The sequence below is a fragment of the Arvicanthis niloticus genome, chromosome 8, assembly GCF_011762505.2.
Source record: "Arvicanthis niloticus isolate mArvNil1 chromosome 8, mArvNil1.pat.X, whole genome shotgun sequence".
Taxonomy (NCBI): domain Eukaryota; kingdom Metazoa; phylum Chordata; class Mammalia; order Rodentia; family Muridae; genus Arvicanthis; species Arvicanthis niloticus.
Genome location: NC_047665.1, coordinates 10,243,762 through 10,315,850, shown reverse-complemented (window position 1 = coordinate 10,315,850; position 72,089 = coordinate 10,243,762). Strand labels below are relative to the sequence as shown.

At 45.4% G+C, this 72,089-nt stretch overlaps 1 long non-coding RNA gene across 1 annotated transcript; it reads left to right on the top strand.

Annotated features, from left to right (window-relative positions):
* Nucleotides 1–52,287: 52,287 nt before the first annotated feature.
* Nucleotides 52,288–62,501, top strand: LOC143443169 (uncharacterized). The gene is made up of 3 exons (XR_013111935.1): nucleotides 52,288–52,570; nucleotides 55,525–55,602; nucleotides 60,688–62,501. It is a non-coding gene; the product is annotated as an uncharacterized LOC143443169 (long non-coding RNA).
* The last annotated feature ends 9,588 nt before the right edge of the window (nucleotides 62,502–72,089 follow it).

Below are 72,089 nucleotides of genomic sequence, written 5' to 3'. Positions count from 1 at the left end.
GGATGTCTTCACAAACATTTTGAGGTTGAATTCTTCAATGTAACAGTGTTGGAGGTACAGCCTATTGAGAGTACCTGGTGATGGGGGAAGAGCCCTCATGGGCCAATGACATTCGGGATGGAGTGAGAGTGAGTTGTATCAAGTTGTATCTCTTTCACCTACCCACATGCTCTTCCACTTCGACCTGAGGTGAGGCTGTACCAGAACCTCAGAAGTGGCTCTGTCTCTGACACCATGATCCTTGACACCATTTTTTTTTTTTACCAGCATCAAGAGCTATCAGCCAAAACCGACTTCTTTCATTCATAAATTATTTAATCTCAGTTATTCTGCTTAAAGCAACAGAAAATGGACTATCAGTAGGGCTTAGCCAAGCAGGTACTCAACCCAAGCTGGCCAGTGCCACGGCCGGACATTATCAGGAAGAGGGGCTTTTAAATAATCCTGTCTTTCATTTGTGGTTGTTGAAACCAAGGCCCAGAAAACTTGAGTTTCTAAAACATGCAGTAAATCTCTCAAGTGTTGCCTAGCATCTTGGCACTTCTAGAAGTCCTTACCTATTCTTTTCCCAGAGGGGTGGTGTGGACTAGCTCACTAGCTCATCCTAGACGACCCTACAATCTGTTATTTATTGTTCTTCCTATTGCTATTTTGGTGGCGACACATGCTTTTGTCTGGAATTGCTGTGGTCCATATTCCATATTTTGAGAAGCCAGCTCCATGCATAATGGATCACCCGACACACTTTATTAAAAGCTATTACAACCTCCAGCATTTGTCATATTAAAATATCTTCTAACAAATACCAGCTTGTTAGAGACTGGCTGTTAGCGGTGTAGGTTGCTCTTGTTTAGCTCTGAGCCCGTCAGCTCTGACTCTCGCACTCAATCAAACTCTGGCAGTGCAAACCCCATATGGGTTTCCTAATGGATACGAACCAGGTGGGGACAGGCTGCCGTGGTGCCCAGACAACGGGAAATACATCAGCTTTCACCCCTGCAGCACAAAACTTGCTTCTCCACCGAGAAAGTGGGACAAGAAGCAGAACTAAATGAACCGTTCCTTTTTGTGCAAGTCATTACTAAGTTAAATGACTTTCAAGACTAAAATAAAACCCAGAGCAGCCTGTGTTGAACTCACATACTAATGCAAAGCAGCATGGTTGTAGTGTTCGCGGTTACTCACGGCCCAGCGCAGAAATCTTGATCAAAGCCTCCTGGCATCTGAAGTCATCAGTAACTCGACAGCCTATTTGGGCGAAAAGAGCTCATTGCTGTCTGTCCCACATCAAGCCCACCCTGGAGACAGGCGTGATTCAAGCAAACAAGGCTGCTGGCAAATCAAGACACCTCCGCTGAAGATGTGATGTGAGGTGCAGGTTTGTCGTGACAGCAAGACAAGAGATCGGGTTTCCTGGACCTGCGGTGTGTACGCTCCTCACGCTGTTTGCGTGAATGCGGTCTGTTGCGACAAGACTGATGGCAGAGATACGGAACGGTGGCCTTTGACCTCTAGAAGATGGTGGCTGCCAGTCCAAAAGAGGAGTGTGGGAGCTGAGCAAGTAGAACAGTGGGCTGCTGAGGACAGGGAGGGATGTCATTGTTTGCTTTCTGATGTTTTCTGGCACACAGATTTCCTGCACTCTGGAGATATATTAAGGCTCCGTGTGTCTTAGCCTAAATGCTTGGGGCTGGTATTCCTGATCTGGGATATTTTTTTTTTTCTGTTTTTCAAATATTTCTCAGTTGCATAATAAAATATCTCTGGGATAGGAGGACCCAAGTCTACATCTGAAACTCAGTTCTGCTTCCAGTGGATCTTACATGTATAACTTAACTAGTTTTATATACTGTTTTTAGGGAGTCTGCATTGTGACTGCAAAGTGACCTCTGAAGACAAATGTGGAATTTTCTACTTGTAGAATTATCTTGCTGCTACTCAAACTTTTTTTTTTTTTAATTTGGGAGCATTTTGGATTTTGGGATCTTTGGCTTGGGGATGCCTAGCTACTAGTATTTGCGGCCCTTGCGCTTTCTGAGCTCATGGTACAGTCAAAGGGATGAATTATGAAAATATAGTTTCAGTTCAGCATGGTGTTTTCTGCAGAAGCTGAGCAGGGGCCCATGCTGGCTAACTGGGAAGACACATGTCCTCAGAGGAGTTAATAATCTCCACTTGGAACAGCTTGGAGGCAAGGAGTCTCCTTTTGTTGTTTTTATTGGCAAGATCAATGACTATGATTAGAGAATACTAGGAAAGTTGGATCATATATGTGATTGACATGTCATGGTCAGCCCATGACAGGCAAATCAATGGTGGCAGAAGGGTCAGATATCTCTTTATGTTTACCTTTTCACTAATAAGTGGTACCTTCCTCCACTCTTCAGGCCCAGCCTCATGGACACACCCTCTGGCACCACACCTTTGTTTCCTCAAGGAAGACATCAGCTGATGAAGAGGGTGAGGAAACAGGAAGTATGGCAAGAGAGGCTGGCCAGGCCGAGGGAAGGATGTGTTGGGAAGAGGAAGAAGATACACAGCAAACTCTGTGTATCTTCTTCTTCTGAGGACACAGACTTGGGTGCAATGAAGACAGGTTAAGAGAATGTGTATGCAATGCTTGCGACTATGACTGCGAAAAATACTTGAGAGTTCAGTTGCAACCTGGCATCTGAGAGGGGTCATCTAATGTGAGGTGGATCTTGTCAGTGAGCAACTCATAACAGTTCCTGAGGGAAAGGTGACAGTCTCCATGTTGGGCCTTCTGAATACATCAATTCAACCCTCCTCTAGGTTTGGAGAGGAACACCGTTGGGTTGCTCTTATGTGGAGATGATCTCTGTGCACCCCCTATAGACAAGACAATGACAAACAAAAGTAAAGGATTTCGAGTAAATATAGCTTGCTCAGAGAATGAATTTATTGGTGTCACAGGGACATGAGTTGGGGGGATGGGTTTGCTCTAGGAGCATGTGTGACTAGAATGGCTCCATCACCGACAAGTCTCATCCAAGAACGGGTGACGATTCAGAGCATCTATGTCACTGGAGTCCCCTGGGCACCCTGTAGGCAGCTCCACCATCGAAGGCTCTCCTTGTTTACTGCTTCTGTCATCGCTGGGCAGGAGGTGTCTGCAGTCTTGTGAGTTTCTCCCACTCTACGCTTTCTCCAAGAGGGAATCTCTCAATCTAAAGGAAAGCACTGTGTGCAGTCACGGCTCATCATCACACCTTGGCAGAGCGGCTAATTCTGACGGAAGGAGAGGCAAGGCTAACTGCAACACTATAGGTTCCTGCAGATGCCTATGTCCTGTACTTACAGCTATTCGCAATGCCTCAAGCCATCTTTCCTTCCTGAGCTTCAGTTTCTGGTCTTTGAGATGGACATTATCTTACTGAATCTCAAAGTCAGCGTGTGTGACAGAAGAGTCGAACAACAGACTATAGATTCAGAGCAAGTGTAGCTTTTGGGATCCTTTAGTTACTACAATAAGCACAGGAAATGTCTCACACAGAGACTTTTTTTATTGTTTGTTTTTTCCTTAAGTTTTGCTTAGGTTGTTTCTTTTTCTCCAAATGTAAGAGTTTAGAGGGAAGTAAGTGAAATGGAGCAGCCCTGAACCCAAGGAAACGGCTCCAATTCAGGTCACAGTTCTGATCTTCCAGACAGCATGAGATGTCATGCCTGGGAGACATCTACCAGGCTCAATCTCAGTTAAATGTGACAAAGGGACTGGCTACAGAAAATGCAGGGACTTGCCAGCTTTTCAGGGGCAAATTCTAAAGTGAACCTTGGAAAAGAACAGCAGGAGGGAAATATGCAAACGTAAGGGTCCTCAGAGTTCCACTCTGTTTATTCCCTGTAACACCTCACTCCTAACTGACCCCTGTTATGAAGAAAAGCAAGCATCCGAGGGGCCTGTTGTCAGCACTGTCTGGGAAGCTTTGTGTGTGTTGCATACTGTGTTGTTGGATCCGCCCGAGAAGCCGTGTGAATGCCCACGAGACCTCTCCACTGTGAATTCTATTTGTGGAACTTTGCTACAGTTCAGCTGTGCCTCAACTACACTGTGCACAGCAGGGAAGAACTAGGCATACAGAATGGAGTAAATTTTGTTTGTTTGTTTTCCATTGAAGAAATTTGGAGCCCAAGGGGCTAAAGCTTATTTATAGATGTGTGCAAGGGACCACAATGCACACAGAACTCAGCAGTGTCAAGACACCAGGAGTTCTGGTGACTCATTAGTAACATCTACAACCTGTTTTTCTGGGGAGATGCGGCCTGAAGAACAATGCAGTATGAAGCTTTAAAGACCAAGATTAGCACAAGATTGAAAATTGTGAGAAACACACACACACACATTCATACCCCAATATGATTATATGATTATTTTGGGGACACGGTGTTCATTTGGAAGGGCTATCTCTCAAAGGAAAAGATCTGAAGTTTCCTGGGAGCATCCCAAAGAGAGTAAAGCTGAGCCAGTTAGTGCAGTGTGTAGCGACTCTCCAGGGGAGGCGGTCTGAGAGTGTGAGTGAGTGGGTGTGATTCCTCCGAAGAAGCTTCCAGAAAGTTCCACAGAGACACAAGGACACCATGATAGGCAGTTGGCTAGACATGTCTAAGGTGAGTGGCCCCAGGGAGGACAGTGCTATGAGGGAGATAGGACCAGGAGCTAGAAGGAGAGCATCAACTCCTGGAAGTTAGAGAGCTTTGAGAAGTTTGATGATAAAACGCCATTTGGCTCCTTGAGCTGGGACAGGCATGGCTGGGCCGAGCCTAATATCAGTTCCTACAGTGTTGCTCTTAGACAAAAGGGCTTGAGACTCGTCCCCACAAATGCTTGTTGTTCTCATCTTCATCGGGGTACAGTTGACTTGTAGACCATGTGCCCCTTGTGCTTGTCCTGAAACCTCCACCTTTGAGTGTCCCAGAGGCAAAGTTCTGATGAAGTCCTTGTTTTTTAAAGTCAGCATACGTTGAAATGTAGCTGTACCAGGCTTTGGGGATTAGTTTAAACAACAGAAATCCTCAAAGCACAGCCATGTGGCTGTTCTTCACCACGCCGTTTGCAAGGAAAAAAAAAAAAAAAAAAAAAAAAACTGAAACGATTAAAATGACCAACAGTGGAAAAATGGTTAAACAAGTCATGACACCCATGCAAAGTGAAATACGGTGTGATCATTAGAAATTGTAATATAGGACTGTATTTATTGAACTGGGCAAACGCCCACAAGATAAGATTACAGGAAAAATAACTGTTGAAAACTACAAAGTTGTTTCCATTTGGACAAAAAGTACACTGTATATATATTATCCTCTGTAGACAAAGCTGCAAAAGACACAGAGCAGAAGGTAAACACTAATCACTTCCGGGTGGAGGACTGGGTTGTTCTTTTAACTTTATATTCTTCATCATTCCTTGTAGACTGTATATGGATGTTACATTGTATATCTTAAAAATATTGTTTTTGTAAGCTCATGAGCATTTTGCATGCCTGTGTACCACATGTGTGTCAGGTGCCTGTGGAGTTTAGAAGAGGGCCTGGAGTCCCTTGGAACTGGAGTTACAGATGGCTGGGAACCACCATGGGGGTGTTGGGAATTGAACCTGGGTCTTCTGGAAGAGCAGCCAGTACTCTTAACCACTGAACCATTTCTCCAGGTCCTGTAATATCTATCTTAAGCAACAAAGCTTCATAGATTAATTCTTGTTTTTTTAACCCAAACCAAAACTGAAGCTTATATTGAACATACCTAACCTGAACATGTAAAGCCTAAAATTCTTTTAAAAATCTCAAGTTTGGGAGTTACTTGAGGCAGCACTCTAAGTGAAAAAAGAAAAAAAAAATCCGTTAATTTTTGTATACAAAATTATCAAAATATTTTATGAAGAATGACTTTGGAGCTGTGTGAGGGTGTATATAAAGCATAGAGTTTGTGTTTCAATCTAAACACATCCCCACAATAACATCATTCATATACAAAGACTCCAAACATAGACACTTTCAAAGTGTGAAAACTCCCAACTGTGACACACTTCTGGTCCCAAGCACACTAGATAAGGAATACCCAACCTGTCCCTTTAAGTTCTGCTAGATACTTAAAGGCACACATAGTAGAAAAATATTTGGGATAATACTCACTAAGAGTTAGATGCTATTATTGCTGAGTGGGTGGGATTATGGACGGTTTACAATTCATTATTTTGGCTTACCTCTGTTTTTAAAACGTTCTACAATGGAAAGGTTTTGCTGAAATCATGGGTGAGTGGGAGGAGGAGGGAGCTGCCAGCTGAGTGTCTTTTCTTCTTTTTATGCAAGTGGGTGGCCCATTAGATTCCTCACTACAAAATCCTTGGGCTAGTGGAATGGCAAAGCCCTTGGCCAGGGCCAGCCATCATATCCAAATTCACTGTGAGGTAGGAGGAAGGAAGTGGACGTTTTGAACCACAGGGCCTGGATTTGTACTGGTTAGCACCCAAAGAACAGGGTCCTCAATAATAGTGATAGTAATACTACTACTGATAATAATGAAACATATAAAATGGACTATATCAACAACATGCCATCATTCAGTGACAGCTTCAATCCAACATGGTGATTAAATATTAAGATAATAAGGGAACTTTGACTTAAGAATAAACCCAAAGAAGGCAGAATCAGTGAGCCAGAGAGACCAGTGAGTCCTGTTGTTACAAACAATATGGAGCATCAACCCCATTCTACATGGAAAAGCATGTTTTGAAGTATTGCATGGCTTGCAGCAATGGAAACTAGTCCATCGTCATGGGCAAAAGGCTATTATTTAAAGACTGAATAGCTCTTGGTGGCCTATTGCCTTCTGATTTGGGTTCAAGGTTAGAAATGAGTGTCAGTAGCTCAGAGAAAGCCCATGTGATGGTTGTCTTTTTCTTGGTTGTCAAGTTAACTGGGTTTGGGACCAAAGAAGGATACACATCTTGGCGCATCTGTGAAGGGGGAACCTCCCTCCCCCAAAGTGGGCAAAACTTTCCAGTTACAAATACAGAGAATTCTGAGAAAAAAAAAAAAACAAAACACGGCTGTTCTTGCCTTTACCCTCTACCCTGCTACCACCAGCCAATACAGCCGCTCTTCTTCACTGACTCCAGAACCCAGATTCCTTGCCTGTCCAAAGACACGGATTCTCCAGGAATCCCCAAGAGTTATATCACCACCCTTGAGCTGTGGAGACTGTGGTCCTGTGTGTTGAGCAGCTACTAGGCTCTCAAGCTCTCTAAGACATAGACTGCCACTGTTGGACTATCCAGCCCATATCTTGTAAAACAATCTGATAAATCCGTTGTAACGTATACACATGTTATCTGCTTTGTTTCTCTAGACTCCTGCTTCTTCTGACTGGTCCACCCCGAGAGCAAGGACATTTCTGTGTGAAGAATGACTCTGTGTTGGAGTTAAGATGGCTGCTTTCCAGTCCTGTAAATCAGGGCAAATGATCCATCCTCTCCACAACTGGTTTATGCATCTGGAAAATGGGCACGTTAGTTATTTCCACCTCAGAGCTCTGGGAGCCTCTGGGAAGATTCCAATACACCTTCTATATCCCACTGTGTGACAGAGGAGGCTGGAAGAGCTCAGGAAGTTCACCCACCTGCCCAAGGATGGCGGGCAAGCAGAGCTGGATACCCAAGGACATGAGGTCCAATAATCTCCTAGCTTAGAGATGAATATTTTGGATGAATCCTATTTTTCTATTGGGAAAAACAGATTCGACAGAGGCAAGCTGAAAATTATGGGGGACCTGCTTCCTAGTAACATGTGGTGCACAGAACACACTTGGTCCTTGTGCACACGTGTCTCTTAGACTCTGGTTCCCGTCATTGTCTCTTGGCTCTGTTTATGACATCCTGAGATGAGATTACATCATTCAGTGTCTGGAACCAAGTATGATCATCAGTTACAGTGAAAAGGAGCTGAGCTGGCAGCTGGCGTGAGGAGCCAGGCCTTCTCAAGCCATTAGGTGGTGAGGAGATGGATGCAGGACTAATATCTCCCTCAGTGAGCGTGACTGTCTTTCTCCTCAGCTTCACCTGGACAGTGGGCAGTTCTTCACTCATCCCTAGAACTGAGCTGCTCCTCCCAGGGAGGATGTCAAGAGGGCGGAGAAAGGATGGTCCATATTTCTACTTTACTTTTCCAGACAGAAGTCTAGAGATGAGAAAGAATGATTTCCAGTGGACTCGGCTGATGTTCGGTGCTGGCATTGAATCCTAACACTGTGTCTCCGTGTTCTACCTGTGGAGGGGACAGACTTAGGAGCTAAGTGCAGTGGAGTGGTAGTTGTGGTAGGGGCTGATGGGAAGAACCCAATTCCTGGAAGAAAATCTCAACTGGTTTCAATCCTTCTGAGGCTCTGTGTCCCGTCCCATGGTGGTTAGGGATAACAGCTTGGATCCTACTGTGATTCAGTCAGAGCTCTAGTTAGACATCTGGCTGAGCCCCAGAGTCCTCTTCATCAGTAAGACAAGGGAGAAATGAGTGGCTGTTACTCACGCTGTGGCTGCAAGGCAGATTGGTTTGATGCCTGTAAATCACACTCAAATTATAATCATTGTTATTATTCACTTAATTTCTCTGTGCCCCATTTGCCTTATCTCTAAAATGGCTCTAATAACATTGGCCTCATGGAGCTCCCTCAGAGGTTCAGTGAAGTCAACAGAGCCGGGCTTGCTTTGGAAACAAAGTTTCTCTTGTCTCCAGATTCCCCACAGGGCAGTGCATAGCAGCCTTTTTTTTTTTTTTTTTTTTTTTTTTTTTTTTTGGAAAGCTCCCTACACATAGTAGGTATTTAACTGAAAAGGCACCAGAAATTCTTAGCCAGATCTTCCTAGGCCAGATAAAAGGCAGAGCTCTGACTGCCTCTCTGTAAACAGGCAAGCCAGGCATTTCATGTAAGAGCAAACTAGTATCCAGTCCTGGCTACATCTCAGCAGCAGCGTTCCAAATCCGATGTTCTCCTGGGAGTCACAGTGTGTTTCCATCGCTCCCAGCTTATAACTCTGGCAAATCCAAGTCCTCCAGATAGGGAGAGACATGGCTACTCCAGGGGCAAACCTTTGGGCAACTGTGATGGGTGTCCACAACATCAGTAGTGCGGCAGAAACACTGGGGCACCTGTGCAATTTACAGGCACTTAACTGTGGAGCCATGAGCTTCCCCAAACTCTACTCCAGGTCTGGATGTAGCAAAAGTGGTTCTTTCTCCAGGCCATCTTTCCAGTTCTAGTCAGGAGCCCTCTGAGCTGCCTGCAGAGGGCACAGGCTTTCATGAGGCAGCTGAGTCTGGAGACCAACTCTTCATAGGGGTGAGATGCCTCGTGCATAAAGCAGCCCTGTGATTTAAGCTTTATTTGATCCATTCTAAGCAACAGGAACCTGAGGTGTTAAATGACACAGCAGCTGCCAGCACAGTCAGACAGACAATAGGGCAGAGCTGAGATTTGAACCCACAGTGTTAGACCTCGCCTCCTTGTGCTCCATTCCCTCTGGACTGCACTCTTGGCTCCAGGATGGCATTTTTTTTTTTTTTTTTTTGAGAAACCCTTCGTGACCTCTCCGGCTGGGTGATGTGCCAGAGCCTGCCCTTACCTGTCTGTGAGAGTCAATTCTTAAATTGTCAGGGTTTTGCAAGCTTGTTGCTAAATACGGCAATTATTAAAGATTGAATTATAAAAACTTATAATTAAATAAATTATATAAAAAACAAAGGCCGTAAAGACTGAAAACTCATCATTTTCTAATTATTTTATTACGTTTTACTGCTCTCTAATGCTCTTAAGAGTACTTACATCCACGGAGCGTGTAGGGTGGGAAGTCTGTGGCGTGCTGCTGTGATAGTACACCAGTAGCCCTGAAGATGGCTGTAGCCAGAACACTCACATCTGTCACCGCCCAATGCGACAAATTAGGGCTCACTTCCCTGCTGTGCTGGTTACTTAGACTGAAGTTGGGGTTAGACGGAACAAGAAAACAATGGCCGTGTGTCTCAAATGTGCATGTCTCTTGCCTGTAAATGATGTTACGATTTCTACAAAATGGAAGCCTCGGGCTTTTGGTGTTTGAGAACCTTGATGCAGTCTAGTAGAAAGAGTCACCGGGAGCTAGTGTGGCTCCCTCATCGTCTCAGAGCTGGACTCAGACTTGCAGCTCAGTGGAAGGGCTTCTGCTTGGCATATGCAAGCAACCATGAGCAAGATCCCTGGGCAGTTTCTCTCTCAGCTACCACAGCCCAGTGCTGTGCTCTTGCTCCAGAGTTCTGGCGCTTCCCAGCCTGTCTACACCTTCTGGTCTCTTCCTGAGATCAGTGGTTGACTAACCTCGTCCTTCTCCTCCTCCTCCTCCTCCTCCTCCTCCTCCTCCTCCTCCTCCTCCTCCTCCTCTTCCTCCTCTTCCTCCTCTTCTTCCTCCTCCACCACCACCTCCTCCTCCTCCTGTCTAGTTCTTAGATCAGGCGATAATTACTGAATGCCTACACGGTATTGGTGACTAGATGGAGAACTGTTGGTGCACACATGAGTGACTAAATATATGGAGAATTAATCTATTCTTTATTTGTACATAAGATTTATAAAAACAGAAGTCTCAGACTTTGATCTTGAGAGGGAACCAGAATACGCAGGTTTGGGTGTCAGCATGTTAATAACTTTCGTGGCTTGGACACATCATAAGGATACCTTTATAAGAAGAGTAAATGCATTCTAGAGTCAATAGGCCTTTCTGTCTCAGGTTCAAAACCGAGCCCTGATTGATACATTACTTAATTAAATGTAAGGCTATTAGCCTCCCAACCCCTCACCCCTGCCACTGCCTGGAGTTGAACTTGTGTCCTGGACTTTAGAATCTGAGCAAGAGAAGCACGGGCTGTGTTTTAATTACCCACAAATTTTCCTAGTACAGCTGTGCCTCAGAAGGATGAGGAGGCGGGGGTTCACCTGCACGTGAAGATGTGGTTTCTGGTGACTAAACCACCATTTCATACATGTGGGTGTTACCTGTATCTGCTGAGAGAGAAGGGGGAGGGGGGAAAAGAGAGATAGAGAGAAAGAAGGAAGAAGAAGAGGAGGGGGAGGAGAAGAGGAGGAGGAGGAAGAGGAGGAAGAGGAGGAAGAGGAGGAGGGAGATGAGGAGGAAGAGGAAGAAAGACTTATTCAAAATAACTTAAAACTGGGTTTTCAGGCTGTGGAAACAGCTTAGTTTATAAAGTGTTTGTCTTGCTAACATGAGGGCCTGAGTTTGATCTCCAGAACCCATGTTTAACACACAGACACACACACAGACACAAACACAGACACACACACACAGACATACTACACACACAGAGACACACACATACACACACATATATGCATACATACACACACAAATGTACATACACAAACACACGTATACACACATAGACACAGACACACAGACACAGACACACACAGACAATACACACACAGACACACACACAGATACACAGATACCCACAAAGAGCTCTGCCTGCCCTAAGGTGAAGAAGGTTCTCCATGGGCCTCCTTCACACACACACACACACACACACACACACACACACAGAGACACACAGACATACACATACACACAGACACATACACACAGACATACACACAGAGACACACAGACATACACATACACACAGACACATATACAGACACACACACACAGACACACACACACAGACATACACACAGACATACACAGATACAGACACCCACACAGACACCCACACAGAGCTCTGCCTGCCTTAAGGTGAAGAAGGTCCTCCATGGGCCTCCTTCACACACACACACACACACACACACACACACACACACACACCACACAAGAAACAAAAATAAAACCAGGAAAAAAAATAAGCTTGCAAGGACTTCGAGGGGCCAGAGATAGTCACTGAGTCAGAGGTCTTCAGCACACCTTCCTTGGTCTAGCTCCCTGCCATTTATCAATCAATATCAAAAGCGTCTCTGCAGATGGATCATAGGACACACTTCTCATGGCAACCTTCATACAATGGCAGGTGGTCCTAAATTTACTAAGCAAACAATAGTAAGAAATGGCTGGGGCGTTTCGGGGCGGGGGTGGGGGCACAACAAGAGCCATCAGCGTGTGAAGTCACTTGTCCAAGATGCCTGTGTTTCTATTCTGGGGAGCGGACACTTTTCTTTGGCCAAGCTGGTCTGCCATTGGCTGCAGCAGCCTTGGGCCCTCCCCCAACTGAGGCCAAGCTGGCTTGCCATTGGCTGCAGCCACCTTGAGCCCTCCCCCAACATAGGCTTCTGTCTCTTAAAAAGAAGTGGGAGGGTGGAGGGCTTAGCTGCTTCAACTTGAAAGCAAAAGCTAGGGGAGGGGTTAGCAGACTTTCTTGTGGCTCGGCACCCCCGATCTCCACAATTAAGGTCCAAGGTGTGGTGTTCTCTGCTCAGCATGCTCTGACACATGAAAGAAAATGATTCAGGCAAGGAAAATAATTACACGTTAATTTGTGTTTGGCAACTGTGTTTTTATTCCCTTGGCCCACAAAGAGGAGATAAAACGTGATACCGTCGAAAGTGTTTTATCTGCCCTCAGCGGGAGTTGCCATGGATTGCTCGAAGAGATGAGTATTAGTCTGGCATTGTGTGGCTGTCTTCGAAGCTCCAGCCTGCCAGGAGGAGCTGAAGAGGCTGCATTCCTAGCTGCTTACTGCTCTGACCCCTTTGTGTTTCACGGGTTTGGAAAAGGAGAGAGGAAGATTGGTTTTCTCTAGGGTAAAACCTCCAGGCCTTTTGGGGAAAGGGGAGTCAGTCGTTCCTATGGTGTGAACCCGCATTTCCCTCCAAGTAGACGTGGTCTCCTGCGAATCTTGAAAGAAGCTTCCTGTGGAGGAAGGCAAGCCAAAACCTGAGGAAGCAGGCTGGGACCAGGAGGCCTCCAGTGGCCCAATCTCCTGATGCCGTGCATAGAACTCTAAGAAAGATTTTTGAGGAGTGAGACTTCTCAGGCTTTCAGGGTTAGCAGGACCTGAACGTTCCAAAGCCAGTCCGACCTACGCCAAGGTCAGAAGGACCGGTTCTGATCTCAGTTCCAGCCCTTACCAGCCCAGTGGCTTTGAACACGTTATTTAATCTCGCTAAGCCTGGGTTTCCTGTTTGTAAAGGAGAGACAAGAAGAGTGATCCCTCCCCCTAAGAGTTATTACGAGGATTACATGAAATAATGCTGCCAGTTATTTGCACAGTCCCTCACGAAAGAGTAGAGCTGAATAAAGACCAGCGACTGTTCATGATCGAAGCCCTGGAAGAAGAAAAAAAAATTGACCTCCACTTTTTGTCAAATTATGATCTGGGATGTTACAGCTACCATACTGACTGTGAGCTAATCACTGGATGAATTAATGAATGAATGAAGATGCCAGTACATCCCAGCATGAACCACAAATGCCCTACTTTCTCTTTCCAGAGGGCTTCCTTGCTGAAGTGGTGTCAGCTTCTTAGCCTCCTTTGTTCTCCAAACCTTCATCTGTAAAATGGACTCAAACGCTCAGAAAGAGGCATTGCTGTATCCAGCAGGGATCTTAGCCAAGGGAAAGGGCTGCCATTGGAGAGCCCTCCCTTCCGGGTCTGAGAGGGGCTTCTTGCCGCTAGGATTGGCCACACTGGAGGAAGGGTCCTTTGTTGTTCTTCCCCCAGGCCTGCCCTCTTTTCTTTCCTCCACTCTGCCTCCTGCTCCAGGAGGCTCATGAGGAAAAGGGGCTCTCGAGTGGCATCCTCTGGCTGCCGGCCTGATCTGATCAGTGGGGAGCCCAGCTGGAGAGACAGGGTGGGAGAGAGGGGAAAGCAGGGAGGCAGAGAGGAGGGTGGGGAGGAAAGAGAAGTTAGAGGAGATGGTGTTTCTTCTCCAGCTTCCTGCTCTTCCTTACTGCTAGGGTCCCCTGTGGGTCGCCACTCTTCTTCTCTGGACTGCTCTTTGTAACTTCACCAACCTTGGCAGCTTCAGGTCTCTCTCTCTCTCTCTCTCTCTCTCTCTCTCTCTCTCTCTCTCTCTCTCTCTCTCTCTCCTCTCTCTCTCTCCAGGTCTCCGGGTAGCTGCTAACCCAACCTTGGGTACCTCTTTGGTTTTTCTTCACTGTGTCCACGCCTTTGTTTCTTCTGGATCCTCGAGGTTCAGGGCCTCAGGAAGGTGCCAGCTGTTCACTGCAGGAACCTAAAACTAACACTTGCTGCTGGTACATTGCAGCAGAGGCTGGTTTTAGACTTCCTGTATGGCTATGGCTGGATTTGAACACCTGATCCTTCTTCCTTCACCTTCCAAGTGCTGGAGAAAAACACACTACTTAATAGAAACCTCCCAGTCTATTGAAAGAGAATTCGAGCTCAGGGATCAGACAGCCTGGAGCTCAAATCCTGTGATCCCAGCTGCTGCTGGGACTCAGGCAAGTCCTGTCATGACTCTTGGGTGGCTTCTAAGTCTGAAGATGGGCCTGGCACATACAACTGAAGTGCTGAGATCATAGCAGGGTTCCACACTCCCTAGGTGGCTTTTCCTGCTCATTTCCCCTTTCAGCTTTCTGTCTTTCTCTTTTTGATTTTGTCTGTATTTTATTATTTTTATGCTGTGGGAGTGTTTTATCTGCATGTCTATGCACCTCATGATGCAGTACCTCCAGATGCCAGATGAGGGTGCTATATCACTTGAAACTGGAATAAAAAAAAAATGTGTTGTCGTGTGGGTGCTGAGAATAGAACCCAGATTCTCTGCAAGAGCAACAACTGCTCCCTGCCCTTTCTTTTTCTTTTTAGAGATAAGATTTTTTTTAAGTCAGTGATTTTGTTAGACTATGTCCAATAAAAATTGCTTCCACTGATGAACTGTCTTCCAAGTGTCCTGGACCCAGTGATTCAGTAGGGTGCCCCTTCCTACCTGGTAGCCACTGGTGTTAGTACATATGTTTGGTTGCACACTTGTTCCTCATTCTTTCCTATAGAATGTGTATGTATGTCACAGTACATCAAGAAGCATATGTGTAAAATACAATGTAAAGAAAATGAAAAAGCACGTGCTGCTGGCTTCATCAATTCCGAAAGCACCTGAAGTCCCGCCCACCGAGTGTGCAGTTGAAGACAGATTCTGAGAGTATCAGCAGCCTAAGGAGTCAAAGATCACTTCATCCGACCCTGGTCTGCTTTATTTCCCTGAAGCCCCGCGGTCGGTGCTTACTCCATTTGGAATAAACCGGTGGTGGAGCACACTCAGAGCTAGACTTGCCATGGTAACCTAAAGCTATAGGGGAACAGCTGTGGATACCCGGCCTGCTGCCTTCGTCCCTCTGATGGTCAGACTAAGGTCCCTGCTCAGTGTGTTCCCTGCTCCAACACTGCCTGATGCCTTAGGGGAGGCAGGCAGCCCAGCTCAGGGGCCTCCAAAGCTTGGCAAGCCACATTAGTTTTTTTTTTTGTTGTTTTTTTTTTTTTTCTTGGTTGTTGGCCACTGATGAATGGTGATAATTGTTGGGAGATTAATTTAGGATTCTCCGATGAAAGATCCTGTACAAGAGGCAGAGGGGGCGGGGAAGAGAGAGAGGGAGAGAGAGCCTGGCTGAGCAGGCATTCTCTTGGTTTCCAACACTGACTCAGATTCTGACCTTGGGCGAGTCACTTAACCTCTTTCCGTCAACTCTCCTCATCAGTAAACCCAGCCTAACGATGGCTGCTCCTTCCAACCACTTTGATTCACAGATGAAAGCATTCACAAAGTGCACAGGATTGCTATTAATTGGGCCATTATTATTTTTATTATTGGGTAGATTAAGCCCACTAAACTTTAACTATGTTTTGCCTACCACCTGCCAGCAAGAAGAGCAGTCAACTCTCAGGTGATGGGGCCTCTCTGACATCACCCCGTGTGGGGAAAGCCAGGCAGACAGGCACTTCCTCCGCAAAGGCCGTGGCCTCCTGGGCAGACGTGGCCTGTTCTGGGCATGTCCTGTGACTTCTGCTCCCAGCTTTTAAACCTGAGTTCATCTGACCAACTCTGAGCGATGTTCTCAGTGATCAGGAAGCACGGTGGGGTGGGGAGGCCTGGTTCTTGGCCATGGCTCTGAAACTCTGCAGGTAGACAGGGCAAACTACAAAATGGCTTCTGGAACTGAGTAATGGGGACCGACTATGCCAGCCCTCTTCAAGTGAAGCTTAGAGAACAAAGCCCTGAGCCCTGCAGCGGCAGCCATGGCACAGCAGGTCAGGAGTGGCCGATGCCAAGGCTCTCCCTCACCAGATCTGAGCCAGGACCAAGGGACGGCAGAGCCATCATCAGGCTCAGTCGTCTTATGCTGCTGTTGGCAGGGACGAGGGTCTTAAAACCCATCTTAAAGGCTTGTGAGAATTAACGATGGGATCAGTCTTTAAGCCTGTGTCTGCCACAAAGTAGATGTTCAGAAAATTGTTCATTATCACGACCAGAAAGCAACCCATGGTGTATAGAAAGAAATTTTCTTCTTGCTTTATGGGAAATGGGTCACCTTTCTGAAGTACACTACGATTCCCTTTTCATAGTAATCAAAACTCACACAGATAATACACATTTGGTACAAAACTACAGGCTCCAAGGAAAGGCCTAGATGCTGCAGCCATATTCTAGATCTACAGCCCAGCTTCCCCCAGGGTGCCTTCTGGGAGCCTCTGGGGTAAACCTGCTCCATCGACCCTCCTCAACTGCAAAAGTCCGTGTCACTAACGCTAAGGTCAGCGTAGCAGTAAGCAGCCCTGTGTGAGTGAGAGGAGACACTTGGGTGACATTTCCTGCTCTGTCCTGGCTTCTCCTTCAGAATATGAAGACATTTCATGCTGGAGTGTATGTATGAGGAATAACCTGAATTATAATGCCCATTCCTGTCAGTAAGAACTATGCTACGTGAATGAAATCAAAGTCACGAGTTCAAGAGCATGTAGGAAAAAGCACACATTTACTTTTAAACCCGAGCCAACTGAATGCTAGCTGTAAAGAATGAGCCCCGCAGGGCTCAGACGGGAGAACCTTTGGGCCACACAGCGGTGGCAGGCCCATGCTTGGAGGAAGACTGAGTGCAGGCCCATCCCTGTCATTCCCACTAAGTAGCTGTTGAGAGCCTGCTGCTTGCCAGTCATCTTGTCAACTCACCCGTGACTTGCGTCTTTTAATCCTATGACAATCCTGTTAAATTTACCCTGCAGCTTTGTCAATGGCCTTTGGCTAGTCCTTGAGCTGTAGGGACCTGTGCTTTTTATCTGCAGTAAAATGGAGACATGGAAATCTGCCCTGTGTGTCTCATGCTGTTAGTGACAGAACGGAAGGTGGCTGCCATTTAAAGGGTCTGCAGACCTGGAGCTGTGAACAAAGAGAAAGGAACGAACACTGGAGGATTCTCATTTTCTACTTCTTGGATGAAACTCACTCCGCCCCGATCCCCCCCCCCCCCCGTGAGGTGATCATGAGGGTAGCAGAAGCCCTCTCTGTTGTCACAGGTTGACTTACTCCAGTGCACTAGCCGTGGCTTACAGCCCCTCTATGATCAACTGGCAAGGATTGCTTCGTTTGTGATCATTCGGTGGGTGTGGAGGTCGAGACTGTGCTAGACCCCAGCTATACCTCTACAAAGGTGGAGTAGGCTAGCCTTGAGTCTCTGGGCTTAGGTTTCCTTAGCCAGAAACTGGAAGGGACCAGGGCTTGCTGTGTGTGATCTGCTGGGAGGACCTGATGTTGAAATGACAAAGTCCAGGAACACAGTCTCAGCTCACAGCATGCGATGATGATCCAGCATGGCTACCCGCATCACAAACTCTCTGTGGTTATAACTACATCCATTTCTGACGTGAAGAAACCAAGGACCAGGAGGTGAAGCTAAGAGGTGAAGCTGGCTGGAGGGCAGCAGAGTGGGGGGTCTGGATGGAGTTTTGACTCAGTTCATCGCTCCTTTTCCGTTGACCACGATGCCTCTTCCTGGGAAAGGAGGAGACGTGAGAGGGAGCGGAGGGGGTGCTCTGGGTCTGGACCACATGTGGCCTTTGCAGGGGTTTTTGTTTGCAGGAGAGTTTCTGAGTGTTACCTCAAAACGTGGTTGATGTGGCCACCGCCAAGCCTAGAATGTACTTTTGGGTTCTTTACCTAGCATCTTCTGTTCAGCTTTAAATGCTGTTAGTTTTACAGTTTCCTGAAAATCAGGATGTTTCACAGAGCCCGCTCATACCCACCAGCGCAGGACAGGTGTCAACGGATATTTGAAATTGGATTATCCCCCTCAAACTTGTTTGGTTTCTACACAGAAATATTTCACCTCTTCTGTTGTTAATCACATCTGCTCTCCACAGCTCACTTGCTGCTGGATGGGCAGGGCAGGCAGCTCCTGTCATGCTTATGAAGGCTAAGAGAAGGGGCCTCTGCTGCCTGCAGACAGACCTGTGTTTCCCTTGCACAAAACTTCTCCCCAGATGATTTGTTCCTCAGCCTATGTGAACCTTATTTGTAAATCAATCCTCTCTCTCTCTCTCTCTCTCTCTCTCTCTCTCTCTCTCTCTCTCTCTCTCTCTCTCTCTCTCTCTGTCATCCATGAATATGGAAGTCTGACTCCGAACAATAATTACTGATGTTTTGCTACAAACAAGAAGATTTAGACTCCTTTGATGACACCTAACCTAAAATCGAGTAAAATGTCATGCCTGTGAGTATTGTGGACACCCAGATTTCCCCAACTAATACTTGGAATGGCCCCAAATCGGATGGCAACCCAGATCACTGCAGGATGTTTCTGAGCGGTCACTAGCACTTTTTTCCCCCCTTATTTCTAAGGTCATTTTTAAAGCAACGTTTGAGCTTTAGTGAAATCAAAATAGGTTTGGAAATCCACAAGGACGGTAAGCAGCGAACCTTTATTTTCTACCTTAGGCAAAGCTTTTGAAAAGTACTGCAGAGATTCAGAGTGAGCATGGTACAAAGTCCCCAGGCAGCGTGGAAAGTCAAGGACTTCCAACCCTGAGTCTGTGGTTCTCAGGGATTCAAGTCTGTGGAACCTTTGGTGCTAAGAGCCCTAGGGAATGAGCCGGTGCCGCAGCGCCCTCTGGTGTCCACGTACCGGGTGTCGCGATACTCGGGGCAATATGGCTGCTTGAAGGCAGAAAGCCTAAACCCAAAGCCTAGCTTCCTCTTACCACAACAGAGGAAAGTTGCTGGTAACACGGCAGGCAACCTTCGTAGCCGCTTCACATCAGCAGTGAGGGAGATTAGCTAGCTGTGACTAGATGCTTCAGCAGATAGCATACTTGTCCAGGCTCCGGTATTTATACTCAGAACAGACCTAGGACTGTCCCAGCTTTCTTCTAGCCGTTCCTTTGCGACTGTGTGAGCCAGAGGGGCTCTGGTTTGGGTCTGCCCGAGGCTTGGAAGGAAGGTTCCTACAGTATAGGATGACAGGCTGAGAGAAGAGGCTACAGGACTAGCACACAGTTCCAAGCCCTTACCCCATCTCTGAGCCCACACCTGCCTTTGATTTCTCAGCGTGTCAGACGAGGTGGCTCCATCCATTTGACTCTGAGCATGACCCCATCCTGTGGCTCTGCTTTCACTCTTAAGCCAGGATTCCTGTCTGCGACAGGAGCCCGAGTCTCATTTCTCAATTTTCGAGAGTCAGTCAGCCACCTCATAGACTAGATTGAGGACCAAGTTATCAGGAGGAAAGTGCAAAGGGACTGGCTACCAGCCCCAGTCACTCGAGGGGAACATCAGACCATGCCCGAGCCAACTTTTCACCGAGATCATAAGAGAGAGCAAGTTAGCCTCAGGGTACCTTGGCAAAGCCCATCCCAAACCTGAACTTGATCTCAGGGCCTTGTTCACCTGAAGGCAGAGATTCTCAGAGCATGGCCCCTGGACCCATCACCGTATCCGCTTGAAGATGTAGACATTCTGACCACTGAAATGTGGCCTGCTGGCTGGTTTAATTGACAACTTGATACACTTTGTAGATTTGTGTCTTCTTGACCAAAATGGATTACATGCATTTATCTCTTTTCTCCCAACTATCTCTCCTCCCCCTCCTGTGTGTGTGTGTGTGTGTGTGTGTGTGTGTGTGTTCCATGAATATAGAGGCTGACTCTCAATAATAATTATTACTTATGTTTTATCTAGAGTCTCAGGGAAGAGGGAGCCTCCATTGGGAAAATGCCTCCAATCAGAGTGGCCTGCAATTCTGTGAGGGCATTTTCTTGATTTCTGACTGATGTGGGAGGTGGCATCCCTTTAGCCAGTGGTCTTGGGTTGGATAAGAAAGCAAACTGAGCAAGCCATGAGGAGCAAACGGCCTTCTTCTGTGTGGTCCCTGACTGCCGAGTTCTGCCCTGATTTCCCTCCATGACAGGCTGTGATGGGGATGTGTAAGTCAAACGAATCTTCTTCTCTCCAGGTTGTCTTTGGTTGTGGCGTTTATCACAGCAGCAGAAAGCAAACTCGGAAATTCAAGAACACCGCATTCGCAGCCCAGCACCGTGTGTTATAGCAAACCTTCCGTCCATGTCTGATATACAGGGTGTCTGAGAACTGTTATGTCAAAGGAAAATGGATGGAGAGGGGCTGAGCACTGCCCAGAGCCATGGGGAGTTTGCAGTGGTCCAAGGCAGTGCTGCTTTAGCAGAGGAAGATTTATTGAATGGCTTTCTACCATTCTCCAATGAAATACCCCTATGCTTTAAAAAACAAATCTATACATAACTTACACGTGACATTTCTGTGTAATATATACATGCTATTTAAACACAATTACATATTACCAAGTAAAATTTGAAGGCTGATCTTACCCATATCATCTTGAAACTATGCTCTGCAGGCTCTTCCCAGAGGAGCTGAAACTACGTCCACACAAAAACGTATGCGGGGATGGTGATGGTAGATTTATCTATTGTTGCCCAAACTTGGAAACAACCAAGGTGCCTTTCAGCAAGAAAACTCAGTGTAATACAGTCAGACAGCAGAATATCACACAGTCCTAAAAGAGTTATAGAGTTATAGAGTCAAGAAGAAGAAGGGGAATGAAGAGGAGGAGAAAGAGGAGGAGGAAAAAAAGGAGAAGGAAGAGGAGGAAGAAGAGGAGGAGGAGAAGGAGGAGGAGGGGAGGAGGAGGAGGGAAGGAGGAGAGGAAGAGGAGAGAAGAAGAAGAAGGAGAAGAAGGAGAAGAAGAAGAAGGAGGAGGACAGAGGAGAAGGAGAAAGGAGGAAGAGGAGGAGGACAGAGGAGGAGGGGGAGGAGGAGAGGAAGCCGCTGCCGCCATGACCAATGTGGCAGGCAGCTATGCATTTATGGGCATCAAGTACATTCTAACAATCAAAGCAATGGAGACAAAAAGGTTAACAGCTGCCAGGGACTCAAGGAAGGGAAGGTTGACTAGAGATAAGCAACTAATCAGGGTGCTGCTCAGACTGAGGGCGCCTGCCAGCTCTCTCTTCCCTGCCCTGCCTCTTTCTTCCATTTTGCTGGAGCTGATGCCCTGATATACAAGCTCCTCCATTGCAAAGAAAGGTCCATCCCAGAGACCATTTCCTTCTTGACATCCTCCTAACTTCCACAAGGGAATGGAAATCTCCCTTCCTACTCAACACACAAAGCTGTGTGCACAGACACCTCAGTAAGCTTCCCACTGGAGTAAGGCTATCTATCTATCTATCTATCTATCTATCTATCTATCTATCTATCTATCTATCTATCTATCTTCCCTCCCACCAGGGTCTTCAATGGCAGGTCCTTTGGGCTGTTCCCTTGATCATCATTTGTTGCCTGACTGCTCAATGAAAATGCTCTAAATGAGTGAAGGGAGGGAGATGACGCCCATGGTGAAAGAAGGGGCGGGGTTATCTGTTGCAGCCTGCTTGTACCACAAAGTCAAGTTCTTATCAGAAGTCCTGGCCGAAGGGGCTTCTCTAGAGTGTACTCCATCTAGGCATGATGCAGCCTTCAGAGAGTCCTTCATCCTCCTGTAGAAAACCAGTGTGCGTCACGGAAACGGTACTGATGGGGCCAGCCTGGGCTGCAGAGGAAAACAGCAGAATTCTGTTGCTTTTGGTGCTCTCCCCCACCCCCTCTTTTTTTAAGAGAAAAAAAATGATAAGCTATGCACTTGCTCATGACAAGATTTTATCCCAGCTGTGCAAGCTTCCTTCAGGCACGGAGCACGTGATCATTGGAGGACCCGCCCCCAGGAGGAAGCTTCCACTCCTCCAGATTAGAGGACACGCCTCCAGGAGGAAGGCTCCACCCCATTAGATTAGAGGATGCGCCTTGGTTTTAGCGCTTTGAAGTTTGCTGACCCTCCTTCCTCTGGTGACCTGACTCCTGCTCTTGCTAGCCCCGTCCGAAGTTCCTCCTCACAAGATGGTTTTTACTTCTGTGGATTTAATAAAAACTTCAGTGAGTTAGCCGCTCATGCCTCAGCTGTTTGGGGACTGTTCCTGAGGATTTACGCTCTGCCTGTGTGGCTTTAAGGCAAGATACGTATTTTCTTCTTCTACTCTATTTGCAAAGTAGTTGGCAACTTACCCGGGAGATGGACTTGGTTTATTAATCAAGTTGCACCTGTAGTCTGGATTCTTATAAATTAAAATTTGCATATATGAAAATTCTGGAGTAGAACCATCAGCAGACTGTAGTGGTTCGAGCATCAGACACAGTTTATATGTTTTCCAAGAGCGATGGAAGTCCGGAGGACTCAGGGACACCCTGAGTTAGTGAAGCCCTGGATTTCACACTAACTTAATAACAGGAACCTTCCAAAATGGTTCTCCAGCAGCCCTGTGGCCTAGGTATTTTTGTCTTCACTCTATGGATAAGAAAACCAGAGCCCAGAGAGGCGAGGTAACTTCCTTAAGGTCACACAGCTACTAATCTGTGAACCTGGGTTTGCATTTGAATTTGCTGGCAATGCACCTTGCTTTAGTCATTGTGAACTTGGAAACATGTGGCTTCAGTAAATGGAGTCACAATGTAAATTGAAAAGTGACCCAGCATCTCTCAGTCACCGTTAACCCAGCCAGTTCATCAAAATACAAAAGCAAAACCAACCAACCAACCAAGCAAACAAACAACACAAAAATGCCTACAAAATCTGGATCATGAAACCGTATGTATGTATGTATGTATGTATGTATGTATGTATGTATGTATGTATGTATAGGACTGTTTCACCATGCAGCCTAAGCTGCCCTTGAACTGGACGTTCTCCTACTCAGCTTCTTGTGAGCTGGTGTGCAGGCAGGCACACTCCACCACTGATCGGCTGGGGCCCTTGGCCTTCATGCAAAGACACTAAGCCACTGGCGTTTCATTGATGCAGCTAAAGGGTCCAGGCAGAGGTCTGGTCCTGTGATGTCAGCTTTGAGCTCTGCTGTGGCAATCTCAGTCCGTTCTCTGGTGCCATACAGCATCCCCTGCCTCCCATGGAATGAATGAGAGCATTTCAGTCTCTTGCTGTCCCTTCTTATCTGGATTCATTTCTCTGGGAAATTGATTTGTTATAGAAAAAAATGGAAGAATCTTAGTATAGAAAATTTTTGCCCTAAAGACCAAACTATCTCAATCTCTAAGTCTCTGGGTTGAATGTCACTGGACTAAAGTCACTTTAGTGCACCTGATTCTGTTCTTGTCCTCACGGATAACCAGCCAAGTGGAAGACAGGGAGAGATCAGTGCACTGCATTCAGGACCAGGAGCTAGCTAGCTCTCTCTCTCTCTCTCTCTCTCTCTCTCTCTCTCTCTCTCTCTCTCTCTCTCTCTCTCTCTGTCTGTCTGTCTGTCTGTCTGTCTGTCTGTCTGTCTCTCTTTCTCTGTGTGTGTGTAGTATTAATATTTTAATGAAACCAAACACAGCAGCAATCCAACAGTTGAGTAAAAGAGAAAGAGGCAGGGGTTTTAGGTTTCCTGGGCTTGGGATTGTGAGGAGGAAGGAGAGGCCATGCCTGAGAAGATACAGGACAGGGAGGCAGAGCTGCCATGCAAAAGGGCCAGGAGAGCGTGGCCCAGAGGGCTGCTCAATTGGGTCAGGAGCGGCCAAGATAGAACATAGAAATTAGTAAGTGGTAACTCAAGATTATTGGCGGGAGGTAGATTCTAGCAACATGGCGGCTAGGCAGTTGCCCAGCTACTGAGCTAGTTAAGGAATAATAAAATATAAAGGCTGTGTGTGTGTGTGTGTGTGCCTTTCATATGGCAACACAAACCACTGAGGCAGGACACAACCTTACAATGGGTTTTATTAAAATATTAATACTACATGTGTGTGCATGTATGTGTGTGCATGAATGTGTCTATGTGTGTACATGTGTGCATCATATGTGTGTGTCTCTGTGTGTGCGCACATATGTATTGTGTGTATGTGTATGATGCATGCTTGTATGTATGCATGTGTACATGTGTATACACTATATATGTTTGTATGTATGAGGGTTATGAGTTTATGTGTGTACAACCTAAGCATGTATACGAATATCAATTAACTTCTCTACTTTGAAAACAGTTAAATGTACTGGGAAGATTCTCAAGTCACCCATGATCTGTGATTTTGTCAGGTTCCATGGTATAAATACCCCTGACCTGGCTGATAGCAAGCCACCTGTGTGAGGTCACTGAATGTGAGTTTGGGGGGGGGGGGTCGGTCATATAGTCAGCTCCATGGAGCATGAGAAGCCTTCTAGCTCATGCTGGCTGTGATAGCAGTGACTGAAGCCCTTGCCTGTGTGATGTGACTGGATCCAGCTGGAATTGTGCGCAGCTTCTACATAGTGAGTGAGTTACTGTGGACTCCCCAGGAAGGGATGAGCCCTGGGACAGACTGCCTGTTTGAGGACACACAGGTTCTGCAAGCCCCTGCCTTGAGTGGGTGGGTGGAGGGGTTGAAAGACCAGTGTTGCCACATTCCAGATGCGCTCACATCTATGGATCCTCTCTCTGATCCTGTCTGCTCCTTTGCCCTTTTCCCTCCTAATAACCCAGTCTGGATGATGTGAGTCCCAATGCCCAAGGGCCACAGATAAAAAACTACGTTGGCTCTGCATGGTGTTACTGCCTTACAGAAGGATGTCATTGCTTCTGGAAAGCCAATGGGATGGTGGGGGGGAGAACATTTGCCCGGTGGGAGCTGGGCTTTTGTGGGGCTGGCTTCAGGCTTTGTGGAGCCGGCCGATTTCTGCTCTGTCTTCCTCTCAGAACATGTAACTCCTCAGGGATTCCAGCTAGAGATGCCGGGTATTCACAGAGTCCTTCTTTAGTGGCTCTTTAATTACATTTTAAGAAGCTCTCGTGTCCACAAGACTCGGGAGCTCTAGTTTCTAAATCCTTTGGCCCTCGCTGCTTGCAAATTGGCAATACTGAGTGTCAGGCTCACTTCGCTCTATTTCTCTTGGCTCCTGAAATCCTGCCTGCCCGGGTCACCCTGTGTGTTGCCTTTTGACTCTCCAGCCTGGGAGACTCTTTAAAGTTCCACGGGCTTCAGCTCTTGAGTTACAGTGTGAGCAGTACCTAAGGCAGCCAAGGACCTGGCCAACCCTGAGGGTAGGCCCCTCAGGCTGCACCTCCTTTAGCAGCTTGCCACAGCCTGATTGTGGTGAGGCCTCTGGGACAAACTCAAGAGGGCTCTGCCTTTATCAGTGATTCAGAGACCCACAAAAGGATGCAGAGGAGTGAAGTTCCCTCCTTTCTGCTCCCACAGCATTGGAGAACATACAGTTCTGTGTCCCTTTGGCTTTCCAAGCCTTCTCTTCCATGAGGATATCCAGACAATCCTATCTGTAATAAACCGGCCTTGTCTGGACACTGTACTGGCTAGAGCCTTGTTTGGTATTTATAGCTTTAGAAATAAGGGGACAAATTTCTCTTCTTTGTAAGTTTCCCAGTCTGTGGTATTTTGTTACAGTAGCACAAAAGGACCAAGACACAGTTGTTCAATGCACTAAACATATGCTTTTAAAGTCCAGTGTATATGTGTGTGTGTGTGTGTATTCTTCTTTCTTTCTTAAAAGGATAGACTGAAGAGTTGGTCTTCAATAACATCTAGAAGAATATCTAAACCACAGCTTCTCAGTGTTGGCAAATAATTTAACTCTTACAATACACTTCCTGATGCAGCACCACAGAGCCAAACATTGCTACACATCTTTATCTCTGCTCTGCATCTCAGGCTCCTCTTTTGCAGCTCCTGAAATATAAGGGAGGGGACATCCTGCATGAAAAAGGGGGGCCAGGCCTCTGCTGTTTGAGCTCTGCCTAGCTTTGAAAACTGGAGGGAAGATTAGCAAACTGGACTCTCTTTGGGCAGCTACTGGATCACAAGCATCAATCCAGCTTTTACACAGCACCCCCAAAACTTCTCTCCAGCTCCTATAAACCTCAAAGAAAAAGCTGGGAAAGGAAGATGTGGTTGTACCAGGTCCATGAAAAACAAATACCAGGACTTGAGTTCAAATCCTGCCCCTGCCAGTTATTAACAATGGGATTTTGCCAAGATCCAATTGGTTCTGCTCTTGGTCTGTTTCCTGGGCTGTTGTTTGTATGCTACATCTTGGACTCCAACTGCCAGGCCCAGGTGAGACACTGAGGAGACTGTACTGTGTGCATATTGAATAGCACCGTTTTTAGGCAGGTCCCCATTCTCCCTGAATCTGCTTTCCCATTTGCCACTCCTCTTTGCCCCCTGTCCAGACCTCTATGTCCTTTAATCTGCTCTGTTTGTAACCCAATGTCCTTTGGTCTTTCCAAAAGGAGCCAGAAAGGCTCTGCTGTCTACTGCCCACACTTAGTCACGACAATCCATCTCCCATGAGAGTCAGCAGGCTCCAGCCCATGGCCAGCAGAGTAGCATAACTCTATCCTGGGAAGGTGTGACTTATACTTGTGAGAAGGTTGGGGCTTGGGGCGAGTAGAGGTGTCTGAATTAACTCCCTATAAAACTTAAGCAAGCGAAGGAGAGAAGACAACAGAGTCATCTCATGTCCCTTCAGATTAATCAGCTTTTCAACCTCTCCCAGTGCAGGAGGGAAGAAGACATACTGAACTGTCAATTGACAAAGCTTCTCGATGTCACACATACGAGAAATACTGAGTGTGAGGCTGGCTCCACTTACACAATGCTGCCACATATCATGACATTCCTGTTGCAGAGAACTTTTTTTTTTTTTTAAATGAGCAGAGACTGTGAGGCAGGTGATTTCTCAGGAGTAGGGGTGGGGTCCAGTCACTTCTGAATATAACAAATCCCAAGACGTTTTAGGGGATGCTTTCAATTAAACCCCAATTGTTGATTGATTTAGGGCAAGGCCTGCAACCAAATACTTCACATGCCATAGACATGGAACAGTGTTCAGAGCGGTGGTCTTGTGGGAAGACATGGAGTGGAGACACAGAGAGAGGGCCAAGTGAATTAAGAGAAGCGAGTGACATAGCACAAAGACATAGGACAATCCAAGACGTCTTCATTATTCCCATGAAGCTGTAAATGGAAGTTTTAGATTTAGATTTAACCCCAAAGCATGTTTGGGGGAGGGGCACTTCTGAAATATCCCTGCCTCAGTTTCATCAGCTCAAGAAGAGAAGGTCAGTTGGGTAAAAGGTCAACTCAGGTCCACTTACCAGTCAGATAAAGTTGGAAACTCATTAAATGATCAAAAATTCCCCAGGAATTTTATTATCCCAGCTGACAATAGTAGTGCCAGATTTTACACCCAGCTCTTACCTTTGCTCCAGACACCAATCCATGTCTGCCTGGAAGAAATCATCACCTTGAAAAGCTACCGTGTACATACGTCTGTGTGTGCGTACATATATGTGTGTGTGGTGTGTATGTATGTGTGCATGTGTGTATTCATGTGTGTGCGTGTGCATACATATAGATGTGTGCGTGCGTGCATGTGTGTGTAGACCCAAAAGCTCACACACAGCAATGTGTGTAAATTTCCTCCTGAGCTTTCATCAGCCTCGAATTATATAATATCATATGATTTTGCAAGAAGTTCAGCAGGGCTGTCTCGGAGGCTGTCAGCCAGACACCGTTCAGACAGAGAGGCGTCAGAGCTGCCCCTGCAAAGTGGATGTTAATTACCTAAAACAATGTGTGTAATAGGCAGAGAGAGAGAGAGAGAGAGAGAGAGAGAGAGAGAGAGAGAGGAAAAAAAGCCAGAACCTGCCCTCTCAGCCCTAACCACCATTACAGTGCCAAATGCAAAGTTATTTAGCCTGGAGGAATTGTAATTAGCTGGTTTGCAAACTAATAAGATCTTAATAAAAAAATAGAAAAGAAAAAAGAGAACACAGGAAAAGAATGCTGGGAAACTTTTTATCTCTGATTCTCGAGGAATATACTTAGCCTGCAATTACCTCATTAAGTGCCCCAATTCACTTAATATGTGCCAAGGCCATTCTGCCTTGTTGAGGTGAGCAGGGACGGGAGACAGAAGGGTAAAGCACAGCGCTTCTATCATCTACGTGTGTGTATCTTCAACCTGAATCACTTGTTTGGTTTGAATTTACAGATGCTAATCCCCATGCTTAATTATTCAGGAGACATTAAAATCTACCCTAGTGAAGCAAACACAAAATCACACAGGTTCTTAAAAGTTCTTCAGGGGGCATAACTCAGTCCTGGTGACAATGGAGGCTGCCCTACTGTGCACGCTGTAATTTGCTCTTTAGTCCCTACTGACCTTTCAAAACAAGGTGGACATAGTGACCAGGTAGCTGGTTCTGTTTGGTAGAGCATGTTTTGTCTCCTAAAAGTGCAAATATTCCTTCCTTCCTTCCTTCCTTCCTTCCCTCCTTCCTTCCTTCCTTCCTCTCTTCCATCCATTTTTTTCCTCCTGGGAATTGAAACTTCAAGAGGAAAGATGCCACTCACTAAACACACATATAACATGCTCACACAGTTAGCAATGCCCCCCCCCAAATCCTCTTATTTCCAAGCCTCTGGCATACCAAGGACAACCATGGTCACCATCACAGTGGGGACATTATTGCAGTCATTACGTATTCAGCACATTTCAGCTATGCAGATTATTGTAACCAACTTCAAAAGGGCAGTATCTCCAAGCCATCCCACGAATGAGAAATTTGATGCTCTGGATTTTCAGTAGGTTTTTTTTTTTTTTCTTCCTTTTCTGAAGTACGTGGACTGCAAGAAGGGGTTAAAACGGGGACAGCCCGTCTCTAGAGTCCTCAATGCCATGCTGGCTGACCACCAGTTTCTTGTGAAGACTGAGTCCAGTGCACACTCAGGCCAAGGAATCACAGCCAAGTTCTCTGAGCCTCCTTTGATGTACTCAGATGACCTCAGGAGGTCTTGTCAATTACACTTCCTACAAAGCTTCCTGTGTTTCCGAAAACTGTGACCTCTACTTATTAGAGAATTCCTGAAAACCCATCTACAGAACTTGGACAATTTAGTGTGACCCTCTAAACTTCCATGAAGCTAGGCTCTCAGGAATGAATGCAGTGAGTCACAGGAGTAACAGGTAAACATGGCAGACGTAGAGGCCATATGTATCTTGGCAGAGAGATGCTTGTCAGAAAGGACATGGATTAGACATGGAAACAATGGAAAGGTTTTAGGCTAATACTCGTCACTTAAGGATAGGCACATGCCTTGGCCCAGAGCACCAAGGGAAAGAGCCCTGATACCAAGTCAAAGGTGAACTGGTGAGAACAATCCCAGCGACAGTCTCTGCTAGGCACTGCCTGGTGAAGGCCACCTTCAAAGAGTCTTCAGGGATCACTTATGGAGAGAAACAGCAGACAGGAGAGGTTGAGAGCTCAGATTGCCTGAATTCTGACACGCTGGGTAGAGATTAATTTGTTCCAACATGAAGCTATGCCAGAATGGTTTGGCATCATTAGTCACTCTCCCTCATTGCCTGGAGACTCAAGCGTCAGTGATGAGGTGGCGTAGAGTGGGTAGAACCGTGGTCCAGCTCCATTGAGTGGGTCCATCTCACAACTCGTCCTTATAAACAAAGAAAACACATCCTTCTCTACTTTCTTTCAGCTTGTTTTCAGAAAATGGCCACTCTCTCAGAAAAAGAAAAAAAACCTTTCAAATTTGTAAAATTTATTGCACGCATCCTTTGACAACAATAACAGACATTTGGAATAATACAGTGGTGTTCAAGTAACAATGGGCACATTTATGTGGCATAAAAAGCATTAGCGCAAGTAAGTCTTGACAATAATAGAAATGAAAACTGACATCAAGGACCATTAGACAACAATGAGAACAAACCTTAGGGGATGCGGTGGCCACTGAACTCAGAAGAGACTTCTCTGACTCTTGAATGAGGAGAGTTGGCAGTGTGCTCCACACCAAACTGTCAAAACCCCACAAAGGAGTGTAATGGAGGAGCTGGAGAGAGAGAAAGAGAGGGCACTGCCAAAACCGCAAGCAAGAAGCAATTAGATGTGGCAGAAAAACACGCTGTAGATGGATAAATCTGAAAAGACATTTTCTGAAAATTGAAATAAGGAGAATAAAGAGATCAGACTCTAGGAATTACAATTCATTTTTATAAAGGGCTGTAGGCTTTTAATATAATTAAAATAGTTTGTGAACTGCATTGTTAGAGAAGAATCAGATCACCGGAAGTAAGAAGACACATGGAAACAGAGTTAAGTAGGACAAAAATGAAGGATAAAAAAAAATAACTCAAGGTAGGACGACACATGTTTAAATTCCAAACCTGAGAAGCCAAGAAGGCAGGAGGTTGTGAGTTCAAGGACAACTTGGGCTATAGTGTAAGATTCTGTCTCAAAAATGAGCAAATATAAAACAGTAGACTTGAATCTGTCAAAAGATAAAGGAGACTGAAAGACAAACTTCACGCCATAAATAAATTTCAAGTAGATTAAAATTCAAAATGTAGCAAATAGAGCTGTAGCCTGGAAGGATATACAGCTGAGTTTTCAATGTTTGAGGCCCGAGAAGGCATTTCTATGTATGACCACAAAGATAAAATTTAAAGAAAATAACTGATTAATTCAATGGCGTATTTAAGTGTATTCTTCCATTTATTCCTTAAGTAAACGACATCTTGTATGCTTAGGCACTGTTAGAGACTCCGAGCAATGTCATGAACAGCTCTACAGCTTGATACAGGGTAATGAGTTGTGCAGTTTACAGAAGGCAAGGACAGTAGGTGTGTGCAGAGCAGAAAAGGAGCTAGAGACAAAGAAGACGGTTTGGAATCTTCCATGCACCGGCCTGTGTGGGTTACAGGAGAAGGTGAATGGGGGAGCTAAGTGGGTAATTCAGAGATGAAAGCTCCGAGCAGCAGCCACAGCCTTTGCAAAAATCTAGGTTTGACGATGCTTGTGCAAGGAATAGCAAACGGTACCTTTGTGGATGGAGATGAGTTAGCCAGCAATGAAGTCGGAGGGGTGATGGGGGCAAGAGAGATCAGGGCAAGGCCCTGGGCTTTACTCTGAAGGAGACAGGGGCCATTAGAGTGTTTCGAGAGCTGGCAAGACAAGATTGTATTTGGTGGGGGCGGGGGGGGTGTCTGCTAGAATTCAAAAACATATTACAGGTCATCAAAAACAGGCTGGGGGGCGGGGCTCAGCAGGTATCCAGGCAAGACACAATGGAAGGTGGTATCTGGCAATGACAGTGGCATGTATGGCTGGAAGAGAGAGACAATCCAAGGTAGAGCCAATAGCATGTCTAGTGAATGGTACTTTCAGGTTGGGTTTGCCTGGGCTGTAGAAGCTCATAGGCAGAGAGACGACGCTGTGAATAGAGCTGGCATGGGCTGGGGGTGGGGGAACCTGGACTCTGTCTGACACAGCTCAGGCTTGAAGAATCTTTTAGATAGCGGGGCAAGAATTCAGGAGGCAGATGGGTAGAGAAATGTCAAATTCAGGAGAAAATTCTAGACAAAAGCTTGAGATGTAGGCAGATCCAGTGTGTGTCTTAGTTGTTCCAGGATGGCATACCAGAACACTCATAGACTAGAAGTCCAAGCTTGGGTACCAGCATGGGATGAGGATGCTCTTCCCTGGCCTGTGCAGGGATACCTCCTTCTCTTGCCCTCCCAGAAGGATCCTTGTATGTGAACCCCAGTCTGGTAGGATCAGAACCCCACTCTTATGACCTCAGTAGCTTATTACCCCTTGAGGACCTTATTCACCGAATCCAGCCACATCGACAGCCTGGGATGTCATGAATTTCGGAACACCGTTCAGTCTACACTTGGGTGCAGCTGCCACAAGACTGCCTGAGACAGTGAAGAGAGAAAATGAGAGCGGTAAGCGAAGGGTGGAGCTGGAAAGGCAGTGCATGTAGCTACGCGGCACATGGCGGTGGGCAAAGTCTTGTTGTGTGAGGACCACAGTGTGTGACTATAACGAGACACATTGGGCAAAGGAGATGGACGGGCAATCCTCACACGAAAGCTGAGTGGCTGGAAAATATGCCACACATAATTTCATTTCAAAGAAAGTGCAATGATTCTAGTATTTCCGAAAAGCAATATTATTTAGTGTGGCCCCTATGTAGGTACATGAATTATCTACCTAAGAAACCCAGAGAAATGTTAGTTTGTCTTTTAAGAGTTGTATGACCTTGGACATGTTTCCAATCTCTACGTAGTTTTTGTATGCTTAAGATGAAGAACTATAGCATCTACTCAGCAGGGGGGTCTTTGTAGAATTTATCTTATAAACTGAGAAGCCTTAGAGTGAAGGGGCTGCTCTAAAAATGCTTCTGGGATAGGTATGGTCTGAGCTGTCCAAGGTTCCTAGAGTCTTGGTCTGTATCTTCCTCCCCCCACACCTGCCTTGGGCATGAAATGAGGAAGGAGATGGGGGAGGGGCTCAGGAAGTGAGGGTCTTCTCATTGATGCTCTGGGGACTGTACTTTGGCTCTGCCTCTTGTGGGTAGCAGCATGCCCTGGCTTGGGATCCTGGACCATATGAAGCAGAGAAAGTGAGTCGAGCAACAGCAGGCTACTTGTAATACCATCAAACATAGCATAAGTAAATCCATCTTGGCCATGGAAGAATGATTCAACCAACACTAAACTTTATGACAAAGTTGGTCATCCTAGAACTGCACATAACAGATGGGTATGGGCAAGTGACACCAGGTCTAGGGAGACACTTCACATGGGAAGTCTCTGTGTTAGTGTCCGGAGACTCCTGCCTCTCTCTTCAGGAGCTGTGGTAGGTTTCCCAGAGCCCCAACCATCAGGAGGGTTATGCTGTGGGAGGGTGGAGAACTGTCCAGAACATGTCTTGCCTGTGAGTTCTCAGCTCACACCTGCTTCCTTGAAAGCCTTGGTTTGGCTAATGGTGGGATGACAGTGGAATCTACTCGGCATCTGTCTGCACAACAGTGTCTTAACCCATTTTCTACTGATTTCACAGAATATCACAGATAGGATGACTTACAAAGTAGGAAGAGAGAGAGGACAAGAAGAAGAGGAGGAGGAGGAAGTAGGGAGGTGGTGGTTTATTTGGTTGACCATTCTGGAGGCTGGGAAGTCCAAGAGCATGGTGGTGGCAATTGGCCAGGGCTTTTGAGCTACATGCTACCTCATGGTAGAAAAATAGGCAAACAAGAATGAACGCCACTTTATAATAATGATACTTTTTCATGTGATAACCTACCTGAAACCTGGGATAATGGCATTAGTTCATTCATTAAACGTCACTCAGAGTTCCCATCATCTAAGAGCATTAGGAAAGCAATTAATTCATCATGAGGTTTGCAAGAGATATTAGGTCACAGCAAACAGCTATGCTAAACGACCAAACCATCACGGACATGGCAATCCCCAGAGCAGCTTATGAAGTCAGTGGAATCAACTCCAGTTACTCTTTTGTTGTTGTGATAAAATACCACGATCAGAAACAACATACAGAAGAGAGGGTCTGGCTTACAATTCCAGAGGGACGGTGTCTGTCACCATAGGGAAGGTGTGCCTTGGTATAGGAGCAGGAAGCTGTGTGCTCACTTTTTCCAATCTCCTACAGGAAGCAGAGCAAGTGAGCAGGAAGTAGGGCGGGGCTACAAACTCTCAAAGTCCACGCCCACTGAGAGACTTCCTCCAGTAAAATTCCACCTCTTAAAAGCTCCACAACCTCCCCAAAGAGCACCACTGAGGACCAAGTGTTCAAATAGATCAGCCTCTAGCGGACATTACTCAAACTACCACCTCTGGCTTTACAGGAACAAGCTCCGGCTCAGGAAAGTTAAGTAACATGTGTTTGAGTCCTGTCTGATGGCGCACACTGTAACCTCAGCTACTTGAGATGCTAAGACTGAAGATTTCCAAGCTCAAGGGCAGCCTGGACTACGCAGCAAGATACTCCTGATGGGGTGGGAGCAGTTTACTGTACCAGTTTCCTACAGCTAATCGTCATAGCAAATGATCACAAGGTCAATGATGCAAAGCAGCGTCTTTTATCTGATTCCCATTCTTCACCCTGAAACTGTTCTGTTCCACTTAGCCCAAAGCCAAGATGTCAGATGGACAGTGATCCCGCAGGAAGGATTCTGGGACAAAAATCTGTGTCCTGCCTTTTCAGCTTCTGGAGGCTCCTGACCCCTGTCATTCAGCCCAAAGCTTGATTGATCTTCACTGTCGCCTAGATTTCCCATCTCCTCCCTCCTAGGAGGGTACCTGAGAGTTATGTCTGGAGTTCACACAGGTAATTGGGCCAGTCTTCATCTGTGCATACTGAACGCAAGCAAATCTACATCTTTTTACTAATAACATTCACAGGCTCCAGAGACCGAGGCATAGGCATATTAGGGGCACTGCTGAGCCTGTCTCACTGGGCAAAGCTGCGGTCAGTGAACAAAATCTGCTTTTCCCATTAATAATTTTTAAGATACAGAAGAAATCGAATTTTTCCCTGGAAATATAACCAGCGCAGGGAATTCTTCTTTTTCGTGTTCCTTCAGTGGCAGCCCCTTGCCATTTACAGAGATACAGCTTACTGCAGTTTGAGAGACTCCCTGACAGGACATTTCAGATGCATTATGGGGAGGGACTTGTGCAATGAACAAGTTTGTCAATCAAAATAGGGAAACACCCAAATCACATTTCTAGCGACCAAACTCCACCTTTTCTTGGACTCCATAAAGGAATCCCCAGCCAATAATCAGGGCCCCTTGAGTGTCCTCATCCAGGTAGACAGTTCTTTTCCAACCTTCAAGAAGGTTGGCAAAATTCTTTTAAAATTTTTGTCTATTCTATCACTTTGCTTTGAATAAAGGTTCCTCGTTGCTTTCCAAACCTGTGTGAGTCTTTATCTCACTCTCCTGAGTAAGAGGCCACGAACCTGGAATCCTCAGGCCACGTGGGTGGGAGCCAAGGAAACCAGCTCCCTCTTTTTATTCCCCATTCAATATCAACATAATATAAGTCTCCTTCAAGAGAAACATGGGTGGGTTTTAGTTTTGAACCCACTACTAGCTCCTGTCCAGTGATTATTCTGGCTAAACCATTTGCTTTTGAGGTAATTCTTGATGCACTAATGTTTAATTCCAATAGTGTATGACTTGCTTTGCATACATTTGCTCTGTGGTACATCTCTCATTCTTCTGTTACTTTCTTCTTGTCTTCTTACTTGTAACCTGAAAATATTTTACATACCCATGTTCATTTATTTTCAGTGTTTTATGAAGATCTCTTTGTATTGTTCTTTTCACATTTCATCTCTTTTATTTGCAGTGATGGGCATTGAGCCCAGGACCTCATGAATGCAAGACAAGTGCTCTACCCTTGAGCTGTGTCCCTAGCCGCTCTTAATATACTTTTTGAAATTGTTTCTCTAGTTATCAGGAAGCACACATGTGATTGGCTCCTGTCTAGTGGCATTGGGCACTCTCCCCTCCAGGCTTCCATTTTGATTTAGAGAGACAGCACTAGCTAGTAGTCATATCAAATCCCTTTTCTCTCTGGGTATCAAAAAACCTAACAGTTGTTACATCATGGCTTTTTTTGTGAGGAGGGGCTATACTGACAAAAATCTGTCTTCAATGTTCAGTATAGAGGCATCCTGTGTGACTGAAGGTGTCTAGTCCTTCACTGATTGAATTTTAGGATGTAGAGCTTTCAGACAGGAAGTACTAATTGTGCTGCACCTTTCTTCTGCTCTCTGAGGCTCTGGATGGGGATTCTGCAATCTGGCACTTGATGCCTTCCTATAAACTGGGCACCATTTCTGGTTTTGCTGTTTTTAGTTTTCTTTCCCACGGCCCCTTTCATTTGTTGTTGTTTTGAGACAGGGTCTCACCAAGTATCTCTGGCTGTCCTGAAACTCACTATGTAGATCACTCTGGCTTTGAACTCACAGAGATCTGCCTGCCTCTGTCTTCTCAGTGCTGGGACTAAAGGTGGGAGCACCACACCCTCCTCTCCTCTCCTCTCCTCTCCTCTCCTCTCCTCTCCTCTCCTCTCCTCTCCTCTCTTCTCCTCTCTCCTCCTCTTCCTCCTCTTTCTCCCCCTATTCTTCCTTCTCCCCACCTCCCCCAGACAGGGTCTTGTTCTGTAGCCCAGTTTTGCCTGGAGCCACATAGCCCAGCTAGCCTCAAACATGCAGTGATCCTCCTGCATGACACTTTTTTCTTTCTTTCTTTTTTTTTTTTTTAAGAATTTCTATGAGGTAAATACTGAACTTGTCATCACTCTCCCATAAGTTGCTGAGAGTCTGTTTCTTATTTTCTTTTTTCTGTTTGTTTTTGAGACAAGAGCTCACTATGTAGCCCAGGCTTGCCTAGAACTCCAGGCAATTCTCCTTCCTGACAGGCAGGAACCACTATGTCTGCTCCTCTCTTTTTAAAAGTCTTCCCATTTAGATGGGTGAATTTTATTATTCTGTTTTCAAGTTTAATGACCCCATTCCTTGGCATGGCAGTTCTAATAACATGCTGTGTGTTTTTATTTGGTATTGTATTTTTCCATTCTATAGTTTCCATTTGGTTCTTTCCCATAACTTCTGTTTCTTTTTTTAAATGACGTCTTTAATTTTTTCATATGTTTTAAGAGTTTCTGATCATGGCACTTTTATGGCAGTTACTTAAAAAAAAAAAAACATCAACATCTGGTTCCTCTCGGAACAGGCATCAGCTGCTTATTCTTCTGCATTTGAGTTGTGATCCCCACCACCCCCCCATGGTGGTTCTTGCCATGACAGGTGATTTTTAAAAATTATATCCCCAATAGTTTGTATACAGTGCTAAGAGGTTTCAAGTCCCAAACTGAAGATGTGTTTTAGCAGATGGCTGTTCTGTTTTGTCCTACACATCTCGGGTCTGATTTGACAGCCGAGGCTCTGGTTCAGCTGTTGAGTGCTGCTGTCCTGTTTAACCTTGCTTTCTCTGGAGCTGCTGGGCCTCTCACCACCCTGGCCACCAGAGAGGCAGAGGAGTTCCCTCAGTAAGGCGACCTGGGTGCTCAGAGACTTGAGCCTCTCAAAGCTTTTGACTGATTGGATGAGACTCTTTAATAGCAAAGAGAGAGAGATCGGCTTTACTTAAAGTTCACAGTTTCAAATATTAGTCCAAATCCCTAAACAACCTCTTAGACATATATAGGATGGTTCTTGACCAAACATCTGGGTACTATGTCCAAGTCATGCTGATGTACAAGATTATCCAAAACACTTACTTCATTTGCCTGTTCCAAGGTATATATTATACTTGGCAGGAGGCCCGAGGACCAGGGGAAGATAGGTCTATATCACTTCACCATTTTTAGATCCATCCATCTGCCTATCTATCCAGCTATCCATTTGTCTGTCTGTCTATCTATCTATCTATCTATCTGGTTATTTTTGAGTACATGTGTGTTTTGAGACAGGCTTTCTTTGCATAGCCCTGGCTGTCCTGAAACTTGCTCTGTAGACCACGCTGGCCTTGAACTCAGAGACCCACCGACCTTTGCCTCCCAAGTGCTGAGATTAATGTTGTGTGCCACCACATTCAACTCTGTCTACTTATTCTCATTTGTTTGACTTGACTTTTCATCTTTTGCAACCTGTTGCTGAGCTTGGGAGGGCCCGAAGCCTCAGCTGTCCCTGAGGAGGTGGTTATTCTCACTTGGCAACTTGGCATGCTGCATTCTCTCTCTCTCTCTCTCTCTCTCTCTCTCTCTCTCTCTCTCTCTCTTTCAGAAGCCGATTTTGAATGGCTATGGCTATTAAGGTTTATTGAGATAGTCATACATCCTTTTCATCCCAATCCATACATCTCTGTCTATGAGGACTTACCGAACACTCTGTAAGGACTTCAAACTATCTTCAGCTTTGAGCTTAGGGCTATTGGATTCCCGGAGACTCCAAAGCCAATATAAGTTGCTCGGTGCAGGAGAAACGAGAAAGTATCCCCAGGCTAGTTAAGAACTTATAAACTGATTTGCTTCTTAATGGTGAAAAGCTAGTTAGAGCTGGAGTCTTTCAGACTGTTTGACAATTGAATCTTTATACTTCAGTTCAAGACGCTGGAGAAGGAGGAGGAGGAAAAACAGATGTCCCCAGAAAAGAGCGTGAGGGAGAGGGAGACACACCACTCTAACCTCAACTTTATTTGCATTTTATATACGTTATATATTTCATTTTATAAAAACAGTCAAAACCCAAACCACAAGATTTCACAGATAAGAGAAAAAAGCTGGACTGGGCTTAATTCAATATTCCAGAGAATGCTCTTAAGAGCGCGCGGCAGGCTGCGTTCTAGCCAGACCAAGCTGCTGACGATTCTGAAAAAAAAAAAAAAGTGACTCTGATTCACACCGGGACACCACATCTCATAACACACGGTGTGTGCAAGAAGCTGTAATTATGAAATGTTTGCGTTAAGTAACATGGCTGCCCAAACACAGATGGTCCTCATTGACATTAATTGGACCTGACGTGGCCTTGGCCTGCCTTGGAACAGTTGCCGGAACACGAAGCCCACTTGGGTGTGTGCTCTCTGAGGGCCTCTGTTTCATATCGCCTTCATTAGTGGTGGGACGGAGGGGGGTGGAGTTATACCTTAGCATTGGGCCCTCAGTCTGTCTCAGAACTTGCTGAAAAAGTCTTTTACCCTGCTTAGACGGGCATGCTCCTCAGGGGCTGGCCATGCACATTTCTCCAGTTCTTATTCATTTGATTTAAGAAGAAAGGCTCCCCCACAACCCCTGCTCTGTCTCCCATTGTCCCCAGCGAAGAAAAGATTTCTACACTTTTTAAGAAACTCATGGGTATTTCTAAGATGTGCTATATCCCTAAAAGCATCCACAAAAGAGGCCTTCTCTAGCTTTCTGCGAAGCTCTGGGTTTTACCCACTGACCTTCCTCCTTACACCAAGCTGCCTCCACTGGGAGCCTTCAGATGCGAACAAAAAGCCATTGCTGCAGAACCACTAACGGTGGCCACACTTTTGAGCATTCACTGTGCCTCCATTCTGTTCTGGACAGGGACAAATGCTTGCAGGTCTTTTGCCGTCTGGTATAGAGAAGCTTGTGGATAAAGTGAAAGAGTAGCCTCGGACAATGAGTGAAAAATCTCTGCCTCTGGCATCATTCAGAGAGATTTTTCAGAGGGGGTCACCAAGGGCTGTAAAAACACTGTGACTTGTTAGTGGGCCAGTGAGAAGGCCAAAGCCTTCCCTTCAGAGCCTGCCTTGTAGAAAATGCATGTCAGAAATTCACCCCCAAATCTCCCCAGAGCTGTGCTTTATCAGCCTCTGTATATCTGTGTCTGTTTCTATGTGCTTGTGTATCTTTTTGTCTCAGGATTGGTTTATTCTGGTGAAAGAAGAAAACACCTAATTATTAATTAACTTCAAACCACTGGACTATTGGAGTAAAAAGATGCTAGTCAAGTTGACACAAAGACTCAGCTTTATGAAGCAAATAAATCACAGTTTTGATGGCAGCATGGAGAGACGGGAAGGTTCCAATGAGAACCTTAGCCACACAGTCTAGGCCTCAAGGAAGTGTGTGTTTCAGCCATCTTGGGTGTGATACACACATGCATACATATGTACACAAACACTCACATACACACACACTCTCATGCACACCCTCACACACTCATGCACACTCTCATACACTCATGCACTCACACACATGCACTTGTGCGCACACACTCATACACACCCTCACACACACACTCATGCACACACACTCATGCACACATGCACACACACACTCACTTGTGCAGACATGCACCCATGCACCCATGCACACACACTCATGCACACATGCATACACACACTCACTTGTGCAGACATGCACACATGTACCCATGCACCCATGTACACACACATGCATGCACACGCACATGAATTACATTAACCGTGAAAGCTCTGCAAGCTTTGAGCAAGAATGTTCCCCTTCACAGTAAGTGCGAGCACTCTCTACATAGATGAGGGCTCATGAGAAAAAAATATAGTTTTTAGAGAAAGGAGGAAGTCCCCAGATTTCCTCTGCATTTGGGTTGTCTCACCAGGTTTCTCCTGGGTATCAAGTTTACCCAAGTTTCCTCAGAAAATTCACTTGCCCGATGCTACAATCTCATGAGCCAAACCTTCAAAACAAATTTCTACATCTGACTGTCTCTGTCCCCAGTTCCCACACTCCTTAGCAGAAGGACCCTGAGTGACAAACAAGGAGGCAAGGGAAAAGGAGGGGTTGTGCAAGATGGAAATATGAAGAATGGCATTGTAGTCACACTCCAATCTCTGCATAGGTTCTGAGGAAGACAGCCTATTGGAAGGATCAAGATATGGTAAAAGTGCCATTAAAATAGCGAATTAGGGGTCAGCCTGTGCCCACAGCTCCTTGTAGAGAATAGAGCAGTGATTTATAAACAAGAATGATGTGCCCGCGTGAGTGGGCGCACAGGTGGGCGTGGATTCCTGTTGGGCAGGGTTGTGGTCTGTCACAGCTCAAAGTGGCAGAAGTACATGGGGGAAATTCAACTGAGTTTCTCTCACGCTGTGCCGGGCAGGCGCTTTGGGGCCCCGTCCAGGTGTTGGGGAGAACTCAGTTTGAAGGTCCCGCTGGGGAGGTGGGGCAGGGCTCTCGAGTGGGCCTGGAGGCGGGTGTCTCCATTGGGGCTCCCAGATGCGCCAAGAGGCGAGAGGCTGCGGATAAATAGAGATTGTGGGAGTGCAGGCGGAAGTGGCCTGCATGCCAAGAAAAGAGTGAGAGGGAGAGAGAGAGAGAGAGAGAGAGAGAGAGAGAGAGAGAGAGAGAGAGAGAGAGAGAGAGAGAGAGAGAGAGAGACCTCTGGCCTTGCCTGCGGAAAAGGGATTCTTGGGTTACTCACTGGCTGCTCTGCTAGCTTGCTTGAAGAGGCAAAACTCCACGGCAGGACCCAAAAGACACGAGGGAGTCCATAGTTCCATAAGCTTTATTTTTATGGAAGGGTATAGATGGATCTTGTGGTGCCCCCACTTAGGTTAGGGCGGTTCTGACTTAAATAGGGAGGGAGGAGGGTCTGGGAAAGAATACTTAATTAGCTACAGGCCTCTGGCTTTTAGGTATCTCATTAATATGGAAATTTCCCAAGGGCCTGTGGTCTGTAGTCACACCCTCTACCTGTGGAGGGGCTGGTAGGGGCGTTGCCCTACGTGACTGCAAGGTGCTGATCAATGGAGATCTTAGACCACGTGGGTTCTGGGAGTGTGGGCGAACACCTGCCGTTGTCCCTGATTTGTCCCATCAGGGTCCGGGGTTCCAGACCTGTGCCCAACCAAGAACCAAGCTATCCTTAATCGGTCCCACAAGAATCCATGCCCACAAGTTCTACTTTTATCTTCTTTAACTAAGTCTTCCCTTGTTTCGATCCTGCTGCAGGATGCCACAACAAGGCAAAGGAGGCAGGAGTGTTTCTTGATCATCTCCCAAATGTCCTCAGAAACTAGTCAATAAAAATCACAGTCAGCCCATTTTGTAGAAAGAACTGTGGTAGCCTTCACTTGGAAGATAAGCAACAAGACAGGTTCCTCACTTTAAACTGACTTCCTCCCACAAAAGCGTTGGGAGGAGGGCGGATTAGCAACTCTGGTAAAATTTGGCAATTAGCTGTTGGTAGTTTATGCAATACCGTGTGAATTTTTCTGTTTTCATTTTCGCTTAATTCTTTCATTTTTATTATTATTATTATTATTTTTTTGTCATCACCACCAAACAACTACCGAGTACTAGATATTTATGACGGATGAACAGTCCAAGGTACACAGGAATGGACGGACTGGTGGATGTTAGCTGGATCAATAAGTGGGTGTGTAGGTAGGTGATTAGTGAATAGGCCAGCTAGTTGGGTGGACAGAGTGATGGACTGATGGATAGATGGGTGGAAGAATGTATGAATATTTGAACAGACGATTGAAGAATATCTAATAGAATGATGAGGCAGCTTTGTGATGGATACTTTATTTCTTTTTGGTCATCAAGACAATGTGCCTCTCTATAGCCTGTGCTGCTCTTGAATTTGAGATCCTCCGGGCTTTAGCTCCTGGTGCTGGGATTACAGGCATGAGTCATCATACCCATGAGGGTGTTCCTGTGTGTGTGTGTGTGTGTGTGTGTGTGTTCCTGTATATGCTAGTGCACATATATGTTTACATGAATATGAGAAATTATGGAGAGTCCAGAAAATAACCTTGATTTTTCAGGAACCATCCACCTTTTTGTGTGATATAAGGTCTGTCCATGGCCTGGCATTAGCATGGAAGAAAGAAAAGAAACCAGAGACCAGGGCTTCATTGTACACTCAGAGATATTGAAAGAAAGTGATTTTCTCCATTCAGTGCTTTATGTTCCTACATCTGCATGCTTACAAGATAGAAAGTGATTATGCAATTGAGCTAAGTGAAGAGATTCATACATTCGTGGTGGTGGTATCCAGCCAATATTTTAAACCAACCAAAAAAAATTGCCTGACATACTTAGCAAGACCTCTTGACTTGTGAGTGGTTAAATTTAACTCTTACTGGTTTAGTATTTTATTGACTTTTGGTGAGGCATGATTTAATATTTTTGAGAAAAACAGATCAATCTGCTTTTGCATGAAAACTGAGGATTTGTTAGCCATGAGATGACTCTTAGTAACCTGAGTTTCAATGTTTTTATGTAAAGGAATTAAAAACATTTCAATCAAATTTCCTTCTGAGGAGATATAGACTTTCAAGTGATGGGGAGGTAGACCAGCAAAATATGCCAAGGAGCTTGCTAAGCTGAAGCCATTTTAGGAGAAAATAGATATTTTTAGGGTTCGTAGTGAAAGTAAAACACAGAATGTACTTAAATCTCAGTCCACATGTCAAGAAACCCGATCCTCAAGCCACCACCTTGCCTGGAATTTCAACATCATTTGGATCTCAGCTGTAAGCCTAGTGGTTATGCCCAGTTAGGACTGTTTTTACCTCACCTTTTCTGAATTATGTTATAGATCACAACCAAGTCAAATCTATTTTGTGAGACTCTTGTGTTCAGCAGCCTCCCTCACGGCACTCGTGGCCCAGCTCTTGTGGGGGCCCACCCTCCACGGTCCCCGACATTGTGACTGACAGCATACAGGCAAGGGGAAGATGTATCACTCCAGAGATGAGACCCTAAGAGACTGTGGCTTTCCTCCTTGGAACCTTGTTTTCTGTCCCAGAGTACTCACCCTGAGAAAAGCAAGATGCTGTGATGTAATTGTGCCCATGAGAGGCCCTCCTGGCAGGGATGGTGAGGATGTCACAGGGAAGTCATCAGAGTAACTGTGGCAGAAGACGCTTGGCTCCTGTTGAGTCATTGGAGTGCCTTTAGTCACACTGACAGCTTCAATGCACTTGCAAAGGAGGCCTGATCCAGAATCACCCAGCTTGAGAACAGGAGATGGTGCCTGATCTCCGTGAAGCTTCGAAGTGAGTTTTAAATGTACCTGTAGGCACCTAATGACAGCTTTGTCTCTGGCAGAGATACTTTGACCATCTTTAGTTAAATGTGTGACGCCTGCCAGAAACTCAGGGTTCCAGAAACTTTTGTATTTCTAGAATCTTCCAGGTTTGAATCAATGGGTTTTGTTTCTCTAGCTTTTTACTGGACTATGTTCTCATTAATATATTTTTTTTCCTGTTTTGTAACCTAATTTCAAGGCTGTGACCCCCACCTTCCTCTCCCAAGCTTATGATCTGGCAATCATCCAAGCTTTCAGTAATAATGTTTTCTTTACCTGGTGTGTATTTGACAATTTTTCATTATAATTTCTGGTTTGACAAATTATTTTTAAGGGCTTTCTTAGTTTCTAAATGTGTTAAATACACATGAATACGTTTTTGCTTTTTGTTGCATTTTAAGATACTATGGCTAGTATCTTATTTTTTGTTTCTCAATCCAGCCATTTCTGAGAGGACTGTTAAATCTGTACTTTCATGTTAGTCGGTTAACTTCCAGCTGAATCTCTAATGGTCTCCCAGGAACAAGGCACCACACACATTCATTTATTTAAACTCGATTATGTTAAAAGTCGGAAAGGATGTTAAGCAGCGCATTCAGCAGACCCTGGGAAGGATGGAATTAGTATCGCAGAACAAAAGACCTTGTTCACAATCTGAATGCTGTGAATTCACTCTCATTTCTAAGTCTTCTTGTCCACGGGTCAGTTCCTCTCGCCTCAGACCTAACTTCATGGAGGTAAAATGTGAGTTCACCCAAATGGGGCGATCATTAGATAGTTGGAGTAACGATCTGGGTGCCGAGAGAGATGAGGCACCATAACTATCGTTACTAGTTCATCTCAAAACAACATGAAACCAGGCATCTCATTCTCTAGGAGGGTCTGGCTTCCTGACTGTACCATACTTCATAGGAACAAATTCATTCAACCAGAAAAATTCGGCCTCCTAAATATTTATTTACAGGATTGACAGAGCTCACCGAGCTACTTTCTGTGGGGGAAACCTCTATGCAGCAAATTTAACACTTGGGTAAATCAGATCTGACCAAAAATATTGTTCTCTGGGTCATCTTGCTAGTCCCATTATTACTGGTTCCAGAAATACCCACTCGCTCTTAGTGTTTCATGACTAAAAGTCTTTACTTTCTCCTATTGCACTTCCAGTGTGGGAAGGTGTTTAGGTTAAAGAGGCAGAAACATCTGACTTCTTAAGGCTGTTGGGAGAATAAAGGTTTGATTGTGTCTCTTCTCTTCTCTGGACCGCTGGTGCTGGTTTCTAAAGCCCGTAGGCATGCCAGGTATCCTGGAAGTTGTTGGTAAAGGGTAGTGAGCCAGTATGCATTTCCGGGTGTCCTGGGATCCACCGTAAATTACTGTGAGAGTCAGCTTCAGGGTTCTCAAGCAAGGACAAGAGAAAACAGAGGAGGTGGCTCGGAATGAAGAAAGTGGGGCTCTAATTATCTTGAAATAAGTTGTTAAACAAAATGAACGGTGATTATCCTCAAATAAGAGGCCTCTCCAGCCCTCTAATTTGTGGGGCCCATTACAAAATCTAGTTTCTTTAGGGTCCTTGAAAAGAGGCTCTGTTCACCTAGGGTGATATAACCCTTAGGGGATGGCACAAAGGAATTAGCTAAAGTCATTAGGAATCAAAGGACTGAGACAGAGGTGGGAAACAGCACCAGGGCTCTGGAATTAACCACAGGCGCCATCAGGGTCCTAAGGCTTGTAGCTGGCCTCCTTTTCTTGGAGCCCGCTGAGAGGTTGCCTTGCTCAATTGGTATATCGGTGACACACCTGACTTAGCTCTGCCTTCGCTCATAGCCATAGCGTCTGAAACACACAGGCTGACTCAGGAGGGCAGGGATAACTTCAACTACTCTGCCAACAGGCATTTCTTCAGGAAAGTAAGCCTCTCTAGAAGATGTGGACTGAAATTCATTGAGCCTGCCGATGTTGCCTGCATGCACAGAAAAGTAACTATTCTTTCTGGACCTCGGTTCCCTTGATTTATGAAACAAAGAGAACGATGGAGCCCATCTCGTTATGGGGACAACTGGAGATTTGCTGTACCCGAGTCTCAGGACAACACAGAGCCTGGGAAGCTGCTCCTATGGAGAGCCCTCGGGGTCCAGACAAGCCCCGCAGTTCAGATGTCTCTGATTCTCTAAGGGCAATCATGTGAAGGAAAAAGGGTCTCCAACTTCTTGACCTGAAGAAGATTCAAGAGACTTGGGAATCCTGTTGACCCATTCAATTAAGAATGTACAGGCACTTACCAATAGAAAAGCGGGCAAGATCTAAGGTTTAGACTGGGCAATCTGAGGGTATAAGGGCCTGCAGACCACAGAGAAAGGATCAGAATGAAGATTATTGCTATCAGGTACACATTATTATTATTATTATTATTATTATTATTATTATTATTATTATTATTATATTTTTCATTATTTAAAACTGTTTTAAATTCAAATATAATTTGATCATATTCGTCCCCTCATCCAGTCTCTCTATATCTTCTCTCACTACCTACCCACACAACTTTAAGTTCTGTCTCAAAAAAAGAAACAAAAATCCAATATAACAACAAAACTCCCCAAAATCAAGAAAACAAAATAAAATTATATCCCACCAAACCAAACCAAGATAACAACTCCCTCACCAAACTGTAACCAAATAAAAGCACATACACATGCACACACAAAACCAAACCAAACAAAATAAAAAACCAATAAAAATAAAATAATAAAAACAATCCTGTGGAGCCTTATTATATGTTGTCCAACTTCTTCTAAACACGAGGCCTCTGCTGGAGTGGTTGATATTTCCAGTGTCACTCTATTGGAATGATTGATATTCCCAGTGTCACTCTACTGGAGTGATTGATATTTCCAGTGTCACTCTACTGGAGTGGTTGATATTCCCAGTGTCACTCTACAGGAGTGGTTGACACACCCAGTGTCACTCCATGGAGAAAGCTGAGTTTTCCTTTCCCAGCAGGTGCCAGTGAGAATTCAGATGGTAACCTTTTCATCATTCATTCTTTAAAAGAAAGAAAATAACAAAATAAAATATAAGATGAAAGAAAAATACCACGGAGAAGTTGGGCAAGACAAACCAACAGAAGGAAAAGAGCCCAGGAGATGACACATGAATCAGAGACCCATCATTTGCTTCCTCAGGAGTCCCATAAAAACACCAAACTGGAAACCATTATACATGTACAGAGGAGCCGGGGCAGACCCTTGCAGGCCCTGTGTGTGCTGCCTCAGCCTATGTGAGTTCACATGAGCTTTGGTTATGTGGTTTTAGGGGGCCTGGTTTTCTTGTCATCCTCCATCCCCGCTGGCTCTTACACTCTTACTGTCTCCTCTTCTGATGGGTTCTCTGACCTCTGAGGGGAGGGATTTGATGGTGACATCCGGTTTAAGGCTCAAGGTACCAAGGTCTCTGTCAGAGTGTGTAATGTCTGTCTGTGGGTCTCTATATTTCTTTTCATTTGCTACAAGAGGAAGCCTCTCTGATGATGGCTGAGCAAGGCACTGATATGTGAATATATTTGAAAGCCATTAGGAGTCATTTTAGCACTACGTTCCCCTCATTTTTTAGAGCAGTATTATTTGGTTCTAACAGAGGTTCCTGGGCTATCTAGTGTCAGATTCTTGACCCTAATCAGTGGTGGGCACGGGTCCCATCTAGTGGAGTGGGCCTTAAGTCAAATCAGTTATTGGTTGGTTACTTCCACAAGCTTCGTGGCATTGCCCTAGCATGTCTTGCATGCAGTATACCAGTGTAGATAAAGGTTTTGTGTCTGGCTTGGTGTTTATGTATCTCTTTTGAGCGCCTGCAGAGTACCTTCCTGTACCAAAGACACTGGAATGTAGGGGTGAAGGTTCTATGTAAGTACTGACTTGACGTCAATGAGTTGTGTAATGTTGTCTTCAGTAATGGGGCCTTGCTGTCCACTTATGAAGGGTAGCCTATAGTCTTGGCAACAGCATGGGTTGTTTGGGGATTCCCACAAGGCTCCTTCGGCCAACAACTCAATTAGACCTAACCCAATCCTGATACTGGAAGTTGGTCAGCTGGTACAAATTATAATCCCTGTTCGTCACTTCACAAGGTTTGTCACCTTGGTCTCTCCCCATTGCAGGGTAGGTGATATTTATCTTCTGGTTTGATAAGAATTGATCAAGGCAATGGCTGCAAAAATGACTCAGAGACAGAATTAACCAATAAACAAGGGATTCTTAGCACAAAACAAGCCAAACACAAACCAAGGCTGGGTGTAAATTGAAATGACCTCATCTTTTTGGTGAGGACATAGTCCCCTATTATTTGAGTTCAGATGCTCCAATGCACAGTAATAAATACATTTCTAGGCCTCTCTGCCTCTTCTGGGGTTATAGTTTCTCTGTCTTGAGGCAAGGGAGTGATCTCTAAGATGACTTCATTCTGAGTGACTGTGATCTAGTGGTTTGACTGGTCTGTAGGTGGGTGGGGACACATAAGCATAGTGTGTGAGTTATAAAATTCAACACTGGAGTCTCTATTCGTAGCCCTGAACTACTTAACAGGGAGAATATTGTGTTTGCCTGCAACGCAGATCTCGCTGCTGATAATGGCTGAGTTTTAATGGAGCCTTCTAGACCTGAATTCTTTAAGGAACGCTGAAGGGGAAGTACAAATGATAAATCCAAGCAGGCATGTGAGGATCTGTTAGAATTTTGTAAAATGCAAATCAGACTGGCTGTGTCTAAGTTCCCAAATCAAGTTACAACAGCCTCGACACTCCCCAGCCACAGCTGTGACATGCCATCAGGTGGCAACTGGAACCACCTCACAAGTTCCATAGATTTCATTTCAACTTCTCTTCCCGCATCACTGTCCAGCACCTTAGATGCTCCTGGCCCAGTGTTTACGGAAGCTCAGCATTCAGGTAGGCTGTGAATGGTCTCTGGGATTCATGGAGGTTTTGTTGAGAAGAAAGCAAAAGCAGGTATTGGTCATAGGCTGGGGAAGCAAACCTAGTCATGGATTTCTGGTGAAAAGCATATGAAGAGCCAGCCCTGGAGACCCAGGCAGAGTTTGCTGGGCTCTAGTGAGAGCCCTTCACACACTCGGTCCTCTTTAACCCATTCTCCCAGGGCACCCAGAGCAGGGTTCCCAACTCACTCACTCACTCCCCAGTCAAAAACCTTTCAAGGATTCTGCTGCCTTTAGAATCAAGCCAGATCCTTAGGCTGACCCATAGTACATTGCAGGATCTTCCTGACCTTCACTTCCACCCCAGGTCCCTAGCTGCTTCTCTGGACACCCCAGACTTTCAGTGTCCCAGCCTCTCATAGCTGTGGGACCACTTTATGACACCTGTTCCCTCCAATCATGTGTTACTCTGGGTACTTAATTATGGACCACCTTCCCTGTAAGATAGGCAGCTTATTTCTTTACTTACTGCTCAGTTCCCTGAGCCCTGCAAAGTTCCCAGTTCACGGTGAACACCCAGTAAAAAAGTGTCAGCCCCTGGTGGGCTATTTAACCTCTCAGTGGGTCTTAGATTCTTTTACAAACCTAGGACTGCCGTGAGAAGAGGGTGATGCCATCGGCTCACACTGAGCATGTGGCACGTGCCCAGCATAAATGGCAAGGGCTTCCTTCCCCTTCTCTGTGTCCTTCTCCTCTCAGGAAAGCTCCTACTCACACCAGCGACAAGATAAAGCCAAGCTGGCGGCTATGGAATCTATGCCCTGAGAGGTTTCAGGAAGGTTATCTGGAATCCATTAGGAAGAAAACATCACTAGAACATCTTTGTTCGTACAGAATGCCACTTACCGTGTTTCATGAACATTTTAAATTTCCATTATAGAAAAATAAGCATAAACATCCATTCACCATCTTAACTACTTGAAATGCACAGTTCGATGGTACCAAGTTTGGCATATTTATATTGATGTGAGCGGGCTCTGCTGTTATCAGTCCGGATTTACTTTTCCTCAGCTGTACCCCGGTGCTTATTGAACAGCCACTTTGTGTTTTCTGCTTGTGACAGCTGCCACTCTCCCCTCTGTCTCTATACATTTGACCAGTGCGGGTGCATTGTATAAATGGAGTCACAAACTATCTGTCCTTCTGCGTCTGGCTAATTGCACTCCTCTGACAGAAGGTGTAACACTGGCCTTCCCTTTTAAGAGTAAACAATGTTCCATGTCGTGTGTTGCATTGTGAGGTCTCTATTCACCAGAGATGGACGCTGACTGCCTCTCACTTGGCTGCCCTGACTCTGCTGTGAGCACAGATATGCAAATATTTCTGTGAGCGTGGCTTTCAGGTCTCATGGAGTTACTGGGTCACTTGAGACTCTGTTCATCTTTCTGAGGGAACAACACGGTGTTTTCTGCAGCAGCTTCGTCCTACGTCACCCCAGCCAGCAGTGCGTACAGGTTCCATTTTTTTTTTTTTTTGACAATTTTTTTCAACACTTACCATTCTCTATTTGGGGATTAAAATATAATAATCTTCCTGGCTTTTGTGACAACCTCTACCTCCCAATCCTCCCACCATCCCTAAAGTAACAGCCCGGACAGGAAGCCACTGAAGAGAACTCTTATAAAGTGTGACAGAGACACTGAAGTGTGGTTCTCCACAACGGATGGCTTTGTCTGGGGTGTGGGAGGGGAAGGACCCAGATCTATTTGAGGGGCAGGAGGCCCCTGAGAGTTTGGCCGTGCTCCAGTGAGTATAGAGATAACACAACGTGGACCTTTTGATTTTTTCCTTTTTTTTTTTTTTTTTTTTTTGCACATGGAGGGGCTCACAAATGGGGAGGGAGAACAAGGAAAGCCTGGGAGGGGACTGTGATTGGGTGCAGGTGCATGATGTGAAAGTCTCAGAGAATCAATAAAGGTGCTATGTGAGGAAAAAAGAGAAAAAAGGCTTCCTATGATATTCCAGAATTTTACTTTTTTACTTTTAAATTTCATTTTCTGTGTATGGGTGTTTATGTCCATGTATGTCTGTTTATTACGTGCATGCCTGGTGCCCACAGAGGCCAGAAGAACTCATTAGATCACCTAGAAACTGGCATAGCACTGAGCTACCCTGTGTGTGCTGGGAATAGAACCTAGGTCTTTCAGAAGAGCTGAAAGTCCCCTTAACCTCTGAGCCATCTCTCCAGCCTGAACATTCCCAGACCAGTCTTCCAAATTACTGTCTGAATGTACCAGAAGTATTCATTTAGGGTGTAAACTGCTATAGTTGTGGAGATTAAAACAACAACAACCAAAAAAAAAAAAAAAAAAAAAAAAAAAAAAACTCCACTCAGGCACCTGATATTCTATTTGGGAGAGAGACAAGAAACAAATGTAAAGAAACAACACACAGTGTGTCTGTCCTGGGAAGAACAGAGAAGCCTAGGGAAGGAAGATGGAAGGGGTACAGGAGGCCTGGCCCATGAAAGAATCAACTTCACATTTTGACTTGAGATTTGGCAAATTTCGGCAACTAGTCTGAGGACTGGCATGCGTATGCTTTTGAGACAACTCAGTACACTCTGTGCATGTGACCTGTGTAGAATTTTTCAATTAAAAAAACATTGGAATAATCACAGCATGCTAAAATTTTTCTGAGTTCCTCAGCTGGAGAGGGCACCACGCTGTTGCTCTTTCATAATTCGGGAGGGCTGAGCTGTGTTGGTTCAAGAACGCAAAAAGCTTCAAATCACAGCGGTTTGGAAGCCCCAGGGAACTCAGCGCAAGGCTTCCCGGGAGGCAATGCGTTTAGCTATTTCGTCTACACTGTTGGGTTGGCTGTGGGGACGCTAGACTTTGTGCGGCTACGGAGTCCTGGAACACAGGAAATATTTCTTGCGGCCGCTCGGGAGACTGAAAGCGAGAAAGGGGTTTTTCTTCTCACCATGCCCAGCATTCTTTGCCCAGCATCAGCAGGCAGACCCAGGGGATGCACGGTTTCCTGAGGAGATGAATCACCGTAAGCACGGCGGGGTCACGAGTGGGGCCAGGGCAGTCACTCAGAAGTTGCAATAAAGTTTGGAATCTGAAATAAAGTCCTTCCCATGCTCAGGAAATCAAATGGCTGCCCACAAAGGTGTCTGTAGACAAGCTCTCTGCGGGTCACCAGCCTCTGCGTGCAGTGACCAAGTGACTCATTCTCCAAAAACCCCTTGGCTGCTGCAAATGATTTACCAGTGAGTCCCTGACATTCACATCATGCTGAAAGACTGACCTGACAACTGAGACTGACTTCAGATAAGATCTGGTGGCTGGGGCTGGCGCAGGGGTGGGGCCAGAATATTCGGGAGCATTTCCTCATCAGAGAGTCGACTAGAAAGTCAGATCTGGTACCCACTCTCATTCACTCACGCATGCATGCATTCATTCATTCAACCACGAAGGGCTACTAGTATTGCCTTAGTGTAAGGTTCTGGACAGTTTTGCAGGAGACATGGCTTTGTCCCCGGGCCTCACGGGGTGCAGACAGGTAGACTAACCTGTCCACAGGCTTCTTTCTGCAACAATGCCTCAAGTTCTACCCTAAGGAACCATCTGAGACTAGGAACCCTGAAGAAAAAAGCTTGAGAGTGTGTGGGGAGACAATGGGGATCTACAGAGGTGAGATCTGGGGTAACTTGGGAGGGTAGGCTGTGTGGAAGACAAGCGTGACGCGAGAGACGGACGCATTTGGGAGGAAGTGTTGAAGAGAGATGAGAATAAGATTCTTGCCACAGGAAGTTGTCACTTGCCAAGCTTCTAGCCATGGAGACATGAAAGCATGCAGAGATGGGAGGGGCCATGCTGAGAAGGGTTTTAGGATGTCTGGTTGGAAGAGTGGGCAGGCAAGCTGGCTCAGGGGCAGAGCAAGACTGGAGTGATGAGAACAGGGAGAAAGACTGTGTCCTTGTCAGGTTCCTACTACCCTGACAAATAGCAACCAAAGCAATTTGGGGTAGGGTCAGGGAGGATGTATTTGGCTCATACTTCCTCATGACAGTCCAGCATTGAAGAAAGTCAGGACAGGAACTCAAGAAGGGCCGGAACCTGAAGGCAGGAGCTGATGCAGAGAACATGGAGGAGTGCTGCTTACTGACTTGCTTATGGCTTGCTCAGCTTGCTTTCTTATAGAACCCAGGACCAGTAGGACCCAGGGGAGACACTGTTCATAGGCTGGGTCCTACTATGTTAACCATCAGTCAAGAAAACACCTCACAGATTCTCCTACAGGACAATCTGATGGTGGCATTTTCTCAGTTGTGTTCCCTACTTCCCAGATAATTCTAGCTGGTGTCGGGTTGGTAGATAATCAACTAGAACAACATCAACAGGCCTTTCTCTGTAATGACGGAGATGTGACTGAGAAGGAGAGAGGTACAAGGGTGTCTCCAGAGTTGATGATGTTGCTACAGGCTACAGGGGCCAGGGGTGGGGGGGGAAGAGAGACAGAGACAGAGACAGAGAGACAGAGAGAGATAGAGAGAGAGAAAGACACAGAGAGACACAGACAGACAGAGGAGACACACATATACACACAGAGAGACACAAAGAGATGGAGGCAGAGAGACAGAGATACAGAGAGATAGAGAGACAGAGACATAGTAAGAGAGACAGAGAAAAAGACACAGACAGAAACAGATGAAGAGACAAAGAGACAGAGGACACACACATGGGGAGAGAGAGACAGAGAGACAGACACACAGAGAGACAGAGACACACACAGAGACAGAGACACGCAGAGAGATAGAGAGACAGAGACACAGAGAAAGAGACAGAGAGAAAGACAGAGAGACACAGACATAGAGAGAGGAGACACACACAGAGAGGTAGACACAGAGAGACAGACAAACAGATGCAGACATAGAGAGACAGAGAGACAGAGACAAAGAGACAGCATATAGTTTCAAAATGAGAAAATACAGATTTTTTTCTGGTCATCAAAGTGGTATCTGTTCCTTTCAGACAAAATTACAAGCTGCAGAATCTCTGCAGAAGAACGTGAAAAATCTTTCATTATTCTCCCACCCACAGTGTTCATAAGTTGTTATATTTAGAAACCTAATGATAGTCCCGCGTTTCCAACCCAGGGCATACAAATGAAGCCAAAGGAAGACTGACAGAGTTGCCTTTTGACTTTATTTGCGGGCTTTGCCCCTCAGAACTTCCCAAATTACCTCAAAGCACACCTGGGTAGGGGGTCTCATGTGAGCACACAATAGTGTCCTTGTGGTCTGTCATTCGGGGTCTACAGTGCTGTGTTCTGTTTAGGGAACAGAAATAAGACAGGGTCACCTTAGCTGTTGCTGTCCACGTCAGTGCCCACTGAGGCAGTGTTGACAACTGGGTCAGGAGCGTGTCTTCTTGTGCCCCTGAAGAAACTAAAAGCATCTTGTATGTCCACAGCTTCCTCTAGCGCAGTGGGTCTCAACTTTCCTGATGCTGCAATCCTTTAACACAGCTCCTCATGTCGCAGTGACCCCTAACCATAATATTATTTTTATTGCTGCTTCATAACTCTATCTTTGCTACTGTTATAAAGCATAGTGTAGACATCTGTGTTTTCTGATGGTCTTAGGCAACCTTCATGAAAGGGTCATCCAGCCCCCAAAGGGTTGAAACCCACAGGTTGAGAACCATTGTTCTAGGGCATAACAATATAAAAAGAAACTGGACAGGCTTCTCCCCTCTTCCCACCCCACCCTGCCTTCTAGGTCTGTGCTGCCATGGTAAAGGCCCTTTTGTGGCTCCCCGGGGTTTCTGCTGAGCCCCCTTGCTACACTGCAGGAGACAGACACTAGGGAATAGTCTGGGAAGAGAGCAGAAGACAGAAAACAGAACACATTGAGGATATATTTTGGAAATAGTTAGTGCTGATTGAACTTGTCACTGAGTGTAGCAAGAGACTGGGATGGATGTCTTACGGGCGCTCCTTCAAGCCCAGGAATGGAGCAAGCTCATGGGAGAAACTGGAGAGCTGAAAACAATAATGCAGGCAGGGTTTCCAGCTCTGCTTGCCTCTGTTCCTCCTGTTGTCTGCCCATTTCTTCCATGCTGTTTGCTCTTTTTTTTTTTTTTTGAATTTATTTATTTATTTTGTGTAAGTACACTGTAGCTGTCTTCAGACACCCATATGAGGGCATCAGATCTCATTATGGATGGTTGTGAGCCACCATGTGGTTGCTGGGATTTGAACTCATGACCTCTGGAAGAGCAGTCAGTGCTCTTAACCACTGAGCCATCTCACCAGCCCCTGTTTGCTCTTTTTATAATGCTGCTGTTAAGTAAGCATGTCAGGTGGGCTCCGGCTTAATCCTAGTCTCTCCTCCGTCTGCGAGTGTGATGCGGGCTGAGCCTCACTGAGAGCTGGGCTCTCTTGCTTACACTGTCCCCATTTATATTTCTATGAATCTGAAACTTCAAATGGGCCTTTAGACCACCCTGCATGGTGGGACGGACTTTATCCCCATGTTTGAGATGCTCTATTTCCCGTGTATTTCTTTCCAAAAGCTAAAGCATTTTCTCTGTCTGTCTTTTCTTTCTCTGTAACTAAGCTGGTACATTTCCTCATCTTTCAGCCTCTCTGTGATGTGATAATAGTCACATGACCAGATGATGGAGACGGTTCCATGTGCTCCTCAACATGAATCAACAGGGTAAGCGTATTTTCCCACTCACATTGTTCTACAGGTGATTGCACTCAAGCCCGTCCTTGTGGGCTAAATGATTGGTCTTGGGTCATAGGAATTCAGATGCCATCAGAGAGCATCCAACAGGCCCCTCAACCATTCTCCCCTTCAGCCTTCTTCATGTAACACAGGATCTGAGGGTAATTTTGTATGTGCCAAGGTCTGTTCTGTATGTAGAAAATACTTTCATTTAGCGCCACAGGAGTTTCTGATCTTTGCAATATGAACACATTTATTTTGAAAGACTGATGAAAACATAAAGTGTTCGTTTTTTTCTGGAGTGGATAATATTTTGTTATGAGGATATCCCACAGCCTGCTTACCCATTTTTCTGCTGATGGACATTTAAATTGTTTCCACATTTCAGATTTGAGGATCAATGCGGCTGTGCATACTCACGATGGGTTTTTGTGTGGACAGGTATTTCCAAGTCTCTTAGTAACCACTGTCCTTTCAATATAATTTATGTCCTCAAGACTCATCTCGAACTGTGATGGATATTCTGGTGTTGCTGATGGGTAGGTTCTTAAGGAGGTCATTAGAACATTAGGATCACATGAGTGGTCACCTTTAGTGTGACTTGATTAATTACCTCAAGAGGGAGTTGTTTTTAGGCAAACATTTCCTTGTACTCTCTCCTTCAAAACACCCACTTGCCCCTATTCTTCCCCAGGCTGGGATGATACAGTAGGAAGCCGCTGCCAGAAGATATTCCCAACTGTAGACTTCAGCTATTAAAGCTGTTAAGTTGAATACCTGCCCCCCTTTACAAATTAAAGGGGGGTAAGATAAGATGCTAAGGTAACATGGAATAGACCTAGGAGCAGACTTTCTATGTCATGAGGTCACTTTATGTTTAACCTTGAACTGGACAACTTTTCTATACTGGAAGCTTTATTTTACATTCTTACCTATGGCGTGTCCAAGTCCCAGTTACCCCTATGTTGTCACTAACACATCTGACTCTTAAGTTGGAAAGCCTGCCAATAGCTCTTGGATTTAAGGAGCAGGTGGCAGTAACTTGTAGAGATAGCCACATCACTCCATGTCCAGTGTCAGCTCAGATGCTCTGTCATTTTGGGCTTGCTGCTAGGAAAAACACATCACTCACTCTGCACAGGATTCTTTGGCAAATGCCTCGCAGCTCTGGCACCTCCAACACCTCAAAGTCTCCAACATCGTTCAGACTTCCTTTGCACACAGCTCAGCTTCACACAATGCCCTCTCCATGCAGGGTCTCCCACCCTAAGCCTGGCCTCCACAGCTACCTGTGGAGAGAGGTTTCATTAGCACACTGTTCCTGTATCCTGTATGACTCTAAAGCTAGCACCATGTGGATGACACTAACCAGTTCTGCTCCAGTCTCAGATCCAGCAGAAAATCCCTTAGGCATTCTTCTTTTCCAGTGTTGGAAGCTTAGCTGAGTGGGGTCTTGCCCCGAGGCCACCTCTTCCCTTTGTTCCAATGCAGATCTGAATGTGACAATTACAGCCTTTCTTCCAGCACAGGGCTTGCTGTAATATTTAGTGTGCAACGTCCTCTTCCTTGCCAAACTGTACATTTTGTATTTCTTTCTGCCCCATTTGCTCTTTTTTATTTTTGACTTGCACAAGGGTGATTGCAATGACCGCGTGCATGACAGAGTCAGTATTAGGTTGTCTTGAAATCTCCTCTGCTGAAGAAATTAGTCCATTACATTTTAATTGAGCTTCAGGCAAGCTCTTTGGATGTGGGCAGAAAGCAGCCACGTTCTTTGCCAAAATATCACGAGAATGCTCTTTAGCCCAGTGGTTAATTTTGCTCCCTCTGAGACCTCTTGAGCTCAGCCTCCATGTCCCACATTTCTCTCAGCACCATTGTCTTCCAAACTCCTACTGGAATGGTCCACTAAGCTCTGCTTACAAGGCTCAAATGTTTTTTGTTTGGTTTTTTTTTTTTTTTAAGTTTAAAGTCACAGAAACTTCTATATTCCTCAAGAAACATGGTCAAGCTCTTCACAGCAGCAGGTCACTCTCTGGTGTCACCTTCTGTCTTAGTTACTTTTTGTTGTTGTTACTGTGATAAAACAGCCATGACTGATCAAGGATACTTAGAGAAGAAAGGGTTTTTTTCAGGCTTATGGTTCCAGAGCGATAATGGTCTGTGATGGCTGACAGCTGAGGCAGCGGGTGAGAGCTCTCACCATGAGCGTGAACAGGAGGAAGAGAGGGAAGACTCAAAATGGTGCATGTCCTTTGAGTTCTCCAAGACTGTCTACAAGGATATACTTTCTCCAGCAAGGCCACACTTCCTAGGCCTCCCCAAACAGTCACCAACTGGGGACCAAGTATTCAGGTGCCTGAATATGGCAGACACATTCTACTCCCTGCACCACACAGCCTCCCCTCCCTCCTTTGGCAATAGTCTTGTGGCCATATCATAATAAAAAAAGATGTCTGGCTCAAACTCAAAAATCCCCATAGCTTCCCAGTCTCCACAGTGTCTTAAAGCCCAGAATCTATTCTGAGACAACATCATAACTATAAACCCCTGTTAAAAAGGCAGATCACATACTTCCAACATACAATGGCACAGGATATATATTACTATCCCAAAATGGAGGGAAGGGGGCTTGGTGAGGAATGCTGGACCAATGCAAAATGGAAACCCAGCAGGGCAAACTCCAAATAAGTCAAAATGTTTTCATTAAGTGCTAAATAAAAGAATTTTGATTTTTTTTAATCAAGAGGACCTTTATGTTTGAAAAGCAGACAATAACTGTTTTAGTCAGGGTTTGCATTCCTGCGCAAAACATCATGACCAAGAAGCGAGTTGGGGAGGAAAGGGTTTATTCAGCTTACACTTCCACATTGCTGTTCATCACCAAAGGAAGTCAGGACTGGAACTCAAGCACGTCAGGAAGCAGGAGCTGATGCAGAGGCCATGGAGGAGTGTTACTTACTGGCTTGCTTCCCCTGGCTTGCTCAGCTTGCTTTCTTATAGAGCTCAGGGCTACCAGCCCAGGGATGGCATCATCCACAATGGGCCCTCCCACTCTTGATCACTAATTGAGAAAATGCCTTACAGCTGTATCTCATGAAGCATTTCCTCAAGGGAGGCTCCTTTCTCTGTGATGATAACTGGTTTGTGTCAAGTTGATACACAAAACCAGTCAGTATAAGAACTAACTAACTAACTAACTAACTAACATCAGCTTACTTAGCTTTTAGCCAAGAAGTCTAAATCTGTCAAGGAGACTTTGAATCAGCATTATTAGCTTGCGACCACCAGCCACACCCGGAGCTGTGAAGAAAACAAGCCTAAAAGCATTATTGAATCCATACACTCTAAAGGCTTAAAAGACAAGCTTTGGCTTCCATCTTGTTTAATCCATGGTCTCTTCACTGTTGCACAAGCCAGACTAGATGGTCACTGGCTTCCGGGGTTTCTCCTACTGTCTTCTGATGATAAAAGTACTGCAACTGCAGACACAAGGATTTGAACAAGGATTTGAGCAGGTTTGTACTGCAAGTGCCTTTCCCTGCAGAGCCAGTTTCTGCACCTGTTATAAAAAATAAATGCTCTCTGTATTACCCTGGAAGTATTGCATTGCTGGTTAGATTTCTCTTCTTGGGTGTCGGATGCAAAAACACACAGGCAAGATGAAAGTAGCTGGGCAAGGCAATTCTTTCTGAAAAAGGCTGCACCTAATCCGGAACTGGGCTGGCAAGCACACAGGATCAAGATGGACTCCATGTTTTCTCCCTGACATAGTCCATGAGTAAGTCTCCTCCCGTTGGTGAGAGTCTAAATTCACAATCCGACACAATTGGCTAATCAGCTCAAAGGGGAAGGTCATTGCTGTTTAACTGCTTGTGGTAGAAAAAAATTCTTGCATTAAGGTAGCTTAAAGTGTTTAAACGTAGCAAATCCACATGCCTGTCTCAGATACCATGGATGGGCGGTTCTCAACAAAGGCTGCAACTGAGTTCCTTATCCCTGGCTTCTTAAATGGTTATAATTTCTCTCCCAATCTTATCAAACTGATCTAACCACTAGAAAACCAGAGTGACAAAGTCATACAACAATAAATTTTGTTTTAAATGGGGACAGGGGTGAGGAGGGGGAACAAAGAAAGAACTCACATTTCCACATCATGTGAACTTGACTGTTAAAAAATCTTAACTGGGTGTTTTCTTAAAACTGCAGGGGCTGTATAAATTACGCAAGAAATCGAAATCATCACCAGAGAGGCCAGAGCAGGGACACATGGTGGCAGGCAGACAGACACGGTGCTGGAGAAGGAACTTGAGAGTTCTATATCCGGACCCACAGGCAGCAGGAAGAGAGACACTGGGCCTGGCTTGGGCTTTTGAAACTTCAAAGCCACCCTTCAGTGACACAGTTCTTCCAACAAGGCCACACTTCCTGATAGTGCCACTGCTTGGTGATCAAGCATTCAAATCTATGAGCCTATGGGGAACATCCCCATGTAAGCCACCACAAAGGTGTTATTTTATTGTTGATTTGGTTTGCATTTACTTAGTAGCTATAAGGCACATGTGTTTTCTGTTCCTCTGCCTCCTCCTTTGCTTTAAGAATAAAACCCGAGGTCTTAAAGATGCAAGCAAATGCTCTACCAGTAAGCCCTATTCTCACACACACACACACACACACACACACACACACACACACGTGAAATATCTATTTATCTATCTATCTATCTATCTATCTATCTATCTATCTATCTGCTATCTGTCTGTCTATAATCTATATATCTATATGTACATATAGATATCTATCTATATCTCTCTATATATGCATATATATACATCATATACATACACATACACATACACATACACGTATACATACATATTCCTGATCTGCCTCTGTGTTGCTTCTGCCTCTAGTTTCTCAGCTAGATCAAGCATTCTGTTTGAACTTCTGTGTGTGTGAGCATGCATGTGCACACATGATTGCTTATGTGTGAGGACGCGTGCACATGTCAAGGCCAGAGGCCTACATCAAGTGTTTAACTCAATCACTTATCTATCTTATTTTTTGAGACAGGTTCTCTCAACAAACCTGAAGTTCACCCATTCAACTAGACAGACTGACCAGCGAGCCCTAGGACTCCCTTTGTCTCCTTCCCCCTCAACATGAGGATAACGGACACTTGCCACCTTGGATAGCTTTAATGTGGGATCTGGGAGACTTCCACTCAGATCCTCGTATTTCCACTTCTCTGGCCCAATGTGAAGCTCTTACTGCCTTTCCTGATGAACCTCCCACACTCATCTGGAGTCTACGGGAGGCCGGGCATCATGTGACACATGCTCTGAAGTACATTTCTGATGCCTCCTAAGAGCCCAGCAGAGAGATGACATTCAAGAACAAGAGTTGGAGCACTGACCATGCTCCTGAGAACGTTCTTTGCAAAGTCATCTGAGCACCCCAGCCACAGGGAGGGATGCCAAGGGAAAGTTTCCCTGTCCTGCCACAGGTTTCAGCCCTATGGCATGCTGAATTGGCATCTGTAAAATAAGTCGGGCATTGAACCCCTTAAAGTTTAATGGGGAGCTACCCTCACCCCTGACTCCCAGAGAGTGGATGCATAATGCTGGCCCAGATTCCTGAGTTTCTAAAATGTCAACCGCATGGTGGCCACTCTTTTCCTTTGTTCTGTTCTCTCCTTCCTTCCCCAGTCCTGTAAACGTTCAAATTCTACAAACAGTTGAACAAATTGAATGAGTAATTGCAGAAGCCCAGCCTTGAGCCCTGATGGCCTCAGGACTGAGGTCCCATGAGACAATTATTTGCTGGCACTTTGGCTAGATCAGATAGGGCATTTTGATGACGGGCATTCCCTGGCCACCATTGTTTGTGACACAGTCTCATGAACACGTTGGCCTTTTTTTTGGGAATCTGTTCTCCTCCAAGTTATTTGCTCCTCAGATTTGATTCAACACAAGGAGCTGGAAACCGCCAGCTACTGTTTGTACAGCTGGTGTTCGTGGATTGACGGGATGGCTTCTAAGTCTATTACCCTGCATTCAGTAGTATCATGAAAAGAACGAACAAAGAAGTTCAGAACATTCTCTGAACAAACAAAATACTCAGCACAGCACACAGACTAGACTAATAAGCTAGGGTGTGGAGGTCAAAGTTGTTGAGATGCCTATTTTAAAGAAAACCACCCATGTCTTGTCTTTTAACCTGTGGGTGTTTTAAGGCTTCTTCAGTGGACAATTGAATTTGGGAGGCAAAATTATCTAACTGTCAGCTATTTTTTAATTGCAATACATTTTTTTTTTTAAAAAAAGAAAACACTCAATAACTTGTATTCATCTGGCAAATTTGGCACAAATGGCTTAAGCTTAGGTAACATCCTGACACCGATGGCTAGATTGCTGCAGAGATTGTGTGTGTGTGTGTGTGTGTGTGTGTGTGTGTGTGTTACAGAGGTGGGACTGTTGCAGTTACACATGGAATTCATTTGTGTTTCCCCCCTGACTTCAGTATAATCCCCATTAATCCCTCCTCCATCACTGTCATTGTCTGTGGTGGTTGGAATGTAATTGGCCCCCACAGGCCCATAGAGAGTGGCACTATTAGGAGGTATGGCTTTGTTGAAGTGGGTGTGCCCTTGTTGGAGGAAGTGTGGGAGTGGGCTTTAAGCCTCAAGCCACACCCAGTGGGGCAGTGTCCTTCGGTTGCCTGTGGATCAAGACAGAACTCTCAGCTTTGTCTCCAGCCCTCTGCTGGCCTGGATGCTGCCATGCTTCCCACCATGATGACAATGGACTAAGCCTCTGAACCTATAAGCTAGCCCCAATTAAATGTCCTGTTCAAGAGTTGTCATGGTCATGATGTCTCTTCACAGCAATAAAACCCCAATTATGATACTATTCAATGTCATTCTCCTATCTAAGCTCTACTGGATTGGCTGACCTTTGGAAGTTAGACGCAAGCTCTGAAGCTGTCCTCTCCAAAGTCATGCTTTTTAAGTGCATATTTTGTAAATGTGGACCCTGAGTCTTCAGCAGGCAGGGAGTGAATCAAGTTGATCAAGCTGTAAAGACCCAAAGCTGATCACCTGCGTAATGCCTCCTTCAGGTTCCGCCCCACCTCAGATGCTGATTGTCCTGTGGGACCAGTGTCCTCACGGACATGGAAGCATCTACTCAGCACAAATAAGAAAGTGTAACTAAGCGTGTCGTTCCCCAGCGCAGATTCAAAACACGTGTCCATTTTATAGCCCACGCCTCTAGAGAAGGAGAATTCTCCTTGGTTGTCGGCAAGGTTTTCTAGTATTCATAGAGAATTATGCCATATATTATTTCAGCTGGTTCCCCCTCCCCTACTTACAAAAACGGTATCTGAATGTATTGAAAACCTGTAGGTGACCATTGGTGTCTGTGTCCTCCAGATTTCTTAGCCCTCACTTCTTGCAGAGCCTGTAGCTGGAGATCTTTCTGGAGCTGGTTGGCCTTGGCCAATAGAGCATGATCTTTAGGAATGGCTTTTTATAACGTGATCCCTGTTCTTCCTCATCTACCAGCTTCAAGGAAAGAAATAGCAGGCTCTAAAGGAACATGACAGCCATGTTGTAATGGTAACAAGAAAATGATTTGGGGACTGTCTTAGGGTATCCATTACTGAGAAGAGATCGTGGCCAAGGCAACTCTTATAAAGGCAAACATTTCATTAGAGCTGGCTTCCAGTTTTCGAGGTTTAGTCTATTATCAGCATGGAGGGAAGTGTGGCAGCGTGCAGGCAGACATGGTGCTGGAGGAGTCAAGAATTCTACATCATGATCCGAAGGCAGCCAGGAGAAGAATGGATGTACCTCACACTGGGTGTCACTTGAGCATTTGAAACCTCAAAGCTCCGCCTCCAGAGTGGCACACTTCCTCTAACAAGGCCACACCTTCTCCAATAAGGCCACACCTCCTAATACTGCCATGCCCCACGGCCAAGTATTCAAACACACGAATCTATGAGAGCCAAACCTCCTCAAACCACCACAGGAACTGACTTGTTAGAGCAGCCGATGCTACTCCCTTTGCAACATCATGGCCACTCTTGCGAGCAACTGTTATGGGCTGACTCCCATTCTTACACGTATTTTTATTCTTACTTCGTAGGTGAGGAGATTTAATAATGGGGGTAGAAGTTTAGTGGTTTAGCCAGGTACCAGAAGCTGGTGACAGAGGGGGTTTTGGCGTAGGAAGTCTGGTACCTGTATTTGTCTTAGGCAGTATCTGGGAGACTTGGGTCATGAGGAGCTTCAGATGTTTTCTGTTTCCTTTGGAGCATCCATCCTTCCTCCCTGCTCCTCTTCCCACCACTGGTTTTTACCGTGTTCACTATATATCTTCCATGTGGCATAACCTACGCCATGCACCCTCTGAGACTATTAGGATGAATCAGATATGGTTCCTGCCCCTACAAAAGTCTCTGACTGGTAGAGAAATGAGAGAAGATAAAGGGGTGGCAGGTTTGCCAAGGGCTCTGAAGGGATAAACAGATGACAGACAAGATTACTCTATCCAGTCGGAGCCATGTAGAGACCATAAAACTAAATCTTGAAGGCAAAGAGATGTTGGCAGTCCAAGGACATGAGTCAGGCACAGCTTGAAGAAGGGCAAGGAGGCATTAAATGTCTACAGATTTATTGCTTTAGGGAGGAGGGAATAAATTATCAGGGCAAGATTAAGAAAGATAAAAACGATGGGCGATGGGGAAATGGGAAGAAGATAGGCCAGAAGGGCTTAGACTGGCAAGTTAAGAACCTTCTGTTTAGTCATGGAAGCAGTGTAGGAGAAACTGTGGGTGTGGGTTGCCCAAGGAGAAGGGTATATGAATGGTAGAGATAGCTGCTTTTCTATTGGCCTAGGACATACAGAACCGGGTAGCCTGAAGCTTCAGGCCAATGCAGGTGCACAAAGAGATGTGCCCCCAGCTTTCCTGCCCTTCAAGGTAAGTAGCTAGCTAGGATCCCTCACATCCTTTTAACACAAGCCCTTGTTTATGATAACAGTTTATCAAGGAACACAAGGTAGTTTATCATTCCTCCTCAAGAGCCTTCTAAAAACAGATCAAGAGGAAGTGACAGATTCAGGGGCCAGCCTTCCCATCAGGCTTCTGATAGCTCTATGAGGCGGCCCCATGGCTTGGCCCAGAATGAGGCCAGCAAATGGGCACTGCCCCAGTCAGCACCTTTGGGGAATGTTTAAAACAACAGACATGGTTTTCAAGCTCCAGAGTCAACTCTTGGTTTCCGGTATCTTAACCACCTTGGGGAGCTCTCCTTTCAATCTGGAAACTGAAGACCGTGACCTAATACTTCAGCATTGACTTCTAAGGACAGAATGTACAGAGGTACGGTCACTGTCAGCAGCACACCATCCAAGGACAGAACTAGACGAGCTCAAAGGAGGTAGCATCCCCATGATCATCTCAGACCCCACTCATCTTCAGCTGTTTTTGGAATCTACAACTCTCTGATATGGAAGGGAGATCGCAAAACTCTGGCTTCTTCTTGGGGGTGAATTCCCCAAGAAGGGTGATCAGAGGCTGTCCTTCCTGGGACCTGTTAGGAAAGTCACACTGTAAGACTCTTTCCTCCTGAAGTTGCTAAGATGGTCACTCTGTGCAGGCCAGACGCCTGTGTGTCTCGTTGGCTTTGGATTGTAAAGAACTACATAAAGCCAGGAAGCAAGACCAGGTTTCTGTCATTCTATCACACAGACACTTGCCGACTACCTAAGCTTCCAGGACCTCACTATCTTCCTCTGGAATATAGAGGAAACCATTCCTTCATTATAAGGGTAACATGTGGCATTATCTACAAAATGATCAGCTGGATTTGAGCCACATAGATGTTACATCCTTTCTCATTTGTTGGATGCAGGTGTAGCCTACAATCCTTACATGTGCTTATGCTGAATTTTAAACAGGGAAATCCTCATATTCAGGATACACTTCATCCCACATGAATCAAATACTTTATACCTTTATCACTGAGCAATTACACAAGCAATGGTATAGATCAAGAGACCGAGCATCTCCCACAATGATCTACAGTGGCCTCTTTGGTGACTTATTTACCCCAGTTATTTGTGAGGAACCAGCAAAGCTGTCTTCAAGAATGTTTCCTTCCAAGCAGATGCTGGGCCCTGGCTGCTCACCTCACATGCATCAGCTCATGGCCCTGTTACTTGAAGTACTTGGGACTTCCACCCAGAGTTCCATGATGCCACAGTTATGTCACTGCTCTCTCAGTTCTTAGTCAGACTCTTTCATCTCCTAAGTGTCTAAAAAGAAGAAAAGCCTTCCATCTGTCTTAGATGACAGAAATATAGAGGCAGCAGAGACTTCTGGCCAGGAGCATAGCCAAATTTTCCATGGGACTGTTCACATCCACATTAGCACTGGAAAGTCACTAAGAGGCTTTAAAGCAAGTTCTTTGTGTCTTCCCGGACAACTTGAAAGTAAGAGGATGGTTACAGGATGAAAAGTAATGACAGAATCACCAAGATACTGGAGTAGTGAGCAGTTAGCGCTCTGTATATCGGTTCTGCTTCTGATAATCCAACCAAGCATGCATCAAAAGCATCAAAAGCCACTTGTGACATATAATCATGCTCAACTTGGTCGGACTTAAAATCACCATCGAAACATGCTCTGGGTTTGTCCATGACAGTGCTTCCAAAAAGATTTCACCAAAGAGAGAAGACACTCCCCAATACACTCCTCAGTGTGGACACCATAATCTCACAAGCTGGGGTCCCAAAGGTGACCTAGAAGGGGAATGTGAACTGAATCAGTCTCTCTCTGCTTCCTGACTGAGGTGTACACCCGCCTCGTACCATGCCTTCCCAGCTATGACAAATGCTACTCCTTAAATGACAAGCCAAAGAAACCTTCCCTCAGGTTGTAGCCAGTCAGGCATTTGATCTCATCAATGAGAAACGTAAGAGTCATCACGGAACATGCACAGACTTTTCCTCCCATTATTTTCTTGAAAAATCAAGCATTTATACAGACTTACATTGTGTTGAGTATTGTGAGGAATCTAGGCACAACTTAAATCATAACGGAGGATGTGAGTGTATTCTATGTGATGCATACCATTTTAGATAAATGGTATCTTTAGGTCTTGAATATCGGCTGATTTCTGTATCTGTAAGAAGGTTCAGCAATCAACCTTCCATAGATTCTGAGAACAACTTTGTGAATTCCATCAAGAGAGATGTATTATAGGGCTGGGTAGCTCAGTTGGTGGAGTGCTTGCCTGGAATAGCCAACCTGCTGAGCAGCACCAGATACATAGCAATGGGTCTGTAGTCTACAGGAGGATGTTCCTGGTTGTTATTGCTTGTGCAGTGTATTTAAGTTTGAGGTCATCCTGCGGTACAGGGGACTCTATCTACAGTTTAAAAAGAAAGCGTACAAATAATCTGCTGAAAAGCATGCTCTCTTCTTCCTTGGATCTCAAGAGTCCACTTTCTCTGAGAGTTCACGCTAACTTGTGGGACTTGCATTGCTATGTGCATGTGTGTGTGCATGTGCAGTTGTGAATATGCCATGCTTACATAACAGAATGGCTGGCCAAGGGGAGAGGGGATTTGCCATCCATGAACTGGAAGACAGACAGACGGTTCTGACAACACTGACAGCTCTCACAGCAAGTAGAGCAGGCTATGCCTCACTCGCCTTGTAGGTTTAGATGTGTAGGCCTACCACTGCCATGTTGATAACTGAACCCTCCAGCAATGGTTCTGAGCCAGAGATACTGTCTTGAGAAGGTCATGTTACTCAGGGAGGGCCAACTGGCGATTGGATCTCATTGTTAACTTGGAGAAACACACAAAGCGTGTGCTGATGGTGAGAGAATGGAGAAATCAATTTGGCTGTTAATGGCCAGCTTGAAAAAATAAAGAACAGTAAATTGGAGTATATTAGAGAAAGTAAGGGTAACTTTTGGTCCTGAGGTGTTTGTTTGACAAAGCTCCTCTCTAAGAGGAATCAGCAGTCAAACATGGGACTTTACAGAGGTGATATCAGGACTGGGGGGGGGGGTCAATGCTACTTTTTTCTTTTGGAAAATTACCATTAACTTGAACATTTACTTTTTTTTTTTCTTTCAAAGTGTTGATTGAACACTTGAGAGTCTGCGCATTCTACAAGCTGTTTTAGACTGTTGGGCTACGAGGCTACGTAAAACGAGTGTACAGCCTCTGATGCAGAGGAGTTCGCCGTTTGCTGAGAAATGGAGACTTGGAAAACATGAATGGAGAAGAGCAGTAATTATGAGTGCACAAGCACACAGGGTCTTCTCTTTCTCTCAGGGCTGTTGAGACACAGAGATCCTTGCTCACTGACTGGGCTTCCACAGACTGGCTAAAGGAGTGTGGAGAAAGGAGAAGGAGCTGCAGGCATCGTGGATTTATTTATGTAAGATGGGGGTCTGGGGAGGGCTGTCCAGCAGATGGATTATGCTGCAAAATTCCCAAAAGGAACATTCATAGGCTAGTCCTGTGCCAGCAGCCTGGAAGCATCGCTCCATAGACATGGTATCTCTGATGACAGGGCTTAGTGTCTAAGCTGTTGTGCAGGCTGGACATTCAAGGTAGCTTTAGGTGCTAGTATTTGAATGAGAAAGAGAAAAATAGAGGGAGAGAGAGAGAAACAGAAACAGAGACAGAGAGACAGAAAGAGACAGAGAGATAGAGAGACAGTCAGACAGACAGAGGACAATGACAGAAAAGGAGGAGAGAGAGTCAAACAAAGACAGAGACACAGACAGAAAAGAAAGAGAAAGAGAAAAAGAGAGACAGAAGGGAGAAAGAAAGAGAGGCAGAGAGAAAAAAAGAGACAGAAAGGGGGGAAAGAGAAAGACAGAGAGGGAGAAAGAGAGGAAGAGAACATGTGTTTTGGGGAATGTCTGTCAGCTCAAAAGAATATTTTAGAAATCCAAATACTGGTAAAATGGTTGAAAGCACAACCCATTAGCTGAGTAGCCATTCTTCCTTCCGTTATGGCCTGGGGGGAACTCAGCAAAGGCCAAATGCTTTCTAGTACTTGTGAGTTGCACGGTTGTGCCTTTGGAGATTAAAGCCAATACTGAGAGCAGCTCAGCATGTCTCCTCAGATCTACTGGAATTACACAAGCCATTGTGAAATCATGGGATGGTTTAGTATAAGAAAGAGGGCAACACAGTTTGAGGACTCAGATGGACATATTTGTCTGAATGGGAAAGACAGAGTGACAGGAAATGCAGACTTTTCTCTTTTTTTTGAGCTGGAGCTTAAAGGGAGATATTAATGGTTAGTGTGGTTCTGTGGGTGAAGAGAAATTCCACACAGAACTAATAGGTTGGCATAGAAATGCCAGTGTGACAGCTATGGCTGGCGTGCTTAGAAATAGGAGGATCACTTGATGGAGCAGAGTCTGCTTACTAAGAGATCCTCCAAAGTGTTCAGAGCTCTGCCTGAGAGGATAAATGGGAACAACAGACAAAATGAGAAGAATGAATTGCATACAGCAGCGGACAAGGCAAGGTTGGCACAATGACTCCCAAAGATAACGAGCATGTCCCCATGACGGTGAAGTATGAGTTAGCGTGATAGCAACTGTAGTATAGCCATAAGTAGGATCAGAGAGGCACCAAGGATGCTTTAAACGTGGCACTGGGAGTGAAGAGAGTCAAAGCACTCAGGGTGGACAATGGGGAGGGGACCAAACACTGTGTGAGCGCTGGGAGAGGCAGACTTTATAGAGAAGATGGCTGGTTGATTTATGAGTCTTAACCTAGTTTGGTAGCTTTAACGATTAGGAGGCTGGATCTTCTGAACCTTTTTATGCTCTTCAGCTTTGCCGTACGTTGCCACACAACTGTGGTCCCACACCCCCCTTTCTGGTTATGGCTTCTGTGACCTCCAACTTTCTATCCCTCAGTTCCTACAGGGCTATTCTTTCCTTCCAACTAACTCCTGTTCATTGCATTACTATGGCTTGCCTGACTTACCAAGGCTCAATGCAGGTGAGGTCGACTCCACTGGTCTCCTGAAAGTCTTGATTGTTTTCCTTTTCTGGGTAACTCAATACCCACCACAGCTATTGTGGGAGCCCATGGGCTTGACCAGCTGGTCCCCAGCCCTGCCATGTCCTCGAAAGCAGAAATCAGGTGTTCTCTGCCTGCAGAAAAGGCCCTGGGGTAGCACAGGAGCTGAACTCTTGAAGAATAAATGAATGAATGAATGGATGGATTATAGTCTTATTGACTGTCTTGGCTGGGGTCCAGACTAATTATTTTCTCTCTCAACAGCTGCTCTGTCTTTGATCCTTTTCCAAGTAACTTTTATCCCCTAGTCTTTCCTTGGATCCCTACAGATCAGCTTCAAGACCTTCCAGCATATCTGCGCTCCTTGTATAGTGGCACAGAATTTACATGTAACCTGCACACAACCTACCATAGAATTCAATCTCTAGATTATTATATTCTTATGTATAGGAGTTTGGGGGACACTTAATATGTGTGTGCATGCAAGTGTGTGTGTGTGTGTGTGTGTGTGTGTGTGTGTGTGTGTGTGTGTATGTGATGTTGGAGGCATGTGGAGACCAGAGGCCAATAGTCACTCATCACTCTTTCTTTTAGACAGGATCTCTCACTGAACCCACAGTTTGTCAATTAGGCTAGACTAGTTGACCAGTAATCCCTGAAATCCTTCTGCCTCTGTCTTCCCATCAATGATACCACAGGAACTCAACACCTCATAAACTTAGGATAGGTGAAGACAAGGCTGCATTTTCTTTCTGGGGGTTCCCTGGGTTGGCTAGGAGGCCCTGGGAGATAGGCTATAAATGACCAGCCTGAAAAAACTACTTCATAGGAGGTTCTGCGCATCTCTGGGGCCAGCCAGTCTGTTTTAGGCGAGCATGGATTGAAGTTCTGGGGCACCCACATATTTACCCCCATACCCCTAGCTCTACAGCACTCTTCAGTCACTCCTAGAGGTGACCTGGGCACAGACACTATTGCATGACTTTCCTAGGGAGACAGGGACAAGCACCTATCCACTCCAGAGAGGGCCCTGATCACATTCTAAATAAATGAGCAAACTTTTTACCCAAGACAAGTACCATGAACCAATGAGTCTGTTGGGGTAACTTACAAAAGCATAGGGTGAGGGATTACTGCAGCCAGAAATGTGACTGAACAACAGGGAACCACTAAAATATCCTCCTCAGCATAAGGGGACACCCAGGGAGCACCCAGGAAGCTGCATCTGTAAGATCCCCTTGTTACTTGAAGGCAGCTGCACCAAAGTCCCCTCTCCCCAGCACTTGCTTGCTGCTTGTGTAAGCAAAGCCCGAAGCCTAGTGGATTTCGTAACTTTCAGAGCTACTAAGTCTTGTTCTGTTACCATCTCAAATCTTCCAACCTTCCCTTGAAAAGAAACATTTCTATTCACAAGCAATAGCCACACGAAGGCTTGTTTTGGATGCCCAGGAGCAGTGGGAGCTCTGCCCCCATTTCTGAGATGATGAACTGGAACAAGCGTACACACAAACGGAGGTAAACAGGATGTGATATTTAGTGTCCCTATACATCCTTAGATGTATAGGTACTGTCTTTATACATTCTTAGAATTTCAATGGAGATCTTTGAAGGTAGAGTTCCCATGGAACTGTAATATCATTCCAGTAAGTATGACCTCTGGTATCAGACAAAGGCTGGTAAGATGTGGGACATTAAAGTCAATCATGATTGCTTTGTAGTTTTCTATAGTGTGAGGGATAGAAAATGTAAAGCTGTATATGCGAGTGTATAATATTTCCACTGGACTAAGAAGCAGGCTATAGACCAGCACATAGAAGCGACACACATAAAATATCAGTACCTCTAAAAATTATCACATATATCATTAACTATGAACAACTGTAAAGAGTGAGATGAAAGATGAAGAAACAAATCTGGAAGGCAGCCAGGAAGGACCAGATGGAGGACCCAGATGGCTCAACCCAGTTTATGGAGTTGCTAAGAGATCTCTTAAAGTTTTACCAGGGTTAAAGTCAGCATAGAAACTATTGTGAGTTTGGAAAGGGAAGAGATGGAAGGAGAGAAAGAAAGAAGAAAGAATGGATGGATGGATGGATGGATGGATGGATGGATGGATGGATGGATGGATGGTATATTTATGGAATAAGCATGTGTAAATTCTGTAACTATATCCATATTTAAGTATGGATGTAGAACAGACAGATGATCTTTCTGGAAATTGTACCAGGCCTCTTCAGACATTGGCTTGTTTCACCTGGCTCCCATGTCTTGCTGCCTGAGAATGCAGCTCCACAGAAGCAACCGCACACACTCCAGTTGATAACTGTCAATAACTCAGGCCAACCAAAATAACAATGGAAGAGACATCTGCGTCTGCCAAGAACCAAATTTGGAGTGACA